Raw genomic sequence first — 72,089 nt, 5'->3', positions numbered from 1 at the left:
AATTAAAGTTTTTACACACCTTTAGAATACCCAAGTCAGCAAGTGAGCAATAGCTTCCTAAATGATTTTATGAATAATATTTTCCCCCAAAATATTAACACTGATGCATATGCTGGTGTAACACTTTGGATTTTTCATATTCATGTTTTGGTCAAAAATTGACAATAGTGATTTTGTAACCAATTTAGTAAATCGGGACTAGGTGCTTGTAAAATAGGTTTGAACACAGAGATTTGTTGCGAGGAAAAAACCTACTATCCTTAGGATTACAAGAAAAAAACCCCGGGTGGTGAAAACTATCACCACCGGTTTATTAATAATAAAGGTGATTACAAGTGTGGAGCTCAAACTTGATCGTGATTATAAGAATGCGAGTACTAGTAAGTTCTCGAGTGCCAGAGTGTGTGTTATGATCAATGTTTAGAGCTCTATTTATAATAAACAAAGTCTAACAACTATTGCCTATAATTTAGGAAACTTTTGGACTAAATCTAATTAGCCGTTAATCTCTCAATCAACACGTTTCCTTTTTTGCCACGATCTATCAACTGAAAGCGTGAGTCTTCGGGAGATCAAGCAACGGTCTTTGACCTGGTAAACATGGAAAGTAGCAAATATTGCGTTAGTTGTATAACATAATTAGGATACCTGTTACCTTGGAGGATACCGCATCCTGGATTCGTTCTGAATATAATCTTCGCTGAGGATACTGAAAATCCGTGCCCTAAGAATTCATAACACCCCTCCGATGCTTAAGTCAGTTAAATTGATTTAAAGATAACAAAGTTCAAAGAGTATAAAAATAGATGAGGGAACATACCTTTATCCTGAGGATACAAGCGTACCAGTTAAGGATACCAACAAAAATATGCTTTAAGGTGGATAGCATTCCAGGCTCTCGGTATAGGAATACCTTCCATGTAAGGCCCCCGACCCGGGTGCCCTACTTTCACGCTGGTTGGATTTACTCATTCACATAATTCGTAAAAATCAGAGTTAATTAAAACATTTCGTGGAATTAAAAGTCATTCATTCATAACATAACCATCTTGTCTTAAAATGTCATAACATAAATCCATCAACATAAAACGACACGGGTGTCTTCTTCATAGTGTTGGGGCCAGGATTCTTGATCCTTGTGGATAAGCTATTCTTGGCGACTGTTTCCAGGAATAAAAATCCTTTATGGATGAAGGATCCTCAACAGTTAAAGACTTGGTCAAAGCATTGAAGATTATAGACGTTGGAAGGAGTTACAACTCATTTATAACAATGAGTAACCGTTCCAAGATTCTCTCCAGGACAATTAATGCTATTTATGGCTAGTTTTTATTCAATTATCTTTTTTGTAACTATATATATTGAGTTGTAGCTGATCACAACACACAACACATAGCATACAGAGAATCATACTAGCAAACACTTTTATACTCACGATCAGCTCATATTCTCACCTATTGTAATACTTTCAAGTTCAATATAATCGGTAGTGATAGTTTTCACTACCCGAGGTTTTTATGCCGGCGGGATACTAGTTACCAAGGGCTTTTCCTCGTATAAATCTCGGTGTTCATCTTTTGATATAGTCACTTTAATCATATTTGTCATACAAGCATCAGTCCTCACATACGAATTTGGTTACTTGATCCTTAGACTGATTTTTGACCAAAACAGTTTGACGCCCACCGTGCGGCATTGGTGCTTTAATCCCAAAAAATTCTTACCTTTATTCAATCCCTACACTCAAAGTTAACACTCAATGGCCTCTCAAGGAAAATTTGTTTCTACAACCGCTGCATCAAGTGTTACGGCTCAAGTATCTTTGCCACCACTACCTGTCTCTACGAAGCCACAAAAGACCATAACTATTGCTCAGAAGAAGGAGACCGCTGTTTTCTCCGGATCAAAAGCCACTACTGTTTCCCAAACGGTAACTGCTAACAATGATGTTTCTGTTTTTTGTGCACAGATGAAAAAACTATATGGAGCAGCAGAACAAGACCAACCAGAGGATACTCCATGAGATTAAGGAAATCAGGAGAGCTAGGAAGACTACTGAAGATGCAAGTCCTATCATCCAGAAAGTACTTGACTTCAACACTCCAGATTTTCCTAGTCAAAGGTGCCCAACATCCTCTTATCCTCAACAGGGATCCTCGGATCTCTTCCAGAAAGGATACTCTACCAAGTACTCTCAAGGATCATCTATCCTTCATCAAGGATCCTCGGCCTTCCAATCTAGACCCTCAGATTTCTGTCAAGGACCTTCTACTCACCAGCCTCAAGGATCCTCTGTCTATCAACCAGGATCCTTGGGCTTCCAGCAAAATCCATCGTCTATCAGCATCCAGAATCCTACTATCTTTACGGGAAAGAACCTTTGAAGGAACCACGATCAAGGCCACTTGAGGTCCACGAAGGGGACTTCATACCTATGCAAACCACTGCTCCTGCTGGACCAACTCTTGACGCGGAAACAATGTACCCCGGACACAGCTATGGGGGGATATCTTTTGATCACACAAGAGGTAACACTTACAATAATTTATCTTTTGGTACGAATCATGGTGGTATGCAGGATACAGGAATCAATCAAAGTATAGCCCGTGAGTTACAGAAGCTCAAGGATATAATATCCAGTGTACCAGGAGTCATCAAACCTATCCCCGAGTTATCAGCAGGAAGCCATAACATATCCAGATTCGCTCCACCAATTTGTGATGTTGAGATACCAAAACGCTTCACCGCCCCTAGTATGAAGTTATATGATGGATCCACTGATCCTGAGGAACATGTAGCTTATACCGAGAGAGGATGGAAATCAACCCAATCCCAGAAAGGCTGAAAGAGGCTCTCAAATGGCTGCTAAGTCTTCCTCCTTATTCAATTACCTCTTTCTCTCATTTAATCAATTTGTTTAATAGTCAATTTTCATGCAGTAGATCTTTTGAAAAATTAACTAGTGATTTATATAAAGTTGTCCAACCTCATGGGGAACCCCTTAGACAATTCCTTACTAGGTTTAGAAGAGAGGCCTTGAAAATTACAAATCTGGATGTCCCAACAGCTGTTGAGGCATTCAAAATGGGATTACAAAAGGACTCTCCATTTACCAAGATCTTGTTATGACCCCTTGCAGGAACTTAGATGAAGTCCGAAACAGAGCTTTAAGATTCATCAGGTTAGAGGAGGATCAAAGAATCAAAGATCAATTGAATACTCCGGCAAAAAGTGAAACTCAAGACAAGAAACAAGGATCCTAATTCAGAAATAACGGCTCCAAACCATACTCCAAACCAAATGGCCAGAAGACCAACACTGTGATGGATGAAAAGGATGATGAAGATTGCCCAAGGATATCTGATTACTGCTTCTCTGTAGATATGGGAGGAGTAATGCTTGCTGTTAGGAGCTTGGGTGACAAAGCGAGATGGCCGAGGAAGAATGAGAAGGCGCTTCCTCCCAAAGACAAATCCAAATGGTGCGCTTTCCACGAAGACTTCGGCCACATGACAGAAGACTGTATCGCCTTGAGAAGGGAGATCAGCTACCTCCTCAGCAAAGGCTACCTCAAGGAGCTGTTCGGAAGAAAGAAGTCAAGGACCCAGGATCCTGAGCCAATCCCAGAAAAGGCTGCTCCACCTCCTCTGGACGCTCAAGTTATCAATGTAATCTTTGGAGGTTCTGACATATGCGGGACTTCGTATTCTGCTGCGAAAAAACATGCCAAAGAAAGCAAATTGGAGAATGGTGAAAGGCCGATCAGGACTTCTACAACGGTCGAGCAAAAAGTCATCTCTTTTGATGAGGATGATCGGGTCACCGTCCAGGATCCTCATCACGACGGTTTAGTCATTACTATGTTTATTTCTAACCATTATGTTCGCAGGATCCTCATTGATGGCGGGATTTCAGTCAACATTATACAATTAGAAGTGCTCAGGAAAATGAATATTCCAGAATCGGAAATCATCCCGAGATCCTCAGTTCTTGTAGGATTCAGTGGAGAAATAAAGAATACATTGGGGTAAATCAAACTCCCCATATATAGAGTGGGAGTAAATTCTATTCAAAAAATTTTGTGTTATCGATACCTAGTCTTGTTGCAATGTTATTCTTGGCAGGCCTTGGATACACTAAATGAAAGCAGTTCCCTCTACTTACCACCAATGTGTGAAGCTACCTACCCCATGGGGATAGCGAAGATAGAAAGCGACCAGCAAGACGCTAAGGATTGATATACCTCTTCCATGAAGCCTACAAAAAAGCTAAGGGAAGCATAATAATTACAGAAAGCAAGAAGAAACGTCACGGAGACAAAGGAACAAGATTCTAAGGAAGTGGTCTTGCACCTAGAGGATCCTGACAGCAAAGTACTAATCAGAGTTGAGGTACAAGAATCCATCAAGAAGGATCTAGTATCCTTCTTACAACGAAGAAACACAATCAAGTCACAGACCCTAGCAGACTTTGTGGCTGATTTCAGTAGTGACATAAAGAAACAAGCCAATCTTGAAGTTCAACAGCTTGAAGAAACCAAGGATCCTTGGACACTCTTCACTGATGGAGCCTCAAACGTTAAAGGAACAGGATTGGGAATACTACTAAAATCGCCACAGGGGGACATACTACCCCACTCGATAGCTTGTGAGTTCTAGGCCACTAACAATGAAGCAGAATACGAGGCACTCATTACAAGTATACAACTAGCCAAAGGTATGAGAATCAAGTATCTTCAAATTTTTGTAGATTCATTATTAATTTCTAATCATTTTAATGGCTCATATGCAGTCAAAGGTAAAAGGTAAGTTAAATATTTAGATATGGTTAAGGATCTTGCAGGATCCTTCGATTATTTCAATATTACACAGGTACTGAGAGAAGAAATTGTCGGGGCTGATTCCTTAGCAAACCTAGCTTCAGCCTTGAAGCTCCCTGAGAATACGAAAATTCCCATTATTCATGTCTTATCTCCGGCAATCAAGGAATACAAGGCATTGGAAGTAGAAGGGAAGATGCTCATAGATCCTGATGATCATCCTCAGGATTGTTCATCCTGGATCTTTCCTATAACTAAGTACATTCAAGATGGAGAGATCCTGAAAGGCGAAAATCCCAAAGCTTTCAAAGCCAAGGTATCACAATATACTATTATACATGATATGCAATACAAGAAATCCCTTGCAGGTCCATACTTAAAATGCATAGAAGAATCCGAGATCCAGGAAGTACTAAAGGATTTCCATGAAGGAGATTGTGGCAATCATACAGGGGGGCAGAGCATTATTCTCCAGGATCCTAAGGACTGGATACTTCTGGCCTACTATGAAGAAAGATGCTATGGAATACTCAAGGAAGTGCAATGCTTGTCAGAGGCATAGCAACATCTTACATCAGCCGGCAGAACCCTTACACCCCATTGCCTCCACATAGCCATTCATGAAATGGGGAATGGACATAGCGGGAAAACTTCCTACAGCTCCAGGGGGAAAAGTCTTTATGTTAGCTATGACGGATTATTTCTCTAAATAGATTGAAGCTGAGGCATTTCCTTAAGTCAGGGAAAAGGAAGTTATATCCTTTATTAAGCGTAATATTATTACTAGATTTGGTATCCCTTTTGAAATTATTTGTGATAATGGTTCCCAATTTATTAGGAAAAGAACTACTAACTTTTGTGACAGCTGGGGAATTAAGATGATCACTTCAACGCCATTCCATCCACAAGCAAATGGCCAAGCAGAATCAAGCAACAAAATCATCATCAACAACTTGAAGAAGAAGCTTGGAATAAAGAAAGGCAAATGGGCTGAGAAATACCCTACGTGCTTTAGGCAGATAGGACAACTCCAAAGAATGCCACGGACAAACACCATTCTCATTAGTCTTTGGAGCTGAAGCAGTGATCCCCACCGAAATGGTGTTTCCAACAGCCAAAACAAGCATCCGTGGTCTTCAGATGAATGAAGAGAATCTTGTCCAAGACCTAGATACCGTAGAAGAACTTAGAGATTAAGCAAGATTCAGGATGGCAGCCTACCAACAGAAGATAGCCGGTGCATACAACAAAAATATCAAAATCAGAAGGTTTCAAGTTGGGGATTTAGTTCTTCGAAAGGCTTTTCAAAATACAACTAATCCTGCTGATGGAAACTTAGCACCCAAATGGGAAGGGCCTTACTTGATTGAATCCAAAGCTGGAAAGGGGGCATATCGTTTGATGAATATGGAGGGTGACATGCTCCCAAAGGCTTGGAATGCAATTCATATGAAAAAAATATTTTTGTTGATCAGGATCCTGGATCCTAGTCAGTTAATTCAATCTGGTATCTGGTAAAATTTTACTTTATGTCTATATTTATATACATTATGTTAAAATTTTGTTTCACCAAGTATCTCAAGTTGTAGAAATGCCGAGCAATATGGCCTCAAATGGAAAAAAACGGGTTGGCCAACTCTCTCCTAAGTTTAATCGGCCTTGTCGCCAGGTTTATAAGGTCTTCACCTTATGCCATGAATTTAGGGTTTTGACCCCCTTGCCTGGAGCGCACGATTATCCGGGTATGATTGGATGTTGTGGGACCAGTACACTATATGTAGCTAACAATTTCATGGCTAAAAATCATATCTTGGATCCTACAAATTAAATGGTAGACGTACCATATGCACAAGTTAAGGTCAATGCCGGGTTAGGCTCATCACCGCGTTTATTTGGGCGTGTTAGGCTCGTCACCGCGTTTATTTGGGCCAACGCCAAGGATCGGCTCGTCGCCCGTATCTAATTGGGTTTGTCCCCACATTTTATTGGGCTTGTCCCCACGTATCTAATTGGGCTTGTTCCCACGTTTTATTGGGCTTGTCCCCACGTTTTATTGGGCTTGTCCCCATGTTTCATTGGGCATGTCCCCGCGTTTTATTGGGCCGGTCCCCGAGATGGTTGGATTTAGATCCAACTTTTCTAATTATTCTGTTCTCTTTTGGTTACTTATTTTAACAAGTAAGCAATTCAAGAAGTACTATAAGGATTCAAGATCCTCTATCCTAGCAACACAGAAGACAAAACGGAAACCAAAAGAGTTATATTATCAAGTAGCAAACCAAAAGTTGACCCGGGCTTCTCCAGCAACAGGTAGACCATCCACTCGGGTCAAGCCTTTACAAGATTATCATATGTCTGTGCAGAAATTAAAAAGACAAAGGCGTTTAAGACTTCATCCCCAAAGAGCCGAGGATCCCTCCACCCTAACCACCTTTGATAATTGTCTTTAGAATCATCGATCCTGAGAATTACTACTACTATTGTTAGAACATAAACCACCAGCAAAAACCATTAAAACATCATAAACAACGAGCTCCGGCCTTGTCTTTATATCCATCATTGACCATTTCCCCGCTCATTCCTTCACCACGCTACCATCACCATCACCAACATCCTTGATCCCCACCTATCGCTAGAATAGTGTTTTTAATCTGGAATGAAGAATGGTTATAAGACGCCTCAATGCTACAACCTAGGGATAATAATGAGTCAGCAGGCAATGGTCACATCATTTTCTCTCCAACTGTTGCGATTTGAATTCTCGGGATAAACATGACAGCTGTTATCCATTCACACCTATCATGTTTGGGGGCAATTGTTGGGGCCAGGATTCTTGATCCTTGTGGATAAGTTATTCTTGGCGACTGTTTCCAGGAATAAAAATCCTTTATGGATGAAGGATCTTCAACAGTTAAAGACTTGGTCAAAGCATTGAAGATTATAGACGTTGGAAGGAGTTACAACTCATTTATAACAATGAGTAACCGTTCCAAGATTCTCTCCAGGACAATTAATGCTATTTATGGCTAGTTATTATTCAATTATCTTTTTTGTAACTATATATATTGAGTTGTAGCTGATCACAACACATAACACATAGCATACAGAGAATCATACTAGCAAACACTTTTAGACTCATGATCAGCTCATATTCTCACCTATTGTGATACTTTCAAGTTCAATATAATCGGTAGTGATAGTTTTCACTACCCGAGGTTTTTATGCCGGCGGGATACTAGTTACCAAGGGCTTTACCTCGTATAAATCTCGGTGTTCATCTTTTGATATAGTCACTTTAATCATATTTGTCATACAAGCATCAATCCTCACATACAAATTTGGTTACTTGATCCTTAGACCGATTTTTGACCAAAACACATAGCGATACCAGTCTTCCTCTTATTGCCACGTGTCCTCATCAAGCAACTTGCCTCATTCTACTTGCCTGCGTGCATAATAAAAGTTAGCTACGCTGAGTGAGTTCTAGTTAATTAACATACAGTGCATTCACTTACTAATACGCGTCCTAAGATACGTATTAATACTTACCTGTTCATCTATCATTCAACCATACATACATACATACCTCTTACTGAACACATACCTCGGATACTATAAAGATCCGGTCCTCACTTACCTTGGATATTATAAGGGTCCAGTGCCCTACATACCTCGGAATTTATAAGGATCCGGTGTCCTTCATACCTTGGATCTCCTCAGAGTCCAGCCCTACTTACCTTGGATATTATAAGGGTTCAGTGCCCTACATACCTCGGTTATTATTAGGGCCCAGTGCCCTCTAACATACCATATCATTTTAACTTCATTACATTTCCTTTCTAATTCCTTCAATCATTACTAATATAACATTACGTGCATACAAGTTAATCAATCCATAACATTCACATTCATACACAAACATATATCTAATATACACTTACCATTTAAGTTAAGTGTATAATTCTAAACACATCGTAGTATGCACACAGCCCCGAAAACATAACACATAAAAGGGGCTAGAACTCACCTGGATCCTGTTACGTTCACCGTTTATAGTGATGCCCAACCTGAGTTGTGCACGGCTAACTTTTTAACACATATATTCATTAATTAACCACATACTAACATAATTAATTAGATTTGTATTTATTAATCTAGCGTACTTGATAAGCTAGGCTCGTTTGTTTGGGCTAACAAATCTAACGAAATAACTTTATTTAACGACGATCTTTATTTTGCGTTCATATCCTCCCATTATTATATATATATATATACCTTTCTTTTAATTATATATATATATAAATATATACAAATATATTCCTTTTCTTTAATTGATTATTTATCTTAAAATATATCGGGTTATACGGAGATAACGAAGTTGGTTGGTTTGATTTATTTTGTTGGATTATCTTGGATTAACTAGGAATGGCCCAGTTCACATCGCATGAACCCCTCAGTTCGCTTCGCTTGGACGCAGTTCACTTCACTTGGACCCCAGTTTGCTTCGCTTAGCCTTTTTCGGATAAAAAGAATTCACGCAAAAGCTGGGATTTGAACCCGGGTGCTCTCACACCCACAATAGCAGACTAACCACTCCACCAACTTGTTATTATGTTTGGTACTTCCTCTTTCCTATTTATATATTGATTAACTGTTTAAATTCCTTTTCCCTTCTTTCCTTATATGATTTCCAATGTTATTATTATTATTGTCATTAATAACAAGGATGTTGTATGATTGTTTGTCTGTTGCTACAGCAGCTTTCAATCATCGATATTATTATATATTATTATTAAAACCTACACTATTATTGTTATATTATTATTATTAACACTATAAATTCTATTATTATTATATCATATGCTAATATGTGAGCTGCTATGTTGATATTGTTATTTTTTTATCCCTTTATCATTTTTATTATTATTATTTCCTTACACTCAACCAACATTTAGCTTGTTTTGAATAAAGTTCGTGCCTTTATCGATTTTTAATGCCCGGTTTAGCTAGATCTTGAATCCCTTATACAAACCGAACCTAAATGAACAAGCTTTTCGTTATAAAACGTACCTTAGATGAACCGGTTTGAATCGGTTTCTCGTACACGGCCGAATCTTGATGTATTTCTTGCTTACTACGATGCTCGTATACCAACAAACTTTGGTTCCTCCTTAGATTTAGATCCGAAAAGGGAAGGGAGTATGTGTGTGTGTTTGGAGTGTGTTGGTAAAAATGGAAAGGTATGGAATATGAGATCTAGGGTTTTAGGAAAGGTTTAAGGGGTACTTATACCCTTAGCACATAGACCTTAAGCCCATTAATTTACTAAGTCCATGTTTTATTGTTAAGTCCATATCCATTTAAGTCTATCTTCTCTCATAATAGTTTTATGATTTATTCAACGGAAATTAAATAACAAAGTCTATTTAAATATTACTTTATTTATTATTCTAAAAGTCGAACGTTACATTCCATAGTGATTAACCTGTAGGCCCCTTTTCCTACTTCTGAATCAATCAGGTAGGGACCTTCCCACTTTGGAGCTAGCTTTCCATCTGCTGGGTTAGTGGTATTCTGAAATGCATTTCTTAACACCATATCTCCTACTTGGAATCTTCGAATTCGAATATTCTTGTTGTAGGACTTGGCTATCCTTTGTTGATATGCTGCCATTCTGATTTTGGCGAGATCTCTGAGTTCATCAATGGTATCTAGATATTCAGTAAGGCGTTGGTTGTTGGACTCAGTATCTTGGATGCTGGTTCTTACTGTGGGGATAACCATCTCTGTAGGGATAACAGCTTCGACCCCAAACACCAAGGAAAAAGGTGTTTGTCTCGTTGCATTTTTTGAAGTGGTTCTATCGGCCCAAAGAACAAATGGTAGTTCTTCAGCCCATTTTCCCTTCTTGGACCCCAATTTCTTCTTCAGATTGTTGATGATGATCTTGTTACTGGATTCTGCTTGACCATTAGCTTGATGATGTACTGGAGTTGAGGTCACCATCTTGATTCCCTAACTTTCACAAAAGTTGGTTGTTCTACTACCAATGAATTGTGATGCATTATCACAGGCAATCTCTATCGGGATACCAAATCTTGTCAGGATATTGAGTTTGATGAATGAGATCACATCCTTTTCTTTAACTTGAACAAATTCCTCTGCTTCGATCCATTTGGAGAAGTAATTTGTCATGGCCAGCATAAAGACCTTTCCACCAGGGTCCTTGGGTAGCTTTCCCACAATATCCATTCCCCATTTCATAAATGGCCACGGGGATATGATAGGATACAATGGTTCAGTTGGTTGATGCAAGATGTTGCTATGTCTTTGACAAGCATCACATTTTCTGGAGAAGTTCATCGCGTCCTTCTTCATTGTTGGCCAGAAGTAGCCTGTCCTCAGTATCTTGGATACTAAGGCTCTGCCCCCAGTGTGGTTTCCACAATCACCTTCATGTATGTCTTTAAGAACTTCTTGTGCTTCATGATGTTCCATGCATCTCAAGTATGGACCTGCAAGTGATTTTCTATACAAAATATCATTTAGAATAATATATTGGGTTACCTTCATTCGGAAAGCTCTGGGATTTTCTCCTTCTAGAATCTCGTTATCCTGAAGATACCGCATTATGGGGACGGTCCAAGATACTGGATTATCTTTAAGATTTGAAGTCTCCAAGACTCCTTGGTTCTCCTTCGTTGCTGGAGTTAAGATATGCACGATAGGTATCTTGACATCATCTGGTATTTTGAGAGCTGATGCCAAATTTGCTAAGGCATCTGCTTCAGTGTTCTCTTCCCTTGGTACCTATACTATACTAAATGTTTCGAAACACACAGCTAATTGCTTAACTATTTCTAAATATTTCGTTAAGTTTTCTGCATTCACTGCGTAAGAGCCATTAAAATGGTTAGTTAATAACAGAGAATCAACATAAACTTGAAGATACTTGACCTTCATGTCCTTAGCTAATTGTAAACTGGCTATTAAGGCTTCATACCCAGCCTCATTATTAGTAGTCTGAAATTCACAAGATATAGATAGAGGTATTATGTCCCCCTGTGGCGATTTTAGCAGGATACCTAGACCTGTTCCTCTTATGTTGGAGGCACCATCAGTATGCAGAGTCCAACTTTCCTTGATTTCCGATTGTTGAACTTCCTTTTCTACTTCCTCAAGTATATCCTGGCTAAAATCAGCCACAAAGTCGGCAAGTGCCTGAGATTTGATGGATGTCCTAGGTTCATACAGAATATCATATGCACTAAGTTTTACAGCCCACTTTGCCATCCTACCCGACATTTCTCGTTTTCTCAAAACAGCTTTAATAGGATAGTTAGTTTTTACATGAATAACATGAGTTTCAAAATAATGTCTTAGTTTAGTATAAGCCATTATAAGTGCTAAAATCAACTTTTCAAGATAAGAATACCTAGATTCAGCATCTAGTAGACTTTTACTTACATAATATATCGGATGCTGTTGACCTTCATGATCTTTGACTAAGACAGCACTTATTGCACTTCCGGAAACAGCTAAGTACAAGGATAATGGTTCACCATCAACTAGCTTCATCAGGAGTGGTGCTGAGGATAAGTATTCCTTCAAGGATACCAATGCCCTTTCTTGCTTTTCTCCCCATTCGAACTTTTGATTCTTCCTCAGGATATCATAGAAATCTTTACACTTCTCTGAAGATCTTGAGATGAATCTGTTGAGAGCTGCCATTCTTCCGGTCAATCTTTGGACGTCTTTAACATTTCGTGCTGACTTGATGTCTAGAATGGCCTTGATCTGTTCAGGGCTTGCCTCTATTCCTCTCTTGGTGACCATGTATCCAAGAAACTTTCCTGCTTTGACACCGAAATGACACTTGGCTGGATTTAGCTTCATGTTATACTCATCCAGGATGTCAAATGCTGTTGCCAAGTCTTTGAGATGATCCTCAGCCTTTCTTGAATTTACCACCATGTCGTCTATGTAGACTTCCATCGTGTCCCCCAGCTGGTCTTTGAACATCATGTTGACTAGCCTCTGGTATGTTGCACCTACATTTTTTAGTCCGAAAGGCATTGCAATATAACAGTTTATACCTGTGGGGGTCATGAAGGCTGTATCTTCTTGAACTGAAGGTTCCATTTGAATTTGTTGAAATCCTGAGGATGCTAACATGAAGGTTAGCAGCTCGTGGCCAGTAGTTGCATCCACCATGGAGTCAACATGTGGGAGTGAGAATGGGTCTTTTGGATAGGCCTTATTCAGGTCTGTAAAGTCCACACACACTCTCCATTTTCCATTTTTCTTCTGTACAACAACTAGGTTGGCCAACCATCTAGGATATTGGACCTCTCTTATCATCTTGGTTTTGAGCAGCTTCTGCACCTCTTCTTGTATGATAGCGTCTCTCAAGAGCAAACTTCCTTCGCTTTTGATGTACCAGCCTGAAAGATTTATCTATACCAAGTTTATGAGTAATTTAGATTTAGAGATACCTGTCATATCTTCATGTTTCCAGGAAAAGGTAGAAGCTCTTTTCTTTAGGAAGGATATCAATTCCATCTCAATATCCTCAAGGATACTTGATCCTAATAGTACTTTGATCTCAGTATCCTGAGGATCCAAAGATACTTCCTTTACATCCTGTTCTCTTGCTCGCAGGACCTTCCCCGGTTGTTTCTGTAATTGCTATGCTTGAGTAGGTTTTGTAGTCCACTTCATTGATGAAGCATAACATGCCTTGGCATCTTGCTGATCACTTTCAATTTTGATGACTCCCCAAGGGCTTGGGAGTTTCACACATTGATGATAAGTTGAGGGTACTGCCTTCATGCTATGGATCCAAGGCCTGCCTAATATCACATTATAACAAGATAATGAGTCAATAACACAAAATTTTTGTAAAGAGTTAGTTCCCTCAATATGTAACACCCCGACCGATGGCGGATTATACATCGGAGCGCCACGTATTGTTTCATTACTCGCGACACTATTTGGGTGTCAATATTTAATAAATACATTTCCTTGCGCACGCGCAGAACATGACATAAAGTAACATAAATCATATCATAACTTGAAATATTCAAATAACATAAACTTGTCTTGTTACATTTTAAACTAGGTCCAAAAGAAAGAAAACATCCTATGTGTCCTCAAGCTTCCAGAAACAGCTACAGCAAACCTGAACATGTGTTAAAATAAAACGTCAACACTTGCGTGTCGGTGAGAAATCAAGTTTAATACATATAAATAGATAACAATATCTGCGCGCATCATGTGTATAACTGGTGTTCAACAAGGGTGTAATCAGATTGTGATCAAGCCTTAGATCATAGCTCATAGTTCAATCCGTGCTCCCAATTGAGCACAAAAACAAGAAAACTGTGCAAGTGTAAACAAAAGAGAAATCATAAACGATAGTTCTCTCGTGTTCATCTAATGGATCCATGAAAACTGCGGAATAGGCCGACAAGACGGTTAATGATCCACACATACAAATAAACAGCCAAGTCTACGTCCATAACACATGGGGTTTTGCGCGACAAAAGTTTATAAACAAGTTTAAGACTCAAGTTTGTACGAACACATGAACATCCCAAAACATTAAAAATAAAAAGGGATTAGGTACGAGATTACTCACCTGAAAAAGGTATGTTGAAAGATAATGCAAGAAACAAGCACAAGTTAACCTATAAATAAAAGTTTATTGGTTTAATGATTGATTTTATGTCTTGAATATATGTTAGCATAGTAATATGTATCTTTAACAAATTATTATATATTATAAATTACCGGAAATCTGGGCAGGACAAGGGAAAAGACGAAGGCAGAGAGAGGAGGCGGCTGAGGAACAACGGCAGAAGGCAAGGAGAAGAGAGCAGAGGGGAGTTTAAGTGTTTGTGTGTGTAGTGTTAAATAACAAGAAAATAGTATTATATATAGGGAAACCCTAGGGAACACAATCCCTTAAAAAGAGGAAAAGATCTTATCAAATCAAGCAAAAGATATCAAAAGGCAAAAGATATCACAAGATATGGCAGCAGGGGAACAGGAAAAAGGCTGACAGGTTACAGAATAAAGCATGGGAGAAGTCAGATAAAGGTACTGGTCAAGGCATGCAAAAGAAGATTTCAAAAGATAATGTCAGTCACTTTTTCTGTCAACCAATAGGATTGGTGCGCATGCTGCGCCGAAAGTGGCTTTTCGGACAGATGTCGGAACTGACCTAAAGAGCTCAAAAGATAAGATAAGATCTCAAAAGAACACAGGCTGACCTAAACAGAAGAAAAGATTTAAGGTCTAGCGCGAGAAGACTCGAGCGCACGCGCGAGGGCGAAGGCAGACAGAACAAACCTTAGCGCGCCGCGGGAAGAACTTAGATCCTTAGCGCGCCGCGGGAAGAACTACAAATCCTTAGCGCGTCGCGGGAAGAACTACCATTCTTAGCGCGGTGCGAGAAGAACTACTATTCTTAGCGCGCTGCGAGAAGAACTACAATTCTTAGCGCGTCGCGGGAAGAACTACCGTTCTTAGCGCGCTGCGAGAAGAACTACAATTCTTAGCGCGCTGCGAGAAGAATTCGTCTCGCGTATCGCAGGAACAGCCGGTCTTCACGCAGGCTTCCTTGTAAAGAGTCTGGCGCGTGGAGCTGCGCAGACATCCTTAGGCGGGAAGAACCAAAGGACAAGCAAAGAGTTAAGAGAAAAAGGGGTTCAAGGCTCAAGGGTTAAGCAAAGGGGCGGGACGGCGACAAGAAAGAGAAGGAGGCGGGACGGCGACGAAAGAGAGAAAGAGGCGGGACGGCGACAAGAAAGAAGAAGAGGCGGGAAGGAATTATTATTAGTAAGTAATATAAAAATATATGTATATAATTTATTTAATGTTAAATTTACAAAGATTAATAATCAAATTTTAAATCATAAAAAGAATCGGATTCGAAAACGGGTACCTGGGTCGGGTCGGATTGGGCAGATGTCACACAATATATATTGGAAGTTTGATTTCTCCCAAAGTGTTCAGTGGTCTTGCCACTGAATCCTACTAGAACTAAGGATTTTGGGATAATCTCCGTCTCCAGGATATCCATCTTCTTTAAGGCGTCCATTTGGATAATGTTCCCAGAGCTACCTCCATCAACGAGTATCCTGCGCATAAAACAGTTAGCTATACATAAAGTGATTACCAAACATCGTGGTTGGGATCCACAAGATCACATCGGTCCTCCTCATCGAAGGATATGATTCTTTGAGTTGTCAGAGTGGAAGTGCGGAGAGGTCTTTCTCCGTTGTCCATCTTTGTTTCTTTGGAACATTTCTTAGCTGCCGAATATGAGGTTCCACAGATGTCGGATCCTCCCGAGATAAAGGATACAACCTTAGCTCCGGTGTAGGAGAAGGTGCCCTTTCAGGTATCTTGACAAGATCCTGACTCTTATCCTTGTTCCTTCCAAATAGTTCCTTCAAGTATCCTTTGCTGAGAATGTATCCTATCTCCCTCCGAAGTGCTATACAATCATCAGTGCGATGGCCAAAGTCTTCATGGAATGTACACCATTTGGACTTGTCTTTGATGGATCCGGGCTTTTCATTTTTCTTAGGCCATCTAGCCTTGTCACCTAGATCCTGCATGGCACATATCACACCACCAATATCAATATTAAAACAATATTCAAAGATTTTAGGATACTCTTCATCATCCTCATCTTCTTCCACAGCATTTATCCTGGGATTATCCTGCTTGGAATAAGGCTTGGGCCTTATGTACTTCTGTGGAGTGTCTGACTTTCTATTGGTGGACTCATACTTCAGGATAACCAAGTTCCATGAGCCTTCTTGTCATCTTCTAGCCGAATGTATCTTAATGCCCTGTTTGTGACTTCATCAAGAAAGGAGAATCCTTCCTTAATCCCATCTTGAAGGCTTCAACAGCAGCTGCCATGTCAAGGTTGGGGATTTCCGAAGCTTCCCTGCTAAATCTGGTTATGTAATCCCTTAAGGATTCATTATTACGCTGAACAATTCTATATAAGTCACCTGTCATTTTCTCAAAGGATCTACTACAAGAAAATTGATTATTGAATAAATTAATTAAATGAGAAAATGATGTAATTGTGATGGAAGGAATACTCAATAACCATTTGAGGGCTGGTCCCGTCAATGTTGAACCAAATCCCTTGCATAGACAAGCTTCTTTTATGTCAATGGGGATGGAGTTGATCTCCATCCTTTCTCTATACTGAGCTACGTGTTCCTCAGGATCCGTAGTGCCGTCGTAGAGCTTCATGCTGGGTGTCTGGAACTTCTTGGGGATCTCCATGTCACAGATAGGCCAAGTAAACCTAGATAACTTATGGCTACCTGCGGGCACTTCATCTATGGAACGTATTATCCCTGGGATACTGGAAATCATATCCTTCATTTTTTGCAGTTCCCTGGTTATCTCGGGGGATATCCCCTTATCCTGCATATGTCCACGATTAGTGTATAAATTAGCATTAAATAAACTGTTACCGAGGTCATGGCTAGGCCTCTGGTATCCTGATCCTTGACAAGAAATATTTCCATTGAGGGTATCCTCAGGATAAGGTGACGCCTGCATTGGGATATCATCCCCGACATGCACTTCAGAGGACATCATGGGAGATCCTGATGAGAATACGCCAACTGGCATGGTTGAAGGAGGCTTCATGTTGATGGATTCTGGCCTCGTTGGTCTAAATAATTCCGAGGATACCGGAAGATAAGTTCCCCAGTATCCTGATTGCTGCTGAGATGGAGTCCTTGTTAATTGTGTCCCCAAGGATCCGGGATTCTGAAGGATGGATGATCCTGGAGAACCAAATTCAAGAATCCTGGGCATGATTGGAGTAGCCTCCTGCCCTGGTTTCTTTTTGATTCTTTCAATCTCCATGAATAGCCTTGAGTTGTTATTCTCTTGCTGCTCCATGTGAGTTTTGACCTGTTTCATCAAAACAAAAATATCATTATTAGAAATAACCGGGTCTACACGTGTAGAGGATCCCGAATGATGGAAGTTCTCCTCTGGGCTGAGTATTTTTCTTTGGCAATGGTGGAGGTCCTGGGTTGATGCTTGAGGCAGCAGTGACCACCGGAGCAAAGACAGAGCTAGCTTTTGGTTGTGAGGCCATATCAAAGGGATGAAGGTGATGGTTAATGAAATGAACAGATTTGAAGGATTATAGCACCGTTTGCCCCACGGTGGGCGCCAAATTGTTTTGGTCAAAAATTGACAATAGTGATTTTACAACCAAATTAGTAAAATGGGACTATGTGCTTGTAAAGATAGTATGAACACAGAGATTTGTTGCGAGGAAAAACCTACTATCCTCAGGATAATAAGAAAAAAACCCTGGGTGGTGAAAACTATCACCACCGGTTTATTAATAATAAAGGTGATTACAAGTGTGGAGCTCAAACTTGATCGTGATTACAGAGAATGCGAGTACTAGTAAGTTCTCGAGTGCTAGAGTGTGTGTTTTGATCAAAGGTTGTAGCTCTATTTATACCAAAACAAAACTAACAATATGGCCTATAATTTAGGAAACTTTGGAATGAGTCCAATTAGCCGTTAATTATTTTAATCAGCACGTTTCCTTATTAGCCACGCTCTAATAACAGCAAGTGCGAGTTCTCGGGAGATTATAGCAACTACCTTTGACCTGGTAAACAAGGAAAGTAGCAGACTATGCGTTAGTTATATAACATAATTAGGATACATGTTACCTTAGAGGATACCGCATCCTAGATTCGTTTTGAGTATAATGTTTGCTGAGGATACTTAAAATCCGAGCCCTAACAACAAAAATCATTTTAAAATGAATGGTTTACTAATAACTATGAACACAGTTGCTAGACATAAAACCTCAACGGTTATCCAAAAACTGTTTCTAACACTATTGTTAGAATACTAACGATTACAAAAATCGTTTCTAAACCAAAAGGTCGAATTAAACATTTCGTTATGTAACACAATATTTTTTAGATATAAGATTGTACTCCAATCTTTTAAAATATCTAAAACGATGTTGTACTATAAATGATATTTCTCAAAATTATTTCTAGAAGTTTCATGAAAAAAAAAATCAAAAACCTTTTATATCAATATTTTCGTGAACCCAAAATCCTTATAAATAAGGTTTTAAGATTGTAGCAACAATATCACGAAATTTGTTTTAAGATTGTAAGACAAGGGTCACAATATTATTTAAAAGTAATAAAAAAAATATAAGTATAATAATACTCTCGTCATACAAGAGAAATAGCGTAGTACAATACCATGTACACAACCAAAAAGGAAATAAAGTAAAATGCAATTTATATTAATATAAAGATTTATGTTGATGTCTTCGGCGAGAACTTCAACAGAAACTTCTTTACACAAGTCTTTCACTCGTTGAGTATCTTCACATTCGTCTTAGTTTTTCCTTGATGTGGCTAACTCCATTGACTACAACAAAAAAATGAACAAAACAATATATATTGAGCGTGGTTGAGGCACGTATTCAATACGCTTCCTTTAAAACAGATTTCGGGTCTCTACTAAAGAGCCGTCTGTCTCCCAGGGTACAACAACCGGAACAGTGTGTGTACTGCCGGAGATGGCACTCGCATCCGAGATTGCAATAGGTATATTGGTGTTCTTGAAAAGAAAAAGAATGGGAAGAATAATATGTTAATGTAATAGAGTAGAAAGTATCCTCTCAATGGGGTCCCAACAAATGGGTTTTCAAGTGCACTCCATGCTTCAAATACCTCTCTTGTATGTATCTATTTGTATACTTATTTTCCCCCTTTTATCAAATAAGACACCAAGTCTAGTAAACATAAAAGAGTTGTAGGTAAGTGATTAGTCTCACTTAATTAGAAACTTAATACTCTAATAAAACTCATCAAGTGTCATAAAGAAACTCTATTCAATAGTTTCAACGTATGAAGAGTTTAATATTAATAATTTAATATATTAATTTCCATTCACCAATTTATATTTTTCCAACATTTTGTACTAGTGAGAAGAGAGAGACCGACAACGGTTTACTGGAAAGAGAGAGGCTAACGGCGGCAAGGGGCGGAGGAGAGCGGCGGCTGGAGCTTGCCGGAGGTGGAGGAGGCAGGTGGCAACGGCGCACCGGAGGTGGAGGGGGCAGGTGGCGGCGGAGGCTCACAGGAGTTAGAGGGGCAGTGGGTGATGGGATGGAGTGAAAGAGGCTAGGGTTTTGAGAGACCTGATGGAATGAAGGGATGAAAGAATAGAATGAGAAGATGTTAGAAGATTTGAGAAGTGGGTCCATGTCTGCGTGAAAAAGAGGGCGCGCAGACTTTTTTTAATGAAATGTTTTCTAAAAATTAAACAGTCTTCAAGCCTAAAGGTCTGCGCATGGTCTGCGTCGCGCAAACATAAGAGGCCAGGAAGATCTTTAGACAAAAAACAAACACCACCTAAGTAACTACCTCGGTACCTCTTTCTTAACGACCCCGTTGTCTAAGACTGAACACCAGATCTTAGCACGAGGTGACTTTGTGTTACATGCTAGGTTATTTGTAGAACTAGACACGAAAAAACTATTGGTTCAGACGTTACTTGAGGGTGTCAATATGCGTTTGTTTTATATGATGTATCTTGATGTGTTTTAGTTTCTAGCTACTTGCTTGTTTTTATCCTAATAAACTTATTTTCATCGCTCTAAAAAGAAAACCAAAATGTTTTTGATTAAAATTGAAAATGAGTAGTTCATTTTATTTTGTTACGTCTGATTGCAATCTGCGAAAATCCTGCCTATATATACACACACACAAGGTTTACTTCGTTAAGCACGTGTACCACATGAACATTTATGCTTAATGCTCTTCAGACATGGTGAGAGAGGGAAAGAGAAATAATTATCTAGTTACATAATATCACATTATAACTATTGTTTATACATTTTTACGGTTTTACCTTAGTTATCTGACTGTAGATTGACTTGTTACATAATATCACATTGACTTGTTGCAGCTCCCTTTATGGCATTTCAGCATACACTATTTATTTGCTTTATTGATTGGTATGTGATTAAATGAAAGACTAGAATATCTAAACTTATTGTGATATTTGTTTGGAACCGGCAAATGCTAGAGTTTATACCAGCTTTTATTGAAAGCCTGTTAATGTGAAGGTTAGAATTGCTACATCACTAAGTATCATTTGAATCTTCGGTGTTATACCATGTGTTATATGAGCTCTACATGGTGTGTAAATATGCTTTTGATGTGCAAAACTAAAGGTGCTTAGGGTCTGATTTAATAGTATGTTTAAATAGACGTTTAAAGCCGAACCATCACCTATGCTTTCGGAACACAATAGAGCAAACTTGCCTGGTTAGATTGCCAGCCAAGCCGACTGATTTTACCAGGGGTGGTTTCACGGGCCGGTTTTGACAATTTGCTGATATGAACCAATTCTTTATTTTTTCAAGATCATTAGTTAGCATTTACATGTCTAAAATGGTAAAGATGATTATTGATTATAACATATACACATACTTACATAATTTAAAAATAAAAGGACATATATAGGCAAGCCGGTTTCAGGTTTCAAACCGTACCGAACTATAAACCGTCAAACTTTGAAAGCCAAACCATTTAAATCTCAAACTATAACTTACATTCAGTTTAAATGATTCAACCACTACATATGCACAAACCTTTTGCTTTCCTCATTAGAACCACCACAAACTATAAAAGCATAGCAATTATTGTACTTGTATACTCTTTACATTATCCATGATATGTACCATATTTTAAAGTACAATAGAAAATCCAACATGTTCAAGATTCTCTCTTACCCCTTTGCATATCTATTCTTTGCCCTGTAATAATACTTCTTTATAAAAAAAATAGTAACAAATTTGCTTCATACATCAAATGAACACAATCATACCTCTATGGCTCTATCATCCGAATCTTAGTTACCACCCTCCGGTTTTTGTTTAGCGAAAAACGGGTCCCACTCGTGAACACCAATATACTTGCCTTCTTCTAATAACGCGTATTTCCAACTAAGTTCTTCGATAAAATCATCATTCGTGCGCCCGTCAATCATATCTTATATCTTGTCTCAACGTCGTCACTTTGTTAATAATCGCATCCACCGATACATCAAACGCATCTTTTGTAGTCTCCAGTTTGGATCTAGGATCCGCATAGATCAACCTTGGGATCAACTTAATAACCTCCTCCCTCATCTTAATAATCTCATTAGGATCAATTTGTCGAAGACGCTGTTCTATACTTATATTCCTTCGAATATCATCCTCGGGGATAAAAACCGAGTATTTTGTATAATTCTTCGGTAAATGCCACGTGTACTGCGTGTAGAACGAACCCAGATGAAAGAACACGGGTATACAACCCGCCAAGATCGAGTCAAAAGCCGATCTTCGGGTAAACGAATCACCCTGCGGTTGTAAGCAAAAAACCGAACTTTGAAACATTCTCATCACATTACTCGGCGAATGACACTTACTTTCACCACGCCCGCATTCTAAAAGCCTCCCGACACTCGAGTTCTTGCATTGACCGATCAAAAGACTCCGGATTGACTTCGGGTTACCGGGTCGTGGAGCACCCGCAAAACAAAACAAATATTTTCGGTCCAGTTTCAGCATTCGGTTTTGCCAGTCAAATATTTCCGAATCTTTAGACGGGTGAAAATAAGTCGGGTATGGAATCGCAAAGTCGTTCGAGTTCCACGGGCTCGACTCGATTAACAAAACAGACATGTGTCTTGCAGCCGGTAACAACAAGAACTTATTCCCCCAATCAGTTTCTTCATCGGTCAATCTTCGAAAATCCCATGTAATTCTACCTCCAACAAGAAAATGATCTTTACCATTCATTATCTTCCATTCATCTCTATTTTGTAACCAATCAACAAGATCAAGAGATGCAGCATCTCTAACCGAAATATTATACCCCCAAAGGTATCTTGCAGCATCAAACCCTGCATAAAACGGGACGAAAAAGGCAGAAGCCATGGATGCATCATTAGTAACGCATTTATACTGTTTCATCCGGTTATAAAATATGACATCCACCGTGAACTGATTCGTGGCGTACCATCCCTCATCCAAAAACACACCTTCCGAGTTATTCAAAGGCGGCCCGAGCCCTAAATTTGTAACAAACTCACACATATCAAACCATTTGTTAATACTCGAACATTCCTTCATCATGTCTTCGTTGAACCGTGGCGGAAGATCATGAATGTAAACGTACCTCCCACCGCACGGATCACTCTTGTTTTCGACACTTCTCATCGCCTTCATAAATGGAAAGTCCCTAGGGAGATTTAAGCTATCGTTTTTTACGCTTTCGGGTTGAGAAATAACCGGATCGACATTCGGTTCGGGCACATTAGATTGATTTAATGTGGGAGTAGTTTGAAGATTGGTGGTCCAGAAAGAAGTACCTTCAAAACCTTGAATATGGAAGTAGAATAAGCTAATCCAAAAGAGAGCACATACTAATCCTACTGCACATATACGAGTTCGATGAAGCGCGTAACTCGCCTTTTCCATCGATGGATGTTGGTGAGCTACGACTCGTTCGTTATAAGCTTGTAATTAAAACGGCTTAGTTTTGCTATCTAGAAAGAGACAACAGCGTAACTTTGGCCGTTTTTCGCCACTTTTCTGTATAAACACTACTCTTTAATGATTTATGGTGAGTTTAATGAATCAATTACACATAAAAGAGTGGAGGTATTGGAACGAAGAAGATGGAGTGTAAGTTAACGTGGCAGGTGCATTGTAAGTATGGACAGGTACAGGGTGTGTGTTTGTTTGTTTTATGACTTGTTCTGAGAGTTATGTCGGTAGCCTGTAGAAGAATGCCACGTGGCGAAATATGACGCAATCTTCTCCTGAAATTATTCCAAGTTGGAAACTTGTGGCGTGGTCAAATTAATGCGGCCTTTGTAATACGCTATAAAGTTATTGTCAAGTGTTTTTATAATATTACATGATGTCATGCTATATTATTAAAAAATAGTGACGTTTTCTTGATTAATATGGTATACCGTGTTGTGTATTTTTCATTATTACCTAACAATTTTTTTCTGCTTAAAATTCCTGAATTTTGCGTTTGTAATTGTAAGAATTTAAACTCACACAGTAACACCTCATTTTTTAAAGGACAAACATCATACCGCTAGTTATATAATACGCTATAGTGTTGAATTAACTATAGAAAAAAATCCCTAAAAAAACCTCATGACCACCCTACCAAAGTGATGATCCCTCTAACTGTCTTTCCTTGAAACATATGATATGATATTTGCATGTTATTAATACGTCTTAGGATGCCTCTTATGCCTTGGCGCCATAGACACTATACGGCCACCCCACCAACTTTTTGCTCGTTAAGCCACGCCGACCAAATCAAGGGAGTGCCAAAATGGTGGTGCCACCCCCTTTCCGTTATTGTGATGGGGCTGAAATGACTGTGGTGACCACCCCACTAAGGAATTAATTGTTTGAACTAATAAAAAAAGTCCATCTCATCCTACTGTATCAGTTTCTTTTTTTATATAATTTTTAAATAAATGAATTGTTATTTTAATGGGGTAGTGATTAATTATCTCGCAACGCTTAAAGTAACAAATAACTAGTTATTCTACATGACCTGACGAGATAACTAGTATTTATTAGTTATCCCATTACACATAGTTTGGTGTGTTAGGAGCTCCTCGTTCTCAATAATGTTTATATATAGTATAATGAAATGGGAATAGAATACTTTAATTGAGTTGATGGTTTTGATTTTTGAAGGAACCAAAGATGGGATCCACATATGTCGGTGATGTCATTGAGATTCGAGTCCTGGACTCCCACACTGACCACCGTTTCTTACATTACATGTGCGATTGCTTCTTGGGGTGGAAAGCAAACTATGAACTTGATGGATATGTTGTTATATTTCAAAAGTAATAAGATTACAAATATAAATTACCTTTTCATTCTCAGCAATTGGTTGTCATTACTGGAGAGCGTTTTTAAGCTTTGAAATATTCAATAGTGGTTTTGATATTGTGATTAAATTGACTCTTCTAGTACCTACATTTACTATAACAAATGGAGAGCTAAATAGTGATTTGGGCAAAACAAAGAAAAAAAAAGGTGGGCGGGTTGGGGGTCTAAACGGTTATACTATCGTTTGGAAAAAAAAAATAGCTAGTTTTACAACCTGGATACCGCCAAACGGAGTCCAAACTAGTAAACTGGTTTTTGGCAGATCAAATCCCAATCCAACCCAGTTTCAACATAACCAGTTTTGCTACAATTTCAAATTAGTTTTCAAATCGATTTCGAATCGCGAACCAGTTTTTTCACCTCTATAATCATCCATAGAGGTACTAGGGGCGGGGGGTGTCCAATGGCAAACACATTAGGAGTAGGGATGCAACCGAGCTGAGCTGCTCGAGCTCGGAATGATAAAAAGCTCGAAACGAGGCGAGCTTTTTCAAGCTCGAGCCGAGCCCCAGGCCTCAGATAAAACTGGTTTAGTTATCAAGCCCAAGCTCAAGCATGTTTAGGCTCGTCAAGATATTACTTGGTTCAGTGGGTCTAGGCCCAACTCTCATATTACTTGGTTCAGTGGGTATAGGCCCAAATTCTTATTGGCTGTGGTAAAGCTTTTCATTGCTAAGCATCAACAACTAAAATACATAAAACTAAGAATGATACATATTTTGGCCCTAAATTACAACAAAATTGATTCCAACTTCAACGAAACACTAACCAATCATACCTCCATTGAAGTTGGTCATGTTTGAGGCTCTTGCTTGTTCACTAAACCATCTGCACTACCATTATGCAACTTTGGTTTAGGGAAATATGGTTCCCATTCGCGAACAGCCGCCTCGTCACCTTGTTCTAACAACGCGTACTTCCAACCATATTCTTCAACTAAATCGTCACCCGTTCGCCCATCGATCTTATCTTGTCTTAACTTACTCACCTTGCGGATAATTGCCTTCAAAGATATATCAAATGCATCTTCTAAAGTCTCCAATTTGGAATCAGGATCAGCATAAATCAATCTAGGAATCATATTTATAACCTCTTCCCTCATCATCTTAACCGTGTTAGCGTCGATTTGACCGAGCCGTTGCTCTATACTCACATTTTTCTTAATATCATCATGAGGTATAAAAACCGAGTATTTCTTATGGTTTTTAGGTACATGCCAAGTGTACTGCGTGTAAAACGAACCCGGATGAAAAAACACGGGGATACAACCCGCCAAGATCGAGTCAAAAGCCGACCTTCGGGTATATGAGTCCCCTTCCGGTTGTAAGCAAAAAACCGAGCTTTGAAACATTCTCATCACATTACTCGGCGAATGACAATTCTTATCATCAACCCCGCATTCCAAAAGCCTCCCGACACTCGAATTCTTACACTGCTCAATCAAACGACTCCTAATCGAGTTCGGGTCACCCGGACGTGGGGCCCCCACGAAGCAAAACAACCATTTCCGCTCCGTTTTCCTCATCCGGTCTTGCCAGTCGAAAACTTCCGAATCTTTAGACGGATGAAAATAAGTCGGGTATGGGATTGCAAAATCGTTTAAATTAGATGGGCTAGACTCGATTAACAAAACCGACATGTTCCTAGCAGCGGGTAACAACAAGAACTTATTCCCCCAATCGGAATCCTCATCCGTCTTTCGTCTAAAATCCCACGTCGGTCTACCCGCAACAAGAAAATGATCTTTCCCATTATAAATCTTCCATTCATCTCTTTTCCTTAACCACTCCACAAGTTCAATAGAAGCAGCATCTCTAACAGAAGCATTAAACCCGAAAATATATCTCGCAAAATCAAACCCTAAATAAAATGGAACATAAAACGCTTTAGCCGCGAATGCATCTTTAGTCACGCATTTATACCGCTTCATTCGGTTGAAGAAAATAACTTCAACATTAAAGTGATTGGTGTCATACCATCCGTGATCCGAAAACACGCCTTCGGTGTTGCTCAATAGCTTTCCGAATCCACCGTTGGTGGTGTGTTTACACATATTTAACCACTTTTGATTACGTTTGCATTCCGTAATCATATCCTCGTTGAACCGTGACGGAAGGTCGTATACGTAAACGTACCTTCCGTCACATGGATCGTTGCTCCATATGAATTTGCCTACGAAGACTCCGTTGTTGAAGTATAACAAGCATAACGATAAGAAAGCACAAATTAAACCTATTACACAGATGTGAGATTGCTGGAACACGTAACTTTTGCTTTCCATTGGTCGAATTAGACAATTAGGTTGAAATTAGAAGTGTAAAAGAAGTGAATTTGGTTGAATTGAATAGATGCAGTGAGGCAGTCAAAGGAAGAAGATGAAGTGTAAGGTAGCGTGATTGGCGCATTTTAAAAAGTAGTGTTATTAGCGCATTTTACGACTTTTTCTCACGTTGTGTCTGTGGCCTGTAAATGTATGCCACGTGTCAGAAAAAAAATACTTTCCAAGGTGTTTTGCACTTGTGGTTAATTCAATTGTATTATAGCTCCTCATATCGCGCAATAATTAATACTTAATTTTTTTTATTTTTCTAATTTTGTTTTAATTAAAACTAAAGAAATAGTATTTCATTCAGTAAATAAAAAATAGATAAAGTGTATAAATTATAAATTTTAAAATACATAAATACTTGAAACAACACTTTATTAAATATATAAAATAGTTAAAAATACCATTCCCAATTCCATCAGCATTTGACTTATGTTATGACTTCAGATGTATATTTATCGAGAGCGTTAATTGTCTGACCATATCTTGTCATTTTAAACACATTTGTTCCTCTATACGATCGCTTGATCCTTCATTTGAAACAAAATAGTTAAAACCTGTGACCATAATCTCAACGCTCGTTGTTCCACAGGGTCCAAGTCTTCGAAAACATATGCCCAAGCCATTGCTAACGCTACCTCTTTTTCATGGGTCCATCTTCGTGGCCCTACCCTAATTATCGACGGAGGATTTAGTTGCTCCATATAGATTGGGGAGTATTTGTTGGGTAATTTGAAAAAAAATGAAGATAGTGTTAAAGAGTGTGAGAAGGTTTTTTGTGTAAATGAAATGGGGTTAAGTTTATATAAATAAAGGTTTTTGTTTTTGTCTTTTTTAATATAGTCATTGGTGGGTGGGTTGGGAGGGGGGGGGGGTTCCAACGGCTCTTTTTCTGAAAATGCAAGTAGTCACAACTATGTGTACACAATGTTCACCATAACAATGCCAACCAAAACGCCGGGGAAACCCCCCTTCCCAGGCCTTTTGACATAAAAACGCCTTCAAATTGTTCCGACTACGGATGTTCTTATATTGAATTTGAGAACTAAAACATATCTGTTTTATTTATACGATTTTGAATCTAAGAAAGAGGTCGAGGTAGATTGACAGCTCTTCTGAATGGCTACTAGTCTACTACTACTTACGTTTGTTAGTAAGACATAAGGCCGGCTCAGCGTCCTCGGAGGCCTAAAACTAACTAAAATGTTGAGGCTTTTTTCTTTTATTTTTTTTATGCGTATAACACTAGAGAATATACAAGAATTATAAAATATGGATAATATGCAATGATAATAATGGACGTTAAGCAATCCTTCTTGCTTGTGGTCCTTTAATAAATTACTAAACTTTACTTTCAAAATTTCATAACACATAAAATCATATTTAAAATGAAGGTCCTATAAAAATGAAGGCCTAAAACCATTGTCTCATTTAGCTTAGTTACAAGACGCCAAGAAGGCCCTGGTAAGACACTAGTTATCTTCACAAATTACAAGGCTCAATTTTAAAAATGAGAGATAACCTTTAATTGAGAACCAATGGCTAAGCATACATTGAAATAGTTAAACCTCAGCAAACCACTATATATGGTAGCGGTTGTGTGATAACACATTTCTATTCTTGACTCTATGCTTGGTCTAATGCATTTTTCTTTGATTCCGAAAACAAATCCTTCTAAATTCTCTAATAATTGAAAAGGAAGCTATGCTCCCCTCCTCTGCTCTAGGTGCTAACAACTTGTTCAGCTCAGTTATCTAAACAAGTTAAATGCGTTTAGGTCGCACCACTGGCGGATCTTTATTCGGATCAAACCGGGCCGCGGCCCCATTACGTTTTTCGCTTAGTATATATATGAATTCAAAAAAATCACGAAAATATATATATGAATTGAGTCCGACCCAGCCAAGTTATTTGAGTCCAGCCCATCCATATTATTTGAGTCCAGGCCAGGCTTGAATTTTTATAAATGTAAAGTTTGTTTAAAGCCGAAGATCAAAAATCGTTTGCGAAATAAACATAAAGATAAATAAATGAATGCTAAGAAATAAAACTACATAAGACTAACCCCAAACCCAAATAAACTTTAAACAAAAAAAACTAAACATTTAGCCCAAATCCAACCCTAACATATGGTTGATGTTTGAACACAACAACAAATGGAGGTTCCGTTGTGCGATGGCTGTTGTGTGACTTACTGACTTATGAGGTTCGGCACAGAAGTTAAAACGGAATCTGAGAAGCAAGTAAGTGAATTGATGAAATCGTTTGGATGTGAAATCGATTGATTGATTGGGCGCTGTCGTTGTCTGCTGAGACCTGAGGTTTGGAACTGACTCTTGTGGAGTGAAATCGACTAATCAAAACAGTCAATAGAAGCAAGCAAAGACCAGGTTCGGCAATTCGCATTTCACCATTTTGTATTTCTTTCAATTTGGTATGTTAGGGTTTGGAATTATTGTTTGACTCGACCCGAACCGATTTGCCGACCCGATACTTAGAAGTAGGAAAAAAAATATTCAATTGTTGTGGCTTTCGGCCAATCCATACTAAATGCTCAAGATCCACCACTGGGTCACACTAGGGATGTTCACGGTTCGGTTTTAAACCGTGAAACCGCCCAAACCGGTCGTCGGTTTGATTTCGTGGTTGGTTTTTGTTTTTAACTTTCGGTCGGTCGGTTTGAAAATTTTCAAGCCGTAATGAACGGTTTGGTTTACGGTTTATACAAAAAACCGTTCGAATAAAACCGGACCGGACCGTAAGATTGTATAATATATTTTAGTTTTTGTTATATATTCTATAATGCATATATTTAGTTATCTATATTTAATATTTGATTCGATTAATTAATATGAATATAGGCTAAATCTATTTTTAGCTTCAAAGTGTAGTAGCAGACCACAATCTGTAGTTATAAACTTAAGACTTGTGTTTTTAATTTATTTCATGAGATAGTTGTTTTTATACTTTATTTCTTTTATTTGAATGATGAGATTCATATAATTATAAACGGGTAGTATGCTCTTATAACAAGATTGTTCTATGCATTTTGGATAATATTTTATTTTATCTTTTGTGGGTTTTTATTATAAAGACATAACAAGTTTAAAACTTTAAACCGTGAAACCGAACCGGACCAAACCGTTAGTAACGGTTCGGTTTGGTTCAGTTTTGATTGTTGACGGTTTGGTTTCGGTTTTCAATTTCCAAAAACCAGTACAAACGGTTTGATCACGATTTAACCCAAAAACCATTTCAACTGGACCATGAACACTCCCAGGTCACACGATTAAAAGTGTATCCACTTTGATGTGTATATATGCTGTATATGAATTCAAGACTTAGTTAGAATCCATGTAACCAAAAGTCCAACCAAACACTATTCACGCCATTAAAAATACAATAAATAAATAATAAAATAATCACTTTTGTTACATTATTATACGACATAAAATCAATTCATACGTCTCGAAAAAGATACCATGAACTATATTAGATACAATAATACTAAAACTTATTTTGAAATACTTTTTACAAATTAATAAATGTATTTAATATTATAACTTCTTATTCACGTTTTTTTTATCTATTTATGGAGACGCCCAAAATTTTTAAATTTACCAAACTACCAACACTAATATTTTATTAATTTATCCATAAAATATTATTCAATATTTGTTTTATTAAAATAAATGATCCAGTTACCATAGAGAGACAGATAAGCGGGTAACAAGTTGCGTCGCTGCCTCATTTTGAATAGCAAAACTGATTCTACTAAAATCAAAGTTATTGTTTCTTGGCGTCATTGAGTTACGAGCTAAACCCTTTTAGATTGACCGCAAGACAACTTGGAATATTAGATTGCACAATACAGGGAGCTGGTATTTAATTTAGGTTCCAAACGAGCAGTTCGATTAAGAGCTACTCAAGTATCGAACTATGGATCAATACAAAGCTCAATACAAGCAGTACATGTCTCAAATAAAGTTTCTTTAGCTATCGACTAAGAGCTCGAGCCTTGAATAAAGAGCCCTTTTAGGCTCGTCAAGCCTTGTGAGCTTTAAATTTTACCTCCTTTAAATTTCTATGTATTAACTTCACACAACACAACCAAGCTCGAGCAGAGATTTTACTCATTTAAGATGCTTCTTGAGCTCGAGCCTAGCTTAAGCTCGTTTAAGGTGTTTCTCAAAATATATAAATATAATTAAAAACCTACATAAATTAATTAATAAATAATCCCATAACCGGAGCTCAAATTTTAGGAAAAGCTATCATAATCGAACTCAAACTCTCATAAGTTTTGTAACTTCGGGCTCGGCTCGGCTTGTTTACACCGGTATTGTAATTGGAAATTGTTACACAACTTATTGACACAACGCTGAAAAATAGGTCGTCAAGACCTTACACTAATTTAAAAATGCGCCAATCACGCTACCTTACACTTCGTCTTATTTAATTCAATCAAAATTCAAAAACCACATTCACTTGTTTAATTTTATAATTTTCTATCAATGTATCAGTTCCAGCAATCTCATATATGTGTAGTAGGCTTAATATGTGCTTTCTTATCCTTATCCATATTATACTTCAATAATGGTGTTTTCGAAGATACTAGGGTTTATGAAAACCCTAAAACCGATCCATGTGACGGAAGGTACGTTTACGTATACGACCTTCCGTCACGGTTCAACGAGGATATGATTACGGAATGCAAACGTAATCAAAAGTGGTTAAATATGTGTAAACACACCACCAACGGTGGATTCGGAAAGCTATTGAGCAACACCGAAGGCGTGTTTTCGGATCACGGATGGTATGACACCAATCACTTTAATGTTGAAGTTATTTTCTTCAACCGAATGAAGCGGTATAAATGCGTGACTAAAGATGCATTCGCGGCTAAAGCGTTTTATGTTCCATTTTATTTAGGGTTTGATTTTGCGAGATATATTTTCGGGTTTAATGCTTCTGTTAGAGATGCTGCTTCTATTGAACTTGTGGAGTGGTTAAGGAAAAGAGATGAATGGAAGATTTATAATGGGAAAGATCATTTTCTTGTTGCGGGTAGACCGACGTGGGATTTTAGACGAAAGACGGATGAGGATTCCGATTGGGGGAATAAGTTCTTGTTGTTACCCGCTGCTAGGAACATGTCGGTTTTGTTAATCGAGTCTAGCCCATCTAATTTAAACGATTTTGCAATCCCATACCCGACTTATTTTCATCCGTCTAAAGATTCGGAAGTTTTCGACTGGCAAGACCGGATGAGGAAAACGGAGCGGAAATGGTTGTTTTGCTTCGTGGGGGCCCCACGTCCGGGTGACCCGAACTCGATTAGGAGTCGTTTGATTGAGCAGTGTAAGAATTCGAGTGTCGGGAGGCTTTTGGAATGCGGGGTTGATGATAAGAATTGTCATTCGCCGAGTAATGTGATGAGAATGTTTCAAAGCTCGGTTTTTTGCTTACAACCGGAAGGGGACTCATATACCCGAAGGTCGGCTTTTGACTCGATCTTGGCGGGTTGTATCCCCGTGTTTTTTCATCCGGGTTCGTTTTACACGCAGTACACTTGGCATGTTCCTAGAAACTACACGAAATACTCAGTTTTTATACCACATGATGATGTCGGTTTTTATAGAGCAACAGCTCGGTCAGATCGACCCTAAAACGGTTAAGATGATGGGGGAGGAGGTTATAAATATGATTCCTAGATTGATTTATGCTGATCCTGATTCTAAATTGGAGACTTTAGAAGATGCATTTGATATATCTTTGAAGGCAATTATCCGCAAGGTGAGTAAGTTGAGACAAGATAAGATCGATGGGCGAACGGATGACGATTTAGTCGAAGAATATAGTTGGAAGTACGCGTTGTTAGAACAAGGTAACGATGTTGGCGTTCGCGAGTGGGATTCGTACTTTCCTAAACCAAACTTGAATAATGGTAGTGCAGAGGGTTTATTGAACAAGCAAGAACCTCAAACTTGAACAACATCAATGGAGGGATTATAGGTCATTGTTTTGTTGGAGTTGGAAGCAAATTTATTGTAGTTTTGGGCCAAAATATGTATCCATTCTTGGTTCTTTATGTTAGTTGTTGATGCTTTGCAAAGGAAAGCTTTACCACAGCATATAAGAGTTGAGCCTAGACATTATTAGTGTTCTTCCACTATATTTTCACAATCTCATTTATAAGCAATGCCAAGCTAAACTCATCATATTACATTCATTATAAACAATACATTTTTATGTCCAACAAATAGCAATGTAGGCATCAACACAATGAACTAAATAGGTCCGGAATCAAGTTTCAGTCCAGAGATCAGAGCACCAAAAAGGTTGATTCGTATTCTAGTGCAAAAACGTAACAGGAAAAAGACATAAAGAGCATGCACTCATAAGTTTGATTACAATTATCTAAGCTGACAACTAATGTACATCGAAATTAATCAAAACATGTCTAGATGAAGAACATGCATGTCTACAAAGCATACCGCGTTTTGACCAAACTAATTCAACAAACAACAATCTTAACTAATGTTAAAGCATTCAACTATGCCAGTACAAATCCATTTATTTTTTTTTATGAAGCGACTAATTTATTTATATTTAGTCCGTCTAAAATAATACATGAAGGTGAGAAAATTGTGTTATATACTCGTTTGACAAGTATTTTACGCCAATGGGTGAATTAACTTCTATTAATTATAATTATGCAATTAATCCTTAATGTTATTGTGTCTAACTTCTAATTGAACTAAACATGTAATCTGCATGTTAATCCTTAAAGAGTTATAAGAAGTTGGTTAATTTTCCAATAGTCATATAGTTAAAAGCCTAATCAAAAAAAATTTCACACATAAAAATTGAATGTCAAGAATGGGATTCGAACCCATGCCCTTTCGGACCAGTACCTGAAACTGGCGCCTTAGACCAACTCGGCCATCTTGACGTTGTAGACATAATTCTTAGATTCTAGTATATAACTGATTGTAAGATTTGCTTTTTATTCCTAAAGTAAGGAGCATAAGTTTCTTCATTTTGTTTCACCTTTTAAAGTACGAAATAATGCAGTACAAATTTGTATTCGGTAGTTTGGTCTACAATGTGGTTATAAGTTACTAAATAAAACATGATCGATACGTCAAAGTTATTAGTTACATTTGTTTGAATTCACCATTAACGCCTGGACAATTTCTACCTCTCGTCAAAACAATAGTACTCTCATATTTTTATACACTTTTAAAATAGTTGATAGTATCACAGTTGTTTAAATCATATAATATTAGTATAACCTTAGCTTGTAAAGTAAATAGTGTCCTTCGGTTTTGACTAAATGGACTAAAAATACTACCGATAAATAAATAAACTTAATAATAGAACAAATTTTAGAAGCCAGAGTGTTTATTTATCGAAAATTTACCATATACAATATTAGGTTAAAACTCGTATATTACTTGGATTGAATAAAGCAAACCCCTGTTTCAAATTGAAACCGGTTTTCTATAATTTTTTAAGTAGTGAATTTATATATCACAAAATGCTGAAAGATGAAATAAGAGAAGCGTTAAAAAATAGGTTGAACTCAAAAAATTGTGATGAAATAGATTATCGTACACAAATGTGTTTATTTTTTTTTTTAAAAAAATTATAAATATAACAATCAAAATTATATTTAAAAATAAGAAAATAGTGATTTGAGTCTTTGGTTGCGAAGAAAAATAACAAAAAACTATTGGGAAAAAAAGGCGTGATAAAACACTTAGAAGTCATAGAAATACGACACATGCCACAACCATACTTTTATTTATTAATATGTTGGAGATCAGAGCATTCATAGTATGCCAATATTTTGTGACTTGTAAGAAAGGAGAGGATGATGTGGAAGAGAACGTGGATGACACAAATGAGAGAGGAAGGACGGACGTTGTTATGCAAAAATGTCAAAAAAAAATGGGTTACTTAAGAGGGGGAAAAGAGATGGTGAGTTGTTAATAGCGCTGTCCAAACCGCTCGTCGTTCGTTTGGAATTTGCTCGGAAAATTCTCGCCATTTTTTTCGCTTGATTGTAAACGAGCCGCTCCGTTCGTTCGGTTTGTAAACGAGCCAAGTAATAAGCAAAGGTCCGCTCGGTTCAGTTCGGCTCAAATATTTTTAATACATTTTATATATATTTATATACTCACAAATATATATTTTGTTTTAATAATTATCTTAAATATTGAAAAACTAAATATTAATATAATATCTTTTAATTATGGAATATTTTCTAGTTCTTTAAATATAAAAAATAGTTATATTTAGTTTTCAATATTTTAATATTAAAGATAACTATATAAATAAGTTATATATAAATAATTATTTTTTAATTATTAATTGATTATTACATTTATATCCAACTTTAAAATTTAATTTTGTTAAAAATTACAAGCTACTACTAATTTATTTTTATGCTTATAATATTCAACTTCAAACTTCTTTCTTATAAAAGAATTTAAAGGGAGAATAAGAAAAAAAGTAATGCGCTAAGACCGCTCGATACTGATCGAAAAATGCTCGAAAAATACTCGGTTCGATTTTGAGTCGCTCGGCTCGGTTCGATTTGAAACGAGCCAAGCAACGAGCAAACTCTCGCTCGGGTCAGCTCGTGAACAACCCTGGTTGTTAAGGTGTTTTAAGAGCCAGTTTGACTACGATAAGGACAAAGCCTAGATAAGGTGAGCAGATGCTTACATCACCACATTTGTAAGACTCGGTAATATTTGTATTAGAAATTGGTTCATAAGATTGGTTTTAAGGGTTTCAACTTTTGATGGAAACATTCTCAAACCGATTTTAAATTTGCCTATCAAATCTGACTTTGTTTGGTTTTACTCAAACTTGTTTCACTATCAGTTCCGGATCAGATCGAATACCGGTTCCAATTCTCCAACAGTTGGAAATAATTTGCACCTCTAGAGGTGCACAAATCGGGTTTTTCTAATACCCGGTTCTGGGTATGACTGAGAATTGAAAAATCGGTTACTAGCAATACCTGGGTCAAGTTCGGGTCCATGTATTATTGATTTATTTCTAAAAACCATATCCTATTGTATCAGGTTCGGGTAGGGTATTTAATGGGTATATATTTAGTAATTTTAAGGGACTGGTCAGCATTTTTTTTTGAGTAACCCGTTTCTGGTTTTGGGTAACTAGCTGACCCAGCCCATTAATTACACAACACAACCGCCACTTCCATTTTATTCATTGATTCCACCAGTTGACTCCGGCATGGCGTTGTTAATGGAGAAAGGTGCAGAGCCTCAAACGGAGAGTGAATTAGCCGACCTTGACGTCATTTCTGCTCTCAAGGAATCAGCTGCTATCGAACTCAAAGTATTATTATTGTTGTTCTTGTTGACTGGCTTCATTATTGACCTAATTGTGTATTATTGTTGATCGTGATTGATACTAGTAATTTGAACTAATTAGGTTATTAGATTAGATTAGATTAAAGCTGTTGTTTAGGTTTTCAATTTTTAATTCCTGGAAATACTCTATTCTCATGTGTAATAAGTGTATATATACAGTTCAATATACTCATTCATTTTTTATTATGCTTAACCAAAATATCATTCTCATCAATTTTGAGGTCAAAAAGAAATAATTATTTGGCACTGAACATTAGGCCATACCCAACTTTTGGTAGATTTCATCGGTTTGTTTTCGGAATACAGGAAGAAGGTAACAAGTATGTCAAGATGGGGAAGAAACATTATCAGCAGGCTATTAATTGTTACACACGGGCCATAAATCAGAAGGCTTTAAGTGACACCGAGACGTCAATACTTTATTCTAATAGAGCACATGTTAATTTACTACTTGGAAATTACGGCCGTGCTATTTCAGATTCAGAGGAAGCCATAAAGCTGTCCCCGACAAATGTTAAGGTTGTCATTATTGTTCAGCTTGTTGTTTACTCAATTTCTGTGAGTTCTTCTCAAATTCTTATTAATATGCGATTAACTGATTATGCGCATGTGTGTTTGTTGAATTTCTAGGCTTATTATAGAGCGGCTAAAGCATCGTTATCTCTCAATAAGTTGGTTGAAGCAAAGGCTTTTAGTGAAAAAGGGCTTGAACAGAATGCAGATAATGAAGATTTAAAGAAATTAAAAAAACATATTGATTCGCAAATAATAGAAGTTCAACAACGCGAGGCCCAAGTATCCAATGCTCTGAAAACAGCTAAGGTTTTGCATCTTGCTTTGTAGTTATGTTTGCAAAAAGTTATGAATGTAGAATGCAATAAATATGATTGCAAGAAGAAAGTATTATAGTAATATACTAATATGTTACATCTTTGAATTAAACGATTTCAATATGTTGTATGCGTTCAAAATGCAGTTCGGGTAGGTCTGTAAACGAATTGAACGTGAACCGGGTGGCAAGAAGTTTGTGTATGTTCATTTATTTAATAAATGAACAAACATGAACAAAATGTTTGGTCATCTAGTTAAACGAAAGAACATGAGCATACGTCTCGTTTGTTTATATATGTTCGTGAATGCTCATTAAATCCATTTATGTTTGTTCATTTACATTCATTTATGTTTGCTAGTTTGCATTCCTTAATATATTCATTTAAAATATTTTTGAACCATTACCATTTAGTACAGTTTTAGCAACTTTTTAGGCCCAACACATTGTCATTCACATTTATGCTTGTTCATGTGCGTTTCTGAACTGTTCATTTATATTGTTAACGGTCGAACATAAACGAATATGAACACATTCATTTCTTAAATGAACGAACATGAACAAGAAAACCAGGTTTGATTAATTGTTTGTGTTCGATTATTTTTTCGGTTAAAGTTAAATGAACAAACACAAGGATGCCCCGTTCATGTTCGTATATGACAAATCAACCAATCATAAGTGTATTGTTTGAATCTGTCAACTCTAATAATATCATAACAACCCTCTTTCTTTGCGTTTTAGTTTTCCTTTTCTTTTAAATGGTTTTCTAATTGATTTTGCAGGACATAGTGTCGGCAATTGAAGAAAGAGGATTGAAGATTGGAAGAGCTATGTTTCAAGAACTAACCGGATTGAAAAAACCAGTATTAGATAAAGATCATATACTTCACTGGCCCGTTCTCCTACTGTATGCAGAGGTTATGTCTAGCGACTTCATTGAGGATTTCTGTGAAACAGATATGTTTTCAGATCATCTTGACTTGATATCCTTCCGCTCATTACTTTTATCAGAAACTTACTTAAATTGAAAATAAAAATATATTTGTGAATGAACAAAGTGTATAGTGTACTTGTCAATCCTTAGCTATAAAACATGTTTTCAGATAGTGCTGAACCGTTACCATGGGATAAAGAAAATGTTTATACACGTGATGCTATTGAGTTGTACTACGAGGTAAGAAGTTGCGGCCTGTGCTATATATGATCTGATTTATAATTTCTTTTTAACATTTTGTGTTGACTTTCCTTGACCAGGCAGGATCAGGGGCTTGCTTGTCAAAGAAAGAAATTATTAGTAATTTATTACAAGGTACAGCTGCTTCTCATCTTGAAAGTTTTGGTGATGATGAGACGGATGAAGTTAAATATTCCAATAAAGGAGTCTCTCCAGTTGGTATGTTTAGTTATTTATTTATTATTTACTTCTTTCTGTTATTTTAAGTTATAACATAAACCCTAAATGTTGACCAGTTTGAAAGTCAAACCAGTGTTTTCATGATCTTAAAACCTCGTAAAATACTTTGTTATATAGTTTTAACTGTTATATCCGTATAAGTTTTATAAAGATGGTCAACAAAGTGTTTACCAGCTGACCCGTTACCACCTCTCATTTATAATTTCTATTGTTGTATGCACTTTAGGAAACAAGCGTTCCAAATGGGTGAAAGTGAATGAAAGAAGAACCCTTCATGCAGTTCTTAAAGAACCGAATTTTGTTATTCCCGGAATCCCTGGTTTGTAACGATTAAATTTTAAACTTTTTCGTGTTCTTTTGTATCTAACCTTGTTTATCTATTATTTTTGTGCTGATTTTTAAATTTTGTTTGTGGGTACAGTGTTTTTTGTTGTCTCAAAGAGATCCAGTTTCTATAAAGACTTCAAAAGTGGAAATTGGTCCCTTCCATCTTGAACCAAATTACATGTGGTCAACAGTGTTCTGTTAAGTCTGGTAAACTTATTTTTACTGTAATGCATGCATGTACACTAATGTTTTGATTAGATAGTATGCAAATTCATGTAATGTTTCCTTGCGGAAGTAGTTTTGATCAATGACTGTTTAACGTTTATCAAACTATACGCTAGATGAAGATATTGTCGATTTTGACTTGTGCTTAAAGTAGTTTTACCACCTTTATCACATGTTTTTATACTGGTTTTTCAAGGTCTAAAACGAAACTTAAAATGTAGGTTTTTTCTAATTAAATTATTATATTACTCTCAAGCCTAACAATGACTTGCATCGTTACTGTTAACAAGTGAGCATAAACAACAAACCAATCCCATTAGAATTACTATATCCTGCTAACAACTGAGATCAAGAAAAACACTGAACTAAAATATTTCAAATGAACTGGTTTGGGGGCCTATAACATTCAAAATACATAATTTGAAGTAACTCAAATATCATTACCACTCATGAGTAATGGCATTAATCCTTAAAAATTACTATTACTTTTAAGAGCCTAAAGCTGAGACTTCTTTTTCATGTTAAACAATAAAGGACTTGGCTTTGATGTGAATTCATATGTACTTACTCTATTATTATACATTTTTTTATGTGATTGACAATGGTATTTCAAGAACCTTTTTAAGAGATTTACAGCACTTGGTGCATATGATACAACAATTCATGTATTTAATTTAAGTAATAAAAAACCTTTTGAAGGGTAAAGCTATAACAATCAATCATACCCAGTGGAAAATCCCACTAATAGCAGAGTTATAAGTAGAGTCTGGAGAGGGTGGGATGTAGGCACACCGTACCTTTACCAATAGGGTGGCTTCCAGAGAGACCTTCAGCTCCAAAATTCATATGTATGTGAGGATATAAGAGGCAATCAAAGTTTCACAGTCATATAATTAATAATAACACTTAGGTACTGTTTGTATTTTAAGAGGTAAAATGTCTGCAGTCTGCGGACCACATCTGCAGACCTCTGTAGCAGAAGAGGTGGACCAAACCTCTACAGTCTACAAAAAGAAAATTGCTTGTTTTTTAACACGTCTGCAAACTGTTAAAATAAACAGAAATTTACATAAACCGAATTTTTAAACATAAAAAAGGTTTTCAAACTTAAACTTTATGCAAACATAATGGAACAAGATCTTTATTAAACCTAAACTTTCTACAAACTTTTTTCAACAAAAAACTAATGATAATTGGACAATTATGCAAACTAATTAATTGAACAAAAACTAATGATAATTCAACAAACCAATTCCTTCAAAAAAAAAACTAATAAAAATTCAACAATAATTGAAAAACAACTCTCAAGATCTCGTAAGTACAAGTCAAGCTCAAGCTTGTTTACACAAAATAAACCTAAATTGATAAACACGACATCAATAATCAGTCTACGGACATCAATTAACTTGATTTCAACAAATTCTGATATTATAAACTTTCAATAGTATAATCCAATACACAAATTCAAACCGATTACATCACAAATTATATAAATATAGGTAAAGTACACAAATCAAATAGGTAAAGTACACAAATCAATAAAATAATAATACACGGACCGGAGTTGTGGATGTGTGGCAGTGGGCGACGGAGGCTGCGGACCTACGGCGGGCGAAGGGCGGCAAAGGTATGGGCTGTCGGTGCGGCCATGGAGCTGCAGCAGCGGTGCGGCAATGGAGCAGCGGCGGTGCGGCATGACAGTGGAGGTCGCCATGGTGGGGATTATAGGTGATCAAATCGGGTTGGTCAAAGGAACCGGAACCGGTTCAGAACCGGTTCCATTAGTCAACATCACTGTTTAAACCGGTTCCATGTTCGAACCGGTTAGGGAACCGAACCGGTTCCCCAACCCTCGGACCCGGAACCGGTGGAACCGGTTCTGACCGGTTCCTAAACCGGTTCTTACACTGTAACCGGTTCCAACCGGTTACAGTGTAAAAATAATTTTTTTTTCGTTTTTCGTTTCCGCTGCTCGTATTTGTATAACATGTTAAATAAAAAAAACAATTAACATAAAATTCATTTTATTTACTTTAAGAAGTTCAAAAAAAAAAGGTTACATGTTTTAAAATATTCAAAAACAAACTAACAAAACATTAAACTTATAAATATAAAGTTGTGACATATTATTTCTATAAAAGCCTTCTTGTTCGTTGTAATTATTGAGTGGCGACTTATTCATCAGAATTACTTGTAGAAACGCCTTCTTGTTCGTCGTGCACTCGAACATCAAGTGGTGTTTCGTCTTCCAGAGTGGTTACGTGTTGAACACGATCGATTGAGTCCAAGTGATCCTTCAAGCAAATGCACATCTCCACCGACTCCGAATTCAGTCTTGTTCTTCTCACCGATATTACCCTGCCACTAAGAGAAAAAGCAGATTCCGAAGCTACCGTAGAAGCTTGGGCGGTTAGTAAATCACGGGCCATGGTGGCAAGAATCGGAAACTCGGTTTCCTTTACCTTCCACCAAGCCAAAACATCAAAAGTGCCATATTCCTCTTCGGATAAACCGGTAGAGAAATCATATGCACTATACCTTCCTAGTTCGCTTGAAGGGGTGTTACCCCTTTGTTTTTTAGCCGTTACGTTGCGAACGGTGTTCATAAGGCTAATCATGGGGTCTCGTACTCTAGGAGCACTTGAACTTGATGAAGACCCCCCCGGCGTAGGCATGTGTATGTTTGACCCATATTTATTTATATAAAAGTCATACATAAATTTAAAATTCAAGTTAAAATCATTTTGTGCCTCTGTTGAAAAGTTTGGGTCAACTTCATGCATATCTAAGGCTGAAAAAATTTCGTCTATCACACATTCAACCCCCGTAACATTTAACATTGGGTTTAAAGCGGCGGCGCAAGTAAAAATCGGTGGCAATTCAAGAAAGTATTTTTTTAATTTAAACTTCATTGGTAATATGATGTTTGAAAACATTGGACTTTTATTTTCAAATTCTTTAAGATTGTTAACGATTAAAAATAACTCCGAAAGAACCAAGGGACTTGTCGGATAATACGTTCCCGATAGTTTCGTAGTTGATGTTTTAAAAACTTCAAGAAAAGTCGATAAGTCATTGATAATTTCCCATTTCTCATTTGAAAAGGGGATTGCCAAATCATTCTCGGCAAGACTAGAATGAAACATTTGTAAAGTGTCTCTTTGTTTCAAAGCACTTTGAAACATTATGCAAGTGGAATTCCATCGATGAGGTACATCCCAATTAGCTCCCAAAGCTTTTCTTCCCGTATCTTTACAAAATTTTCTATAATCCATTTGTCTTTTTTTACTTTTCTTAAAAACTTCATGTAGCATTACTCTAAAATCGTTTATAACCGATGTAACCTCATCCGAAGCAAGTCCGTCTTGCACGATTAAATTAATGATATGTGCAACACACCTTGAGTGAAAAAATACACCATTGCAAATCGGCGTATATTTTAATTTTAATTTATCAACCGCCGATGTATTATTCGACGCGTTATCAAATGCCATTGAAAATATTTTATTTTCTAGTTTATAAGTTTTTATAACATAATCTAAAATTTCAAACAAATTATCTCCCGTATGTGGATACTCAAAGAGTTCGAAAGCAATGGTGCGTTTCATCATTTCCCACGATGACGGGTCTACCCAATGAGCGGTGACACAAAGATAAGATTCGGGTAGACCATGTGGAGCCGACCAAACATCACTAGTTAAGTTTATTCCCGTATTTATATTTTCAAAATATGCAATTAGTACCTCTTTGGCCTTCTTCCACAATTTTAAACAATAACGTTTAAGAGTATGACGACTTACGTGAGTGTATTGTGGTTGAAGCGTATCTCGAATCATGGCGGTTAAGCGAGGGTTGTCGAAGTGGCTAAACGGCAAAGCTTCTTGAATCACAAACTTCGCCATACGATCTTGAACTCGATCAATTTGGTATGTAAATATTCCGCCTTCACTATCCATTTGCGTTTGTTGCGACTCGACGTTCTGTTTCAACGCCCTGCAATACGGTCTTTCGATGTGTTTCTTCAAATTTGAATTCGAAAGTGGGTTTAAATAAATCCCACAAAACTTGCACCGAGCCTTCAATGAATGGTCACTCAATTCAACCAAATCCCAATTGCACCAAATCTCTTGATTACGATTATGAGGTACAATACGAACGAAACTTGGTCCGGCGGTGGAACCTTGACCAACCGATGATTGTGAGGCAGCCATAACAACAAATATGAATATAGAAGAAGAGAAAACAAGAGATTAGAGAACTCAGAACGTTGTAATAGCGTTTTTTTGTATTTTTTTGCGTTCGGGTTTGCGTTTTGAGTGTTGTGATGAACCCATTACACCAAATACCTATTTATACTAGTAGTGGGGTGTTTGGGGAGCCAAAAAACGGCCATTTTTGACCCCAACGGTCAAAAAACGGCCATAAAACCGTTTCCCAACGGCTAGAACCACTCCAACGGCTATAACCGGTTCCGAACCGGTTCCGGTCTAACCGGTTCCAGAACCGGTTCCGGTTCGGTTCCGGTTCCTACCCGGTCCACCTCCAAACATGTCAAACCGGTCCCGGATCGTCGGGTTGAAACGGAACCGAACCGGTTCCTACGAAAAACGGGTAGGAACCGGTTCGGTTCCGGTTCGGTTCCGCCGAACCGGTTCCAGGAACCGGTTTTGTTGTCCACCTCTAGTGGGGATGAAGGGGAGATGGTAGGGGAGGAGATGAAGGGAAGGAGATGGTGGAATGAAAGGGGGCTAGGGTTTGAATTAACATAGAAGATGCAAAAGATGTAAAAGAGGTTAGTCCATGTCTTTTAAGATAAGAGGGCGCGAAACGTTTTTTAATGAAATGTCTTCAGAAAAAACAAACAATCTCTAAGCCTAAAGGTCTGTGCATGGTCTGCGCGTTGTAGACATAAGAGGCTCTTTCTGGTAAAAAAACTAACACCACCTTAATAACTATAATGATAATAGTATATAGATATATTGGAATAATAATAATAATAATAATAATAATAATAATATATTATACAAACGTACAACACATGTTCATCAAAAGTTTTTCTAGTAAATCACAAGCTATCAATACAAATGAGAGTATTAAAGTAAAGATATAATATACAACACATTTAACTTAATAGTCTTTATTAAAAGTGTAATCTATGATTAAAACGTTTGCTCCCAAAATAACTTGCACTATTCTATGTTAACTTAATAATCTTTATACTGATGGTTAAAATGAGCCCCAAATAATATACAACACATTTCAAACAAATTAGTCACTTGTACTTAATGCACAAACAATGGTACACGAGGTTTAATCATGTATACAAGTATGAACTGTAGGTAAAGCAAACAGAAATAAAAACACCATACACCACAATCTTTAGATAAAATCTTTACAAGTTAACTACAACATTACAGGACATGGTGGAACACTTGAACCTACACATACAACCGAATGTAGTCACGGGGAATGACCACTTCACGGGTGGGGGAGTCGGTTGTATCAACTGCCTTGTTAATAAACATATTGTACATGGTCAAACATACAAGAAAAGGTCAAAAGTGAGAGAGTAAAAGATAAAACCAAAGCAGTAGTTCATTGAACCAATCCAGCTAGCAGCATCAGTTAGGAGAGCTGGTACAAGTTTCTGCAAGCGAAAAAGTTATATTTTTGGATAAAATATTTTAGCTTTGACATTAACAATTTTAAATTGTTAGTTTTAAAGAGCCGTTTTTGTAGCACGGACCTGTTAACACAACACAACACGGGTTTTAACAGGTTTGGGTTTGAGCTTAACGGGCTTCGTGTCTTAAACAGGTCGACCTGTGTTTAAGACATGTTAAAATTCGTATCATAACAGGTTAACGACCCGCTAACCCGTTAGTAACCTGTGTAGATTTTTAATTTAAAAAATAAATAAATATACACTCCTAAAGTCCTAAACCTAAAGTCATACTTATATATGACATTTCAGTTATGTCCGTCAGAACTCGGTATTATATTTTAAATGGATGTTATGATTTGCTTCTATGGTTTTTTGTTTCAAGTATGCTATGAATTTGTGGCTTTTGTTTCATTTTTGTTTCATATATATTAAGGATTGTGGTTTTCTGTTTCAAAATTCATCATCATCATCATCATCATCATCATCATCATCATCATCATCATCATCGTACTCAGTATATCCCACCAATAGCAAAGCTATGGTAGGGTCTGAGGAGGGTAAGATGTAGGCAGCCTTACCTCTACCCCATAGGGATAGAGAGGCTGCTTCCGGTGAGACCCCCGGCTCGATAGTAGTTTTGCATCAAGCCTTGGACATAAGGATAGAGAGGCTGTTTCAAAATTGTTATGGATTATGTATTAATTAAGACTTTTATGCTTGTTTGAAAATTTTTGTTTCATTACACATGTATTATTCGTTGTATGTTTAAACATGTCATTAACAGGTCTTAACAGAATAACATGTTACTAAACAAGTTCGTGTTTGGAAAAAATGGCACGATTAGTTATCGTGTCGTGTTCGTGTTTAGCACCGCAGGTGTCTTATCGTGTCGTATCCGACATGTTATGACAGCCCTAACTTTTTTAGTACAATTTCAGAAATCATATTTACTGGTAGACAGACATTTTAAGTACAATTTTAGTATCAACGGTTATAACTTATAAATGTGAAAATCAAAATGAAGTTGATTAAAAATGTTTTTAACTGGTTTTCTGCCATCATATTTACCTGTACTATTATTCAGCATCGACCATACGTGTTTCTAGAAAGTTATTGGGTCGGGTTAAATTTGTCCCACGCGCACCATTAAATTGAAGGATTCTAAGCTTGCCTTCCTGCAAAGACACATAATTATAAATGTGAAACAATTTGTTTATAAAAACCTAAATAAAATGTTGAACAAATACATTAAATGCTGAAATAATTTTGCTTATAATTAATGCATTACATACGATTATAAGATGCTGAAACAATATTCATGCATGACATATGATTATAAGCTATACTTTTAAAATAGTAAGTTAACTTCTTTTAAATAACCTGAACTGTTATCAATAGAAAACCTGATTTGAAGTGTTTACATATAAATTAGTTGAAACAGTTATGTCTACAAGATACGAAAAAATACAAACCTTTGTCCCATAAACTATACCTCCACCAGGCAAAGGGTGAAAGCAAGCTACATTCACCTCATCTTCTGCACTAGGAAGCACACTCATGAGTTCCATATCCGAAACTCTATACACCTGAAATTTAATAATCAAATAGATTATAAAAATGTTCAGTAAACTTTTAAATGAAAATCAGATAATTGGCAGATATAATAGCATGAAATAAATTAAGCTTTTAAATGAAAATTAGATAATTGGCAAAATGAAGTAAAATTTTGAAATTCAGATAATCGGAGCGAAAATAGTGAATATTTACCTCCAAAACTGTGTAAATTGATAAAGAAGTGTCACCATTAATATCAATGCTCTTGAGAAGAGAACTATGACGGCGACCATAAGCAAGCAGTATGTGCTCAGAACTAGGTGAAAACTGCAAGAAACAGAAGATTAATTAAATATTATTGGTGCAATACAAAAAAAACGGTATAAAAATTTTAATATTCATATACAAAAAAGAAAGTTACCTGGACTGAAGTTAAGCAATGAGCAGCTCTAATTGGCCTCGAGATAAGAACTGAACCAAAGCTGCGTGAGTATAAATATAATAACAGTCAGAATACAATAAAAAGAAAGTTAAAATCATTGATAAGAATAATGAATCCTACGTGGCCTCCTCAAGTGAATATATTCTAAGTTCATAGATGACATGGCGAGCAGAGATTGGATGGCGTGTAGGAGATGTTCCCGCCCTGCTGGCATCTTGATGGAGTTGTGTTGATATCCCAGAATCGGATTCAAATTGAGGAAGTACACATGCAACACACGCAGCTAGATATCTTCCACATGGTGAAAAATGGGCACCCATTTCACTGAAACAATATGATCATCACAGACATTGTTAAATAAATCTATCAAATTCATATATATAGTTCTAAATCTAATATTATCACAGTTACCCTTTTTAACACTAAAATGTCAAATTTACCCATTCCACACTAAAGAAAATTGATTCAATTACTTAATACTGGTAACAGTCAGTTTTACAGAATAAAGGAATTGAAAAACAATGTTTTTGTTGTGCATCATCACAACAGATAATGTTCTATTTGGGTATTCGGGGAACCAAGTTGTTACAACTGTTCTTTTTTTTTTTTTTTGCTAACTATGAAATTGGTAAAAATGATTTTTTTTTGTCTTTAAAAAAGAATATGGTATTATCAAATTACGACCTAAAAAAAGGTTGAATGCATAAACCAACTTTGGTCTAATTCTAGTTCAGACAACCAACTTTATTTGCCCTAGAAAAAAAACCCTCAAAACTTTCAAATTTTTGGTTTAATATAATCTTCAATCCTATCAGCAGGTTACCGGTTTCCAAACACCATGTAAAAAAGAAAAAGGTCAGCATGGCCAAGCTTACTGACAAGTCAGCAGCCACATCATTTCATTTTTGACCTGGTAACCTGTACAGATTACCTTGAAGCCAAAATTTTTAGCAGTTTGAAGTATTTTATCATTTTTTTCAAAATCTTAATGTTTTTATGGGCAGGAAAGATGCTTACCTTTTTTATGTAATTAGCACTTTAAATATGCATGTTTACACACGTAACTCGGATCAAACTAATAACTTCAATTGTTAAATAAATTCTGAAACAACCATAAAATCATACCTGCAAAGGACAGCATGTGGTATTACTAAACGGCATCTTTCCGCCTTGAGCAAAGCACATGGATTTTCTAAATCATGAGACCAAATTCTTAGCTTTACAGTACAAGGCAACTCAGCAGCTGCAGTAGCAGCCAACGATGCAGATATTTGAGATTGTATTGTACTCATCATAGGAATCGAGTCAGCCCCATTAGCTGACTCACTGGTTTGACCAAGATTTACATTAGATGGTGGCTCAGTTGCAACCGTATAACTATGTGGACCACCATCAAATGGAAAAGTAGGTGGCGGGCCCGTTTGATTCTGGCCCATTAACCATCCTTGCATGAACGGTAATTCCCAATGCACATGATCTGTTGACGGGTTTGGTTGGCCCGACCCTGTGTCTTCAGTACCACATATATCCATGTTTGAAGCAGCATCAGTTTGCATTAACTGTAAAGGTACTAATGGTAATTCGGCTGCCAAACTTAAACGGTCAATGCGATGCATATTGCCTATATATATTGCTGGCGGGGGGTAATGCATATAAGCCTGAGATGTAGCGAGTGCCATTGCAGAATCTGAAGTGTCAAGATCATTGACCTGAAAATGTCAACCAAGTTAAATAATTCAAAGCATAGCAAAAGTTTCAGATAGTGCCAGGTCATATATGTTCAGGTCAGAATAGGCCAACACATATCAGATTACCTCCGCAGTTAATAGGAGTGGAGCAGAATGTGGATGAAAATGCACAGCACGAAGAGAACGTCTAGTCCTTAATATGATAGGGGGTGCATCACCTCTACTGTTGTACTTCCATAAATACAGCTGAAATTAAAATTATAAAGTAAACATAATGGATTTAACTTCATCAAAACAGTATAGCTATAACAAAAAAAACACGGTTAGATTGGGACCAAAACCTTATGGCCTGCAGCAACTGCAAGCAGTTCACCTTCAGAATGAAACGCAATGGAAGCGATGGGGCGATCTGTGATAAACACAGATGTTGTAGATGTAAGATAATAACAAAAGAGCCATTTATTAGCGGAAACTAAAACGAGCTGGGTGGGGCCCTGGTCTTAACACCTTTCTTTATATATATTCAACTACTTAGAATAAATAATGTGCAAAATATGAATATGAAAACCAGATAAGTACAAAAATAGTTCAAGGTTTTTATGAATTTGAATACATTCAAATGACTTTGAGCCCATTTGATTGATTGAAAGATAAAGCATAATCCAATTCGACCCATTTATAGTTATATGGATCAAATTTCCACCTCTAAAGCATGTAATTATGCATTAATTTATCAAAAATGCCAAAACCTAAACTAGTTTCTGTTTGCTTGATAGATTAAAAAGGGAATTTATAACTCCCTAACTCATCTTTGATTTAGTAAAAAAGAAATGTTCAGTAATTACAAAAATCACGGGATCCTATGCATTCTGATGTATTAGCATTCCATAAGCGAACTTCATGGTCCAAACTTCCACTAGCCAGTATTTCTGGATGCAATGGGTTAAACCTAACCTGTAAAATCAATACCACCCGCATTAACAAAACATCAAATGTTAAACTGACAATAAAGCTTAAGTTTTCTAGACACTTGAGTTTTATGTACCAGAATCAGATTTATTAAGCAAAATAGTAATGAACTAGCTTTATATAACTACTTCATTTAGAGCACAACTAATTTGTCACGTGTTCAAGAACAAGCAGCAGCAAAACTTACCACCCAAGGTGTTCTTCGGTGTCCACTCAAAACCTTTAAACACTTCCCAGTTTGGCTGTCGATTAATTTGACAGTATGATCACCACTGTCAACCACAAAAATAAAGAAAGCAATTAATAACCAAATAGATAAAGTGGTTATAACAAAACAAAGACAGCCAGCAACATACTGAGTAGAAGCAAGAACTTTCCCATCTGGATTAAATGCTGCTGCAATAGTCGACCTTGGCGAGGGCGTTAATGAACAATATTTGGCTGATAAACACCCCAAAGACTGAGCTTCCACCCTGTACAAGCAAATAAATTGGAGACATAATACAACTGTCACCTTTACTTATAACATAACAGTATAAGTAACATAAATAAAACTTTGGGCTCTATATAAGTACCATGAAAGAAGTTCACGCCTTGAATCCCTTGCACTTTCACTGTGGGGCCTAACATATGCTCGATGGTTGAGATCATAAGGTCTACCCCTTTGCCTTCTTGGCATATGCTTTTTTATTCTTGGAGCTATTTCTCTCTTGGTCAGCATTTGGTACACATTCCTACTACTGAAAAAAGTATCAAATTAGACAGTTAATATATAACAAACTTTACAATAACATAAATACATAATTATAACAGCTTTCAACATTAAAAAGCAATCCAATTGTTTCAAAAGGTATAGCCTACAGTATGAGAACATAAAAGGCCTAAAAGCCTCTAAAAACATAAGCAGAAACAAATACAAGCATCCAACTGAACCAATTGGCAGATTTAAAGATGCAACTGCAAATAAAATCATTTCACATGCCTAGTATATAACAAACTTCACCATAGCATAATTTGATAGCTTCTAACATCAACAATTCATTTGTTTCAAAGTTATAACATACAGTATGCAAACCTAAAAGACCAAAAGGCCTATATAAGCATCAACCGAAACAAAATAAGTATCCAACTGAACCAGTTGCCTGATTTGAATAATTCAACACCAATACCGCAAAAGAAACAAATTAAAAGTGCAGGAAAACCAAAATCTGAAACAATAATACCCGATATAAATTAGGGTCACACTTTTTCATATAATGACAATCAAATATATCAGATGCATCACATACAGCACCAGTGATCTAACATATAGATTCAAGAATGACAAAGCCCTAGCTTGATTATAAACTGCTAAAATCACATGTTTCCCCTAATTTCATGAAATGAAAGCAAATTCAGCATCAATCAAGCGAGATTCTTAAATTATACATTAAGAAACTACTAAAGTAACTGAACTAAAATTGCAAAATAAGCATCCAGTAAGGCAGTAATCCAACTAGGCCTAATTACTTAAGAGAAAAAACTGTAATAAAAATAATAATTACAAATATAAGGTGCAAGAAAAGGTAAATATGAAACAATAAGATAGGAATTAGGGTTACATGATAATAAGAGTCTAATAATATATCAGCAGTGATCTAACATAATACAGATCTAAGTAGAAGAATTGTAAGAAATAAAAAGGCGATAATAACATAGTTGCCCTAATTTGATATAATTAATTAAAGAGAATCAGATTAGTTTTCAGTATCAAATTCACATATCCTAGAACCAAAATTGATTATGAATGAACAGATCTGGATTGGTAAATAGAGAATTAAGAAAGTGAAGTAAAAGAACAGAATAGAATCTGACTTCTGATGAGGCGGTTGAGATGAAGAAGAAGAAGAAGAAGAAGGATCGTGTAGAGATGTGGTCTTCATGTTGATTGGATTGATTGATGTAGGTTTTGTTTAATTTATGAAGTGGTAGTATTATTATGATGATTGTGAATGAATCTGGTGAGACATAATAATAATAATAATAATAATAATAATAATAATAAAACCCTCCTCAGTCGATGCGATGGTATGATCTGCCTCCTCGGTTTCTCTGATGGATTGGATATATTAATAAGAATAAGAATTGTGATCAGAGAGAACCCTAGCTAGCCAGGTAAATCCGGGACGCTGTCAGAAAGATAATTACAAGACCAACAATCGATCCCCTCTCTTTTCTTTTTTCCCTAAATAATACTCCATAATAATCTAATATTATATTATATTATGCTTAACCTAAGCATGTGGTTGCTGATAGTTTAACTACTTATAAACTCATAGTTATCAACTTATTACTTATGGCCTGTTTGGTTCACTGGAATTCAAGGGATTTCTTTGGAATTGGAATTTGAATTCCATCTCTTAGTGTGTTTGGTTGGTTAATAAAAGGATTTGGAATTGGAATTCATTCAAATCAAATCACACAAATGAAGGAATTCAGATTACTTCACTATTTGGAAGGATTTCATGGGATTGTGTGTGAATACCATAAATAACCCTCTGCCTCTACCAATACATCCAAACCGTCGCCGCTAATCAACACTGCCACCCACCGCCAACCAACGCCCAGTAGCCGGGTCACCCGCCACCGCCGTTGTCGCAGCCACTCCCGCCACCGAGCAACACCGGACGCCGATAACAACCGAGAAACACCGCCACCGTCGTTGTCGCAGCCACTCCAGCCACTCCTGTCGTTGAAGTGAAAGACGAGTAGGTGTTATGGCTGCCGGCTGTCACCGGAGATGGTGGTTGGCTGCTTTAGAGATGAAGAAGGAAGGTTACTTGGTTGAGTGGTTGAGGATATCGCAGACCTATTTGTTTCTTTGACTCATGTTTTGATGTAAGGGCAAATTTGTCTTTTTGAGCTATTTTCCAATTTCAATTCCGTTAACAAAGTTATAACCAAACACATCAAAGGATTTCAAAAGGGATTTAAATTCCAATTCAAATTCTAATTCCAATTCCAATTCCAATTCCAATTCCAAATCAATCCGTGAACTAACGTCGTTAAAATTTTCAGTTAAGTTAGTGTAAAATGACCAAACTACTCTTAATATTATTAATAATAATAAGAGAGACTGGAGAAAGAGAATATTCACAGGAGTGAAAGAGAGCCGGTCATCTTCTCCGGCAGCCCCTCAGACGATGACGACGACTCGACGAGGGTGTTTTTGTCTACTCTAAATTATATCCATTTTTTTTCTAAAAAAATCTTTTAATTTTTATTTATTTATTTATTTATTTTGATAAATTGGTTAAATGGCTCGTTTTCAAGTCGACCCAAATTTGGTTGAACATTTCAACCTGTTAACCAACTCAACTCGCCAACCCGACACGATTAGCACCGCTTTAACTAACTTAACTCGCCAACTCGACATGATTGACACCGCTATTGATGGTATGTTTATACTATAAGATAACAATAAGGCGTTTGAGCTAGATCTGATAAAAACAAGAAAAAAAATACATATTTTTGTGTTACAAAGATAATCTCTTCCACGCTATGCGAGGGAGAATTAGCCCACAATGTCATTAGATAATACTCGGGCAAAAAAAAATTCAAATCTTATAAACCAAAATCAATATTTACAGTAATTCTTAAACTTCCATCCACACGCACATGCAAGAAGAAATCATCCCCTACAAAATCATACAACCATTTATTGACTATAAAACAAACAAAAATATGCAGCAAACTACAAATCAATTGCAGAAACAGCTACTGTACTATGAACATAAGAACCAAAGTGCAGGAAGGCAAAAACATATGGATGCACATATACTGTGTATCAACAAAAAGACATCAAGAAAACAAAACATGTTTTGACTAACTATAATTCTTTGTTACAAGACTTCTCTGACTGTGGACCCCATATGCGAATTGTTTGATCATCACTGGCAGATGCTAGCATTTGAAGTCTCTTGGGATTCCAGCTCACACAGTTCACAGTCATTGAATGGCCAGAAAGCACCTCGATTGGATCAGACACACGCCTATTCCAAATATAAACCTGCAGATCGGGTTAAAGGTCAAAGCAGGTTCTTTTGATATGACCAAAAACAATATTTGTCCGAAATGTTTCATTTTTCTTTCCTTTCTATAATAACATAACTTTTGAATAAACGCTTTAGGAATTAGGAGAGTTATGCTTTAGATAAACACTTTGTTTGATTTCCACCTTGTTTGACCCATTTCTTTTTTAGGTCAATTTTGTGCTTCAAAGTGAATATTGCAACTTTATTTATACATTAACACACTGTAGGTGACTTTCAAGTAGGCCTGCAAACGAACTGAACAATCAGTGAACAGTTCATGAATTGTTCAGCAAGAAGTTCGTTTACCATATTTTTGCTTATTTAATAAACGAATGAACACTGACAAAGAATTTTGTTCATTTAGTTAAGCGATCAAACATGAACACATGTCTAGTTCGCTCATTTATGTTCGTGAACGACATTGTTTTTCGCATTATTTCAGTTAGTTAGTTTTAGCTCACTTATATTCGTTCATGTATGTTCAGTTATATTCCTTGGTTTATGTTCGTGAACTGCTCGTTTATACATGAAAAAGAAAACCCTGTTCATTTATGATCATTTATTCAATTAAGTTAAACAAACAAACACGAACACAAACTTTTTCCATTCGTGTTCGTTCGGTTCGTTTACAAACCTAGGTAGGGTAACGTACCTGTGAATTCTCACTTCCGCTGGCAATAAACATCCCATTGGCCCCACCAAAACAGGAACGTATCACATACTTATGTTGCCTGTGCCCCATATACTTCAAAGGTTTTTTAAAGCACCCTTCAACATCCCACAAATGAATCTCTTGACTGTTCAAACTAACAATCAAATATTTACTATCTCCCGAAACAGAAAGAGACGTTATTGGATGCTCTTCAGAAATAACCTGTTCGGTATTCAAACCCACGTTCAATATCCGAATATCACGATCGGAAAAGATACTAATCAAATACTCTCCATTTGGCGTAACCGCAATATCTGAAATTTTAGGCATCCGTATTCCTCTCCACGCCTTTATCTCATTTCCTTCACAATCCCACATGCATATGCCTTTTTTGGGGTCAGAACTACCGCAAACGAGTCGGGCTGAGTCAGGAAACCATGCACATGAGCTGACTAGAAAGCTGTCATCACCAAATGTGTGCTTACATGCACCTGTCTCTACATCCCAAAGCCTAAGGACTTCTAAGTTGCCGCATGTCAGCAGCATTGTGTCATCTGGACTCCATGCCACAAAAGAAACGGGATTTTTGTGACTTTTTAATGTGTGCTTTAGAGCCAGTTTGGAATCTTCTAGTACCTTCATCAACAGTTTAAATATAAGGGTTAAGAAAAAGAGGTACGTTTTCCTTAGATACATCAAACAAACATGTTTAAAACATCAATTAATTAGTTTATTGATCGAATTGAAATATCCTAAAGGATTTTACGGTTATAAAGGTGTGTCAGATTGGCTTTATTGTCAAACTGAACACATGTGTCTCACCTGAATTGGCAGTTGGAGGCACTCAAGAGATTAAGTGCCCAACTCCCTTTGTTGTGCATACTTAAGAAGTTTAAATTTCCTGAACAATTAAACAATGATCAGTTTTCTAAAACTGGTGAACGACAAAAGATAATATGAAACGATATATTATGCATTCATATATTATCCCAGTTTTAGAGAACTTGATTATGGTGATTTATTCATAGCTTATATGTCATGTGCCAATAACGCAACAGCAACAAGTTGTAAGTGATAGTTGAAGTAGGTATAATATTTGTTCTTTCAAACTACTGTTTTGTAAGCCGAAAAGAAGTAGCATTTCCATTTATGCTTATATATTCAGGATTTCATCATCTATATAAGTAATCAAACTTAACGCTTTTTGAAACAAGAACTTAATTTTTGTTATCCATGTGAGACTGTTTTGAGTAACTCCTTGTGATGTGGACGTATTATGTAGAAAAAGATATGTTTACTATTATAAATAAGAAACAAGTGTCTTGAATTCCAAAAGATAGCTTGACCTAAATCTTATACTGTTGACATCTTTATGGTCAAGAAGGCAATTGATATGCTAACTTCTTCGCATGATTCATCAAGTAAAGTTAAGATATAATGATATGAGAAGAACGTGCTATATCTATCAGTACACGTGTTTTGTTCCTGATTTTGTAGATGCAATTTGGAGTAAATAATCCATTATTTCCAACTGACATGAGGAAAAACGAATTTCATTTAGATACCAGATCTAGATAATACGTAAATATTACACATTCTCTTAAGCTTCAATAGAGCAATCATTTACTGACATGTCAAAATAACATATTAGCAACTTGCTTCAGTAAGCATGGATAGTAATTAGTATTTAACACATGTCATTTACTCGTTCTTCATTAAAATAAAGGTACATGATGAAATGCCCCCCCTATAATATAATATGACATATATTATTTAACCAAACAAGTAATCACGTATCAAAAGAGGACGACTGGTATCCAACTATCCATGATATCAACAAAAAGTGCATGTGGAATGTTCTCGGTTCATTTGGACTTATTGAGCAAATAAGAATTTTAGTTGGCGTTTCCTTGCTTTTATTATTAACATATAAAAACTTTCCCATGTATTGCACATGTAGAATCTTCATGGTATCAATTTTGTCAAGGAAGTGAAAGTTACCTTCCATATAATGGCTGTACAATCACTTGATGAAGATGCTAAATAGTTCCCGTTGTTAGAGAACTGAACAGACCAAACTTCATTCTTGTGAGCCGACAAAATCTGAAACATGTTCAAAGAAAAACTGATTTACATACACAAGTTAATAACTGAACATCCACTAGCCAAATTTACACAATAAACAAGATAAAAACTGGTGGAAATTTCTATCATAAAACACGTGGTTTCTAGACTGAATTTACACACCTGGACAGTTTCTGTTGGGATTTGATCCCGGCCACATCGATGGTCCTTATAGATTGATACTGGATCAAGAGAATTATGATAGATGCATGAATCAATTTGATGACCAGCCACCGTTTCCACCAAATGTTGCAATCTTCTATCAGGCAAGGTGATTGGTGGAGGAATCACTTTTCCCAGTTCACTTATAAGAAACTTTCTCAATTCTTGAAAAACATCATTGTCATCATGAACTTTATTCAAATCGAGTGAAAGCAGACCAAAAGCAAGCATGTGCACTTTCTCTCTGCCCACTTTCAAATTGGAAATTTGCTTACGCAAAATGGATAAAGCTAAAGAATCATCACCTCGACCCAAACACTCCAAATAGTACTGTTTGGAAACAAGAAACAAAGCAGTGTCCCTTTGTTCTTCTGTCATTTCTTTAATCCCATATAGGTTATCAACACAACCTTCCCAATCAGCACCAAGGATCAATGATTCAAGCAGCTTAAATTCTGAAGATTTGCATGAAATCCCGGACTCTATTTCCAAAGAAGCTGCAGATTTGTCATATCCTAAAGAATATAGGCACTGAATAAGAATCCTTACAAATTCATGCCTTTTTATTACTCCTTTTGAGCCAATCATTGTCGTCAAATTCTCCATTATTGAACAGATTCTTTCTATGGTCCAAGATTCTCATACCATCCACTTGTCATTAACCGAAACATGTAGCAACTCAACCGTCATTATGATACTAAAAACTACTGGAACGAAAAAAGAAAAAAAAAACCTTAAATTTTATATACATCATGAGGTTAAATCTCTATGCATGCATGCATTTTGCAGGTTTACACATTGTAGGGGTAACACCCTCAAAACAACAAAACAATCCGGAAACAAGCAGCATCGACATGGACAACGACATCAAGTGGTCCAAAGAATAAATTACCAGTTGCTATCATTAGTGGCTCCCAGAGAGAAATCTACTCGATAGCGACATCAAGTGGTCCCGTGAAGGAACCACTATCTGATGTCATTGTAGATGCGACTGTACATGTAAGCGACTCATACGTATATATATGCATTCTAAATCTGTAATGGATTCATTAATTTCATTCATAATTAACTGTGTGTATTCTCTCTCTCTCTCTCTCTCTCTCTCATTCATTCAGTCTCATCACCGTTATTGTACTCATATGACATATCTTACTAATATTATCCGATAAGGTAGCTGGAGTTATTTGCATGAACACACATGTGTCTGACATCATATAATCAGCTGATGTAAAACCTTCTTACATTCTCAATTTAATACTCTAACCACCAACACTACAATCAATCATCTCAATTCCATTCTAATATGCCTATAAGATTAAATCAAACGACTGCGTTGACTTCAGTTAATCCTAATTGCATAAATAATCAATTCTGCTACTTAAAATACCGCGAAAACCAACCGGTAAACTAATAAACAAATCGATCGATAAAACGAATTGAGATACACAAAATTTGAATCAAATTGAAGTACCTGTGGTCAATTGAGATTGCAAATTATAGATGATATCAATGCTGCGATAGCTGAATCATGTAATTAGTGAAACCCTAAGTGAGAGTCGTGAGACGAGAATCCGGAGAGATCGGTGCAGGAGTTGAAATGAAAAGGGGGTGGGTGGGTGGGTTAATCAGTTTTGTTTTGTTTTGTTTTGTTTTGTTCGTAACCCTTCATTTTTATTTTTCAGATGCGTTGTTGTTTTATTTGGTTAATAATATTATTATTTGATAGGGACGTATGGGTTTATTCAACAAGTGTGAACATTGCAACCCGTATCATATTCGGGTCTTGATACGGATATAATTTAGTATTTTATATATAACCCAACCCGACCCGTCCATTTTAACAATTTAATCAAACTAGTATTTAAGGCCCTTGTTTTGTGACGCTACTGTTCAACCGAAAAAATATACTGGTATCTATCTTGTTCGGTTCGTTGTGATGGCTCGATTTTAAAGAGGGATATGCGGTTGGGGAGTAGGGGTGCAAACTAGCCGAGCTCGACTCGTTTAACAGATTTAGAGCTCGAGCACAAACTCGGCTCGTTTTGATCTCTATTTTAAATCTCGGGCTCGACTCGTTTATAGTTTTTCAAGCTCGAGCTCGGCTCTGGCTTGAATCATTTACTATTTTTAACTAATTTTAAATATTTATCATTATTTGTATTTATAATTTTTCAATTATAGTTTTATACATAACATAATACACATTATCTAGTTATTATTCATAACATTATATATATATATATATATATATATATATATATATATATATAATTAAAATCATATGAATGATGGGCCCGTTTAAGCTCGATAAGTGAAGCTCGAACTATGGCTCGTTTATTAAGCAATCTTATTTTTAAGCTCGAGCTCGGGCTTATTTAAGCTCGGCTTAATCGAGCTCTTTTACGAGCCGATCTTGAGTTTGCACCTCTATTGGGCAGGGTGTTGTATCCTAGGCTTTGTTTTATGAACTAAGAAAAAATGAAAAATGAAATTTAAAGTGGACCGGTAGCTTGATGTCATGTGACACCAACAGCCAACAAAAGAAGCTAGAATTGAATAGTAATTTACTGAGGAGAGCATAATCTTATTTTTAATATATATAATGAGTTTTAACCCGTACGTCGTGGCGGGACGCAACGAAAACTCTTGTTGGGTTTGCTAGAATATTGGTATGGTACTTGTGGTTGCTATAGTAATCGAAAAAGAGAACCCGAATTAGCACTCGACTTAAAAGAAAATATATACAAGAAAGGTTCATATTATAAATTAAAAAAAAAAGAAAAGTAAAGGCTTAACGAATAATCTAGTGATGCTCCACAGTTTGAATGTAGTAATATATTTGACCTATCTATGCATAGTGATAGTAGTATGTTTGGGACTTGTAGGGAAATATTTGAGATATCTAATATCTATTTTGAAAAATAATAGAAAAGGTATTGCCATATCTATAATACTATTAAAACATTTTTTTTTACACATGGCATCTTTTTGACTAGCGTCCATATATATAATGCAATTTTAGAATTTCTTGATAATAAAATAAATCAAAAATAAATTAAATTGCATTCAATTACCATGATATCATTTTGTTCGTTTCATTCTTCAGCACCTTCATTTTTGTTCAATTCTCTCGTCGTTACAAACACAAAATCCGCCATTTCTACAAACATCAAATGATCATCTTCTATGTGATAATTGATTGTAACCCAATTCACAGTCGATCTATTTTCATCAACTATTCATGATCGATTTGGGTATGTTCTCCTTATTATTATTATTATCATTATTATTATTATTATTATTAATTATTATTATTATTATTGATTTTCATTCATGGGTTATTCATCTCTGCTTTAATCTCTCGCACCTTCTGTTGATGTTCATGTCATCGTCGGTATCTTGCTTCTAGGACTTTATTATTTGATTTTATATGAATTGGGTTTTATTTATTTTTTTGTGATTTTATTCTCATAATATTGTTTGTTAAAAAACAGAGATTGAAGGGTGAATAAAGTAAAATCAGGAACATTTTCTTCTTGTGATGTTGATGTAGATTCGAAGAACAAATAGAAGAAGTTACAAAAGCTTCATCACTTGTATGCTAATTGCTTTGTAACCTTGAACAACTTTTTTCCTTCAATTAACTATATTGACAAATTTACTAATTTTGTTGTTTGAAGGAAATATGAAGAACCATTCTACCAAGTGTTGATGAATTTTGTTTCATCACAAACCATATTTACATAAAATCAGAGGTTTAATTTCTATAATTACTTCACCTTTTTTTAGCTAATCATTAGAGTATTTTAGTTATGCAGTTTTGCAGGTTGTGAAAATTGATTGATATTAATCATGTCAAATACGAATGCCATATATATATATATATATGGCTAATCATTTTAATTATGTCAAATAAATGGCTCAAAACAGGTCATTTGTGTAAAAAAAATATCGGTTTGGTTCGGGTCAAAACGAGACATTTTAAAAAATTATTTGTTTGGTTCGGCTCAAAACGGGCAATTTTATAATGGTATCACTTCTGTAACACTGTTTGATCTAGCCAAAAATAAAAGTAACATTGTCAACACCCTGATAATTTTTAAAATTTTTATAATATTCATTATGTATATGCTTTGTGTTCTTTCAGGAGATAACAAGTAGCATACACTACAATCAAAATGTCAACACCCTTTATAATCAAGCATGAGAGCATTCTCAGCCCATTCCCTATATTTTTGTGAGGGGGATTTGTAAAATATATGGTATGGTTATAAGTGGTTGTGAGTAGAGAAGAGATAAAATGTTACAGGGGAAAGTTAAATTTGATGATTCACTGTTCATACCGTATAATTTTTTAATGTTTTCTAAAAGTGGTTGTGAGTGGAGGAAAGAGAAAAGATAATGATAAAGGTATAAATAGTATTATTTAATTAAACATGAGAGAGAAAAAACAGTGACTTTTAGTGTAATTATATGATATATATGGATATAGGGTAGTGAATGGGTTGGGAATGCTCTAAACATGTTTATATTGACATTACTAATTGTAATTAATTCTTTTGTGTTTGCCTTTTTTTATTATTCTAAAATATTACTTATTAGTAATTGTTCCGATTTAGTAAGAGAAATTAAAGGAAGGAATCTACCTACTACTATTAAACTAACATCTTTTTTAGACACTTGGCACGTTTCTTTTGCTATATTTTTAGAATTTCCATATATACTAAGCCATATTATAATATCTTAATAATTAAATAATTTAAAACTAAATAATTATATTTTATGGACGACCTGCATCTCTTTTTAATAACCACGATCATCGATTCAAGTTAATCGAATCTACCTTTTAAATTTAAAAAAATGTTCGACTATTAATAACAATAATAATTACATAAATTATAGGTTTCAACTCTCCTATTTTTGTTGCGTCTTTATGAAATCATTTTAACATTAAAAACCGTTTGACTATTAATAACAATATTAACTAGATTAACTATAGGTTTCAACTTTCTTATTTTTGTTGCATGTTTCAAATTTCAAATTTATGTGCCAATTGATTACCTTGAATGAAATTGAGAATAACTCTCATTTTTAAATTAACTAACAAAAAATATTTATGTTATTACTCCTCTCTATATACTTTCAGTTTTACACAATAAATTTCACACCACATCTTTTCATCTATCAAATTCTACAATTTCGTATTTCTTTGTAAGGTTCATTTGTATTACTCAAATTATTTCATTCATTCATATTATTGATATAGTTCATATATTTTAATTATTATCAATTTAATACTTTGTTTGCGTTCTTATTATTTTATTACAAACAACACAATGGAGCCAAAAAAAAAGATAACCATGTTTAATAAGTTTGATACGCTTAAGAATGATTGTTTTCTTAAGGTCCGTATATTGAAGTTATTGCGTCTAAAGGCCAATAACAAACCCAGTGAATGTTGATGAATGAGCGATGTTTGGCACTTTAAAGGTTGATATTTGATGAACATTGGAGGCTCAAAATAAATGAAACACTTGAAAACCTTTTTTTTTTTTGCCTTTCAGTTTTAGTGTGTTTTGTTTTCTAAGACAATTTCTTCATGTTTCCAATTTGGTTTGATTTGTGTTGGATTTTTATATATCATCTGAATTTATGGTTTGCTTTATAATTTAGTTATTTTATATTATAAGGTAATATGACTTTACATTTTCATTTTTATACCCTTTAAGTTCTTAAGGTTGTTCATGTTTTGTTTTAACTTTAAAATAATCAAAACTTAGCAATTTTAGAAAGTTAAGGGACTGGAATTGTCAGAAAATCAAAATTTTCCCCCAGATGATCAGGGCGCGGCGCGACCAGCCTTAGTCTTCACCACCACGCGCCGCCGCCACTACTGTGCACAGATTCGTTATGTTTTTTGTTTCCTAGTTCGTTTTTGACCCGAAATCGCTTATTTTTTTTACTAAATCGAGTGAATTAAGCCCAAAGAAAACTCACATACCCTAAGTACATGTCCATATTCATTACCCCTTGCCCAAGAACAAATTTTACTGCTTATAATATTGATTTTGTTATTTAATGCTTATACAGTTTCCTAAACGAGTAAATTAACTAAATATGGTTCGTTTTAGTGTTTCCCATATAAACACATCATCTAACATCTGCCACAAACTTCCCTAAACCTAATATATCACTCCCCAGCCGTCACTTGTTTCTGGCCTTCATCGTCTTGCTCGTTTTTGCCGTTTTACTTGAAGACACAAGCCTTGAATGTTGACTTTGCTTATACATCGACCATTGACTCTTCTTTTTGGTTGATCCTTTCACTTTCCGGGTTCAGTTGGTTTATTTTTTTCGACGCGTTAACGGACGATCCGTTTACTTCTTAACCGTTTATTATTGTTATTATTCGCTTGCATACGAATCAATGTAAGTTTTATCATTCCCCTATTTTACTAAGTTTTTACAAGTTTTAGGGACATATGCGTACTTATTCGTATTTCATATTATATTATCTATATATCTCAAAATAGCAAACGTGTAATTACGTGTGATTAATCGAATATACTTGCTACGTGCTTATTTGTTTATTCATTCATATTTCGGAGAGGTGCAACATATTCTCATTTGTAGTATGATCATACTATTGACCCACGCCCGATTCCCCTGGCAACGGTCTTATTACTTACTCATGGTTTATTTACCAATGCCTGATTCGCTTGGCAATGATTAATTGACACCTTATTTGCTCATGGTTTGATTTATTTACCGCAATTTATTACGTTTGCTTATTTCTTATATTATTATTATTATAACATTGCAAAAACTAGTGATAAGCTTACTCAACATGTGTTGTTGACAAACTCTATTTTCTATGCATATGCAGGCTGCCTTTGAATTGAAGTTTGATGTGAAAAGAACATCTAGTAAAGACCATAGGGAATTTAATGAAGATTACATTTATCTTGATTGGATTATTTGTTTTAAATTATTTATTGTGTTATGGATATATGTGCACTTTAAATGAGATAATTAACTTAATAGTTATTGTCATTTTTATTTATGATAGGTACTTTGAGCTGTGAACAATCAGCTCACGTCCTGGTATTTCCACCTTAGGTTGGGATGTGACAATAGGTCTCACCAAACCCGAATGACCCTTAGACGGGCTATAAGATCTCATTTATTTGTGAAATCCTTTTAACATCAAATGTTAATAATTTCTCTCATCTACATATTCTCGGTCGCTGGTCTATTATCTCAATCACCGATTTACTTATGATTACCACCCACCATCGTCAACCTCTCATTTCATGCATCAACCACCATCGTAACCTACATTAACCGCCACTTTTTCATAAGACAAATATTTGTATTCATGTTTGTTCGTTTTAAAAAAATCAACATATTCATGTTCGTTTATGTTGGTTCGTTAAAAATCTAAGAAACCTACACATCTCAATTGAAAGAGTCATATCGTTAAATAAATGTAATTAACGTAACAAACTACTATATACGTATTAAATTAAAAAAATATGTTAAAAAATAAAACAAATCATTACAAAATATAAAAATAGCAAAACGATTAAAAACAAAAATCTAAATAAAACCCCCGTAACACGGTGGCTAAAACACGTTCTCTCAAGCCACTAGATTACTTTATTTGTATTTTGTAAATGGAGGCTTCTCATGCATTTGACCTGAATTCACGGGTATGGGTCTCACCAAACCCATATAACCCTTAAACAAGTTACAACATCTCATAATATTAAAAATTAATTTCACCAAATATTTGATATAAAAATCTTATAGAATAGGGATATACTAAAAATTAATATCCAATTTTTTTAAAAAAAATATATTATTTATATTAAGAAACAATTTTATAGTAAAAAAGTAAGCGCGCCATAGGTCTCAATAAACCAGATAGCTTTTAAACAGGTTATAACATCTTATTAATTTGTGAAACCTTTTCATCATGACCCTAAGTATATTATTATCTTTCTTACAATAAATAAAATTAAAATCCAAAAAATATATAACTATTAGAAAACGAAAATTGAAAACAACCCCCGTAATATAGGCGATAAAACCTAGTTTATTGTTAAAAGATTAGACACCACTTTTAGAGCAGATGTTTGAAGGTCATTTTTTTATAAAAAAAAAAAGTGAATCTTTTTCACATGTATAAATGGTCAATTAAAACAAACGAAATTATTGTAAAAAAAAATCTAAATCATTTTATCAATGAGTCGTGTCTTTTGATTTTTTCTATTTTTTGAAAATACGCATGTGTAAACTATGTATTTAGAAAACTATCACACTATATTTAGGGCTGTAAACGAACCGAATGAACACAAACAGATCTTTGTTCATGTTCGTTCGTTGAGAAAAAATGTGTTCATGAACAATCCACAAACACTTACCGAACAAGGAATTATGTTCGTGTTATTTTGTTAAGAAAATTAATGTGTTCACGAACGATTCACGAACACAAGCGAACACAAATAAAATCGGCAAAGCCTATAGATTGAGATCGATGTATTCATCAATGTGAATAACGCGAACAAGGGCATGTTCGTGTTCATTCATTTAACTTTAAAAGAATACGCACCTTAAGGGGGTGTTTGGGATTGCTTATTTTCGCCAACTTATAACTTATTAACTTTTTGAAAAGTAATAAGGTGTTTAGGATTGCTTATGTTGTGAGAGTAAAAGTTTCATAAGTTACAATTTTATAACTTATTAACTTAATGAAAAGTTATAATGAGGTAAAATAAGGAATCCCAAACACCCCCTTAATCGAACAAATATTTATGTTCATATTCGTTTATTTAAAAATGGACAATTGTGTTCGTTTATGTTCGTTTGTTTAAAATCTAAATGAGCATAACTGAACAAAGATAAACAAACATATATGAACAAATGTAAATGAACACAAACAAACATAACGAACTTAAATGAACACAAATTAACAAATATAAAACTTTTAAGCAGATAACCTATCCAGATAATATTTAATTATTTTCTATTAATACATAAACGGATATAAATGAATGTTCATGAACATAAACGAATGAACGGAACATGTGTTCATGTTCGTTCTTTTAATTAAACGAACACCAATATTTTGTTCATGTTCATTCGTTTATTAAATAAATGAGCATAAACAAACTTTTCACCGAACAGTTCACGAACAATTCACAAAGCGTTCAGTTTGTTGCCTTGTTTAGAGGCCTATATTGTTTGTATATGTTTTAGTTATCCATAGTTTACTTACAACTATGTAGATTATATACATAGGGTAAAGTTAAAATACAAAGGGGGGAAAAAATAAGAAGTGTGAGAAGGATTTGTGACCACACAAAAAACCCCTTAAAAATAAATTTAAAAAAATTATAAAACAATCATAACTCAAGGTATAAATAAAAAACTAAAATGTTTCCCCCATCATTCCCATACAAAAAAAAAACCGACGAAAAGTCACAATGCCGAGATCAAAGACACAATGATGAAAATGAACAAAAGACACAATTATAACTGAAAAAGACAAAATACCGAATAAAATATAAAATAATGTTGAGTAATATAGCACAATATCAAGTAAAAAAGACATAATGCCAAGAAAAAAAACACAATCAATGGAGGAAATAAACACAATGATAACAAAAAGACACAATGATGTTTTTCACTCAACACTGTTTTTTTTAGAATGAGAAAGACAGTAGAAACTTTTTTATGTTTTTACTTTTTTTCATTTTTTATTAAATTTTGAGTTTTGATTTTTTTTATTAATTTTTTAAGGATTTTTTTGTGTGCCTACAAATTATTCTCATCCTTATTATTTTTGTCCCTCTTTGTAGAATAACTTGACCCTATATACATAACCGCAACAATCTAATCTAAATATCTAACTATTTTATTAAAGCAAAACATGTTTTTCACATGGCCTTCAAATATGTCATCCACATAGGATGCCAACTAATCAATTTTCATTTATACATATTCCACATAATTAACTAATTTTTTAATTACCATTCATTCAGTTTAATAAATTTTTATTTTATTATTATTTAATATTTATTAATTAACTCAATTAAACAAATATGAATTTCTTAAAATTATATTATTAATTTAAAATTATTAATACTTAAAATTATATTATTAACATTTTCTAATTATCTCAATTAAGTTATTATCTAAAAAAGAATGGCTGGTTTCAACAGCTTGATCAATTGGCTGAATTTTTTTGAAAGAGGTATTACGAATTTATGGGTCAAAATTGTCTGGTATAAGTTGACTACATTTGGGCATAAAAATTAAAGCGTAGTTGAAAAGAAATTATAGTAGTGTGATATGTTTTAGGTTTAAGGATACGGTTTGTTATCAAACAGTTCATAATATTTCGCAAATTATTTGCCCTTATCAAAGTTTCTTTTTGACTTTTTTTGATACGGTTGTGATCAACCCGTAATGGACAAAACCAATACGCTCATAGTTGGCAAACGACATAACCAATGATGTTGGACTAAGCTTGTTTCTGTATATGTGAGTGAGCAAGCTTCACCAATTTCAACTAAAATATGGTCATGATTATTTTATGTGCGTGTAAGATTGAACCTCTTGTTTTGCATGAATCTTAAAAACAAATTTAAAAACTACAATATTACATAAAAGTTTATATATAAAAACAAAGATAAATTTATTATTCATGTCTTTATAGTTTATATGTTAATTTAAACGAGCGGATCAGGCTCATATTTAGTTCAGGTCAATGGTTTTTTAGTAAAATTAGTTCGGCTCGAAACAGGTTATGAATGAAAAGTGTTTGGGTCGAACGGGTTGTTTTAAAAGAATATCAAATTGGTTCAATCAAAACATGCGTGTCAAAGAGGGTTACGTGTTTGGTTCAAACAAGTTTAGGATGTGTCTTTTTGAGTAAAATAAGTTCGGCACAAAACAAGTTGTTTTAAAAGAGTATCAAATTAGTTCTGGTCGAAACGAACGGGTAAAAATGGGTCATGATCAGAATGATTTTGAATCGAAATGGGCTATATTAAAGGATAATATTTTCTAACTTGAAATCAAATTCATTATTCATGTATTTTCAAACCCGGTGGAAACTTTTTCCAATTAATTTCTTTATAAACAATTTAATGTTCTAATCATTCGTTACTATAATATTTAGTGTAATATATAATTTCATTTATGAGAAATTGTTATACCTTACTAAATTATTTGGCATTATGAATTTTTTATATAATTATAATTGTTTTATATGCTATGACTTATACTTCATGTTTGATTTCATATATAACTTATATCGAATATATAAACATTTTTTGTTGACATTATATCATTTTGCAGCATGTGTAATACACGGGTTACCAACCTAGTCAAACTAATATGTTCAAACCAAACCAAATATCCAAGAAAACAAACCATGATAGTATTGTCTTAAAAATATGCCATTAAATCACAGGAAAAACCAACCAAGTCGTGAGTAGGATAAGTGTTACAATTTGAATATAACATCTTCATACAACCAATCCTCTTCTCAAGCATTGATTAATTATTAAGAACCGACCTCTTTAGCCTCACAAATTCTCCATAAACGATCAGGCGATTAGGATCAACATTGCTTGATTCTCCTCTTTCGTTGGATGTTCCCTCTTGATTCGTTAGACCACTTTTCCTAGCAAGCTCTCTTTTCTATAAAGAAAACTGAATAAATTCAGCATGACACCGATATTTTATTCAATATATAATATGCTAGATATATCATATCAAAAATTTGAAATGTTACAAAACTACCCAATAGATGGATGGTTATACTCTATATTAGCATCAACCATTTTATATAAATAAAAAGGTGTTTATTAAATATATTTTTTTTGTTTTTAATATATATATATATATATATTCACACTAATAATTCAAGAATCTTTGGACATGTGGTCAAACTCAAAACTAACCCAATCAGAAGGCCAAAAACAAACACTAATATAAACCATCCCACTCAAACTTTATATTTAATTACGTTAATTGTTTTTCATTACTTTACAAGTGGAAATCTTAGTGGGTGGAAGCAAACAAATAATGAGATTTGTTGTTCTCATTAGAAATACCAACCAACTAATCAATAATATGATACTTTCAAACTTATATTTAGTAATAAACATTGCATACGGTATACCTCATCACATCTACCTATTCTAATAAAGTAAAATAAATGTGGACACTTGTCATGTTTGGTTAATTCTTACAATTTTTTTTCCTCAAAAACTAATATACCCTAATATATGTAATAAATCAATAATGATTCACTTTCCTTTTACATTATATTTATATAATATCTATATATTTTCATAAATATAAATATTAACATATTATTTTACTATATATTTCAAAATACTTGGTGAATTTAAAAAATCAACAACAAATCATGCTTCTCAAATGAAAATTGTTTCGGGTTTTTTTTGGAACTTAAATTTGATTTTATGGGTCAAAAGTTGGTAAATAGATTGTTCGGTATAAGTTAACTGCATTTAGGTTAAAATTTGTAACATGTCAAAAATGAAAATTTTGAGTATTTTTAAAAGTTTGAGAATGCAAAATAGATTTATCGTCAAATTTGTTAGAGGTTCAAAGTGTTGACTTTAAAATGTCAAAAGTATGAAAGTTAGAAGTTTAAACATGATTCGGGTTTCAAATTTATTTTTAAGGGCATTTTTTGAAATAATTAAAAGGTTCGGGATTTGACAAGCTGACTATTTTTTCCTCAACTATTAAAATATAAGAAAAGATTGCGAACACTTTCGACGTGCCACCCCCATGCCTGTCAATGCTTCTAACTTTTATCAAATTTGAAATATTTATGTCAACATTAATTTTTCCTTCAATGGTGATCAGAACGTTGTATGGGGAGCATGTCATGCAAAACTATGCTCAAATGAATATTCACAAAATTGAGTGGGTTAACATGTTATTTTTTATGTTGTCATTATGACAAAGTCAAGAAGCCCTCTGAAACTTATCAAAAAAATTTTCATGGTGTAGCTCAGAAAAACATAGCTCTTGAAGAACATCCATTGTTACAATTTAATGTTCTACTTGTCACACCCCAACCTAAGGCGGAAATGCCGGGACGTGATCCTATTGCTCACAGCTCGAAGATACTATCATAAATATAAATGACAGTATCTAATTAATTATTTTGTTCAAATAATACACACAATAATCAAATACAACAATATACTTCAAATAAATATTTACAACCATTTAAATTCAAGTTTGTCTTCAATATAACCCTAAGATTTTTCTAAGTGTCCATACTCCCACTTCAAGTAACCTGCATATGTGTAGAAAATGGAGTTTTGTCAACAAACATGTTGAGTGCGTTTATCACCAATTTATGACACAAAAAATAATGTTAATATAATAAATAAGCAAAACGTAATAAATGCGGTAATGAAATCAAACATAAGCAAGTAAGTTGTCGATTAAACCATTGCCAAGCGAATCGGGCGCCGACAAATCAACCATGAGCAAATAAATAGAATAAGACCGTTGCCAAGCGAATCGGGCGGTGGTCAACAGAATGAGAACCCAATACATGGGGATATGCGGGACCTCTCTGAGCACGAATGCGCACATAAACAAGTAAACACATAACAAGTAGATTTGATTAATCACACACAATTACACGTTTGCTATTTTTGATATGTATGTGTATATAGATATGTATGTATAGTATGATATATGCATATGTCCCCAAAACGTTTGTGAAAATTAAGTAAAATAGGGGAATGATAAAACTCACATTAGATTAAAGGCAAGTGAGTATATTTAAGAATAAACGAGTCAACGAATAAGCGAGTCGTCCAATACGCGTCAAACGAGATAACCGATCAGAACCTGAAACTTTGTGATATTAAACTATAAATAAAAAAAACTTAATGCCTCTGGAATCAATCCAAACGGATGAGTAGAACTCTAGTTATGTTGAATTTAAGAGTTAAGCGAGCTAGTACAGACCAGAATCCGAACAGCGAGTCGGAAGTTGGGTTTTGGGAAGTAGCCTTAAAATCACGTTTCAAGAATAAAAGTCTTATGAACCGAACGTTGAATCCGACCAGAAGCATGAGAAAACGTAAAGTCAAACTTGTTGATTGTTTTGCCCTTTAACGGCTTTTAAAGCAATTGACCAGTCGACACCCTTCAACCACCGAAATTGATTGAAGGTTATTGACTACGAAATATGTATGAACGATTTTACAGTTTACAACTTACCCGGAATGTGAAAGGATTGATGAGAAATGGAAGTCAAATGTCTTAAAGCAAGCAAAGTCAACGATCAAGTCTTGTATATTTAATGAATATGTAAAAACCGAAGGGTTTGTGAGATGGCAGAGGCTAGTGATGGCTGGAGGAGGTGGATTAGGTTTAGATTAAAGTTTACAGCAGATGGTTATGACTTGTTTATATAGGAATAGCTAAACCGAACAGATTATAGGCTTTTTGGCCCGTTTAAGCAAGTAAATACGTTTTAAGGAAAGAATCAATGAAATATACTAATATATATGATCTTGACCAGGGGAAAACAAATTAGGAGTTGTATTTTAGTTATATGATGTTTACTTGGACCTTAATTCACTCAAACATACCTAATATAATTGATTTCGGGCCAAAAATGAACTAGTAAACATGTTTAATCAAAAGATCTGCACAGTATGGCCATAGCGCCGCGCGGCGGCCACCACCCTTGGTGGTCGCGCAGCGCCCCGGCCCACAATGGTTTGGAGTTTGTTTTTAAACAATTTTAGTCCCTAAAGTTTAGTATTTGATCATTTGTTGAACTTTTATGCAATAATTAAGGAATAAGCATTGTATAAAACATGAAGGGCTTATAGTGAACATTAGGAACTTAAAAATTCATAATTATTTGATTTTTGATTAATTATAATGATCTAAAATATTCCCGGTTCGGGTTATGAGTAAACGAATACGGTTTAGAAAATCCGAAATGTTACACTACTTTCCTTTGATGGGTGGTAAATTGATAAATATATCAATAAAGTTAACGCTCATTTTATATTTAAGCTGAGTGGTTAGAACTACTATCGTAAGAGAAGCTTTATTTCCGAAATTGGTTCATAACCAAAAGTCTTTCAATTATACATATATGCACCGAGAATGAATTTTTCAATAAAAAGAAGCATCCTCAGGTACGTTTTTGCACGAGCATTTTTTATTAAGTTCATTTAAAAAAATTATTTTGTGATATATATAAATAAAATCAATTTATGTACACATTACAAGCATAGATGTAATACATTTTTTTTTCATATACACTATGTAATTAGTTTTTTTACTTATAAG

At 35.4% G+C, this 72,089-nt stretch overlaps 4 protein-coding genes, 1 non-coding gene and 2 pseudogenes across 5 annotated transcripts; 2 read left to right on the top strand and 5 right to left on the bottom strand.

The window, feature by feature from the left end:
* Positions 1-21,778: 21,778 nt before the first annotated feature.
* On the bottom strand, positions 21,779-23,400 carry LOC143556477 (xyloglucan galactosyltransferase KATAMARI1 homolog; annotated as a pseudogene).
* Positions 23,401-25,615: 2,215 nt separating this feature from the next.
* On the bottom strand, positions 25,616-27,149 carry LOC143556475 (xyloglucan galactosyltransferase MUR3-like). The gene has a single exon (XM_077045781.1). It carries the CDS (start codon positions 27,124-27,126, stop codon positions 25,639-25,641), a length of 1,488 nt encoding a protein of 495 aa, XP_076901896.1. The 5' UTR covers positions 27,127-27,149; the 3' UTR covers positions 25,616-25,638.
* A 4,621-nt stretch (positions 27,150-31,770) lies between these two features.
* LOC143556474 (xyloglucan galactosyltransferase MUR3-like) lies at positions 31,771-33,261 on the top strand (annotated as a pseudogene).
* Positions 33,262-34,045: 784 nt separating this feature from the next.
* TRNAL-CAG (transfer RNA leucine (anticodon CAG)) lies at positions 34,046-34,126 on the bottom strand. The gene has a single exon. It is a non-coding gene; the product is annotated as a tRNA-Leu (tRNA).
* Positions 34,127-36,444: 2,318 nt separating this feature from the next.
* On the top strand, positions 36,445-39,511 carry LOC143556473 (uncharacterized). The gene is made up of 8 exons (XM_077045780.1): positions 36,445-36,549; positions 36,891-37,103; positions 37,215-37,406; positions 38,196-38,396; positions 38,507-38,587; positions 38,668-38,806; positions 39,054-39,146; positions 39,249-39,511. Exons 1-8 carry the CDS (start codon positions 36,445-36,447, stop codon positions 39,320-39,322), a joined length of 1,098 nt encoding a protein of 365 aa, XP_076901895.1. The 3' UTR covers positions 39,323-39,511.
* Positions 39,512-44,892: 5,381 nt separating this feature from the next.
* Positions 44,893-51,621, bottom strand: LOC143556485 (uncharacterized). The gene is made up of 14 exons (XM_077045789.1): positions 51,552-51,621; positions 50,273-50,437; positions 50,054-50,170; positions 49,885-49,969; positions 49,574-49,682; positions 49,070-49,137; positions 48,855-48,974; positions 48,166-48,749; positions 47,161-47,364; positions 47,020-47,080; positions 46,812-46,925; positions 46,517-46,630; positions 46,113-46,219; positions 44,893-45,026 (listed from the first exon to the last, which is right to left on the bottom strand). The coding sequence occupies exons 1-13, from the start codon at positions 51,617-51,619 to the stop codon at positions 46,121-46,123; spliced, it is 1,908 nt and encodes a 635-aa protein (XP_076901904.1). The 5' UTR covers positions 51,620-51,621; the 3' UTR covers positions 44,893-45,026; positions 46,113-46,120.
* A 1,735-nt stretch (positions 51,622-53,356) lies between these two features.
* On the bottom strand, positions 53,357-57,405 carry LOC143556472 (WD repeat-containing protein WDS homolog). Its single transcript, XM_077045779.1, has 4 exons — positions 56,670-57,405; positions 56,424-56,525; positions 54,423-55,058; positions 53,357-53,745 (listed from the first exon to the last, which is right to left on the bottom strand). The coding sequence occupies exons 1-4, from the start codon at positions 57,312-57,314 to the stop codon at positions 53,566-53,568; spliced, it is 1,563 nt and encodes a 520-aa protein (XP_076901894.1). The 5' UTR covers positions 57,315-57,405; the 3' UTR covers positions 53,357-53,565.
* Between the last annotated feature and the right edge of the window lie 14,684 nt (positions 57,406-72,089).

Source organism: Bidens hawaiensis, unplaced genomic scaffold, assembly GCF_021521415.1.
Source record: "Bidens hawaiensis isolate Kalapana, Puna unplaced genomic scaffold, B.hawaiensis_p1.1 tig00018577_1, whole genome shotgun sequence".
NCBI lineage: Eukaryota > Viridiplantae > Streptophyta > Magnoliopsida > Asterales > Asteraceae > Bidens > Bidens hawaiensis.
The sequence above is the reverse complement of the archived record's forward strand: the minus strand, read 5'-3'. Positions and strand labels throughout refer to the sequence as shown.

Coding starts and splice junctions, on each gene's coding strand:
- LOC143556475 (XM_077045781.1), bottom strand. CDS start 27,126: ATGGAAAGCAAAAGTTACGTGTTCCAGCAATCTCACATCTGTGTAATA.
- LOC143556473 (XM_077045780.1), top strand. CDS start 36,445: ATGGCGTTGTTAATGGAGAAAGGTGCAGAGCCTCAAACGGAGAGTGAA. Junction 37,104..37,214: donor TGTCCCCGACAAATGTTAAG/GTTGTCATTATT, acceptor TTGAATTTCTAG/GCTTATTATAGAGCGGCTAA. Junction 38,807..39,053: donor TAAAGGAGTCTCTCCAGTTG/GTATGTTTAGTT, acceptor TATGCACTTTAG/GAAACAAGCGTTCCAAATGG.
- LOC143556485 (XM_077045789.1), bottom strand. CDS start 51,619: ATGAAGACCACATCTCTACACGATCCTTCTTCTTCTTCTTCTTCTTCA. Junction 50,438..51,551: donor TCTCAACCGCCTCATCAGAA/GTCAGATTCTAT, acceptor TACTTTTTTCAG/TAGTAGGAATGTGTACCAAA. Junction 50,171..50,272: donor AGGCGTGAACTTCTTTCATG/GTACTTATATAG, acceptor TTGCTTGTACAG/GGTGGAAGCTCAGTCTTTGG.
- LOC143556472 (XM_077045779.1), bottom strand. CDS start 57,314: ATGGAGAATTTGACGACAATGATTGGCTCAAAAGGAGTAATAAAAAGG. Junction 55,059..56,423: donor GTACAGCCATTATATGGAAG/GTAACTTTCACT, acceptor CTGTTGATGAAG/GTACTAGAAGATTCCAAACT. Junction 53,746..54,422: donor GCGGAAGTGAGAATTCACAG/GTACGTTACCCT, acceptor CCCGATCTGCAG/GTTTATATTTGGAATAGGCG.